Source organism: Cibotium barometz, chromosome 58 (genome assembly GCF_041138505.1).
Source record: "Cibotium barometz isolate CiBa-2024 chromosome 58, ASM4113850v1, whole genome shotgun sequence".
Taxonomy (NCBI): Eukaryota; Viridiplantae; Streptophyta; class Polypodiopsida; order Cyatheales; family Cibotiaceae; genus Cibotium; species Cibotium barometz.
Genome location: NC_141103.1, coordinates 16,330,832 through 16,391,779, shown reverse-complemented (window position 1 = coordinate 16,391,779; position 60,948 = coordinate 16,330,832). Strand labels below are relative to the sequence as shown.

General features: G+C 42.1%; 1 protein-coding gene across 1 annotated transcript; it reads right to left on the bottom strand.

The window, feature by feature from the left end:
- Positions 1–5,081: 5,081 nt before the first annotated feature.
- Positions 5,082–20,525, bottom strand: LOC147605964 (uncharacterized). The gene is made up of 4 exons (XM_086792875.1): positions 20,520–20,525; positions 17,042–17,182; positions 16,542–16,946; positions 5,082–5,198 (listed from the first exon to the last, which is right to left on the bottom strand). Exons 1-4 carry the CDS (start codon positions 20,523–20,525, stop codon positions 5,082–5,084), a joined length of 669 nt encoding a protein of 222 aa, XP_086649001.1.
- Between the last annotated feature and the right edge of the window lie 40,423 nt (positions 20,526–60,948).

The window sequence follows — 60,948 nt, the reverse complement described above, 5'->3', positions numbered from 1 at the left end:
GGGACATGGTCTAAGACTGGATTTACTAACCCAACCTTCTGGCCCCAGGAATACTAACACAATGAGGATTAGTGGGATGACCCCCATGGTTAGAAGAGATAAGGAAAGCGCCGCCCAGGACAGGTCAAGTCTTCTTCCCCACATCGGAGAAAATGGAAACACACTTGAAGAGGGCTGAGGCAGAGTGAGCTTAAGAAAACAAGAGCTTAATATGTGAAGAACGAGGGCGGAACAGAGGGAAATGGAGGATTTGAATCTATTTTGGCCACATGACAAGGAACCATAAACATCTAGAAATGCCACTGACAGTATGTGGATGGGAATAACAAGAGGGATACCAACTCTAGAACCCATCAATGAGAAACCAAGGGCTAATGAAATCCTTGGAATACAAGAAGGGGAGGACATCTACCTAGGGCACCTGCAGGAGGTGAGGATCATCTCTATACAAGAGAGGATATACAAGAAATGATTAATGATCCCACATTCTTGTAGAGCATGGAACTCCTAATCCAACAAAGGCCGGTTGTGGCCTAACAATGAGCTAGGCGATGAGGAATTACCCAAACCCAGCCATAGACCCAAATTGAATAGAAGAACTTATCCAAGAAGAGGACTTGGTCTAGATAGGTGGGGTAGCTCCTCGGAGGCTAATTGTGGATCCCAACGTAGATTTAAACACAGTCACAAGGGCTGGTCTACTGAATATAGCTGCGAAAATGGGTCGAGGTATGGTTAGTGAACTAGATACTGCCCTGGAATCTAGACCATCCTAGATGAAGCCACATATCATTTCAAAGCTTGTGCAAAAATTCTCAAGAGATGGGGACCAATCTAACATGTAGAGGTCTTTGAGTCTACTTGTGGGCCAATGAGCAATGTAACCATGATACATGCTTTTTCTTTGACCCCAGAAGGGAAGGCTCACCAATGGTATTGAACCTTAAAGACGGAGGATAAAATCAGCTTCACTTGGCTTAAAAATGTGTTCATTCCGAGCTTTGCTTGAAGTGGTGATATATGGAGCCCTGTGGCTCAGCTCCACAATATCAAGAAAAAGGAAAATGAGTCCATGTGGGATTATGTTTCTTAGCTCAAGCACTTGAATTCAAGATGCAAGTTGAGGGAAAGGCAATAACTGATGATCAGTTATTGCCTTGCTTCCGAAGAGGGGTCTGAGATCATAAGATGCATGATTATATAGTATTAGCCCGTCGACCATTGGCTAATCTAGATACTTGCTGCTGTAAGCTGGCAATTGAATATGAGGACAATATGCTCGAGTTGTTACAACTAGAAGATGCCAAGGTAGCTTCAGTGTAGCACTTGGCAACATCGCGAGTCTCTAGTGATTAGGACACAGGAACCAAGAGCAAACAAGTTGGCAATATGATAGTGGAAGAACTCAGTAATACCATCTTGAAGAAATTAAAGGTTAGGGATGGGAGAGAAGCATCAGAGAATGCTTATCTCTACTCTCTACCCTCGGAGAGAATTGATTTGGTGTAATTTGCAAACAAAATCACACGAGCACCGAATGCCCTCACTTAAGACCAAGACAATTACTCTATTGTGCTCACTGTCAGAGATTGGGGAACCATGACATTGCCATGTGCAGGTATCCGAGAGTCCAGCCCTTGGCACAACTTCCAGCACCACCCAGAGTGTCACTAGCCTTACCCCAGCACCACCCGTGTGTTGAAATGTGCAATGTAAAATGAATGGGTTATTTGGATGAGTGTGTGAATGTACCCTAGAGGTGCAAGATATTGTGTTGGTAAGATAAGAATGCCACATATATGGTGTGTGAGTGTTGACCAAAGAAGTGAAAAAGGGAGTGCCACATGGATGATGACATGTAAAGTGGGATAAGGCTAGAAAGCCTATATCATTGTATGGTTCATTGGTGATATGCAATAGAATCGAGACTTGAGTGTGCAATCTCTCTCTCTCTTTCATGGAGTTCTTAGTGTGGTATAACCCACCTTAATTATATTTCTTAATCTATGTCTATCACCATGATCAATCCCATTTTAGGATTGTTTAACATGGTATCAGAGCTTGGGTGGGCTCTTGGTCATGGTGGTGAATATCTATGTATAGATTTCTTGGTTATGTGTTCATTTGATTAAGCATTATTTTTCAATTTATTATGAACAAATTAGCACTCATTGTCATTAGTATTGCATTTGGAGAGAGATCATGTTTTGGTGATTGGAGAGAGACTTGAAGCTGCCATGGAAGTTGAAAATGGAGATTTTAGCAAGTATGAAGACCTTTGGAGTCTTTGGTGTCAACAAGGAAGCTGCCAAGGAGATAAATATCTCAAGATAAGGTTGGTTTTACAATTTTGCCTCAAAGGTTTTTGGTTTGAGCATGAGAGAATTCTCAATGTAAAGAAGGGTTACTAATTTATGGGATGAGAGAATCCCATGGTTCTTTGCATTTTGGCAAGGAATGTGAAAAGGTGCAAACTTATCCAAGCAAGGGATAAGCGGTTATGGGCTGAGGATGGAGCCCATCTTGAGCACACCAAAAGAAAGGGGTAGTGCTACAAATTTGCTCATGGAAGATAGTGTGGAAGCAATAGATGACTTTCACATGGTTTTGCACCTTGGTTTCTTGTGAGAAATCTGTGAAAAGCACCCTTGGAAGGCGCGTGCTTGTCATGGAAAGGTACATGTAGGGTGTGATAGGCTCAATGGTGAGCCACACAGCTACATTAATATCTATGTAATTGATGAGGCAAGGAATCAAGTTGCATGTGTGAAGAAGAGCATGCACATTGAGAGATCAATGGGGAGCTCAGTGTAGCTTGGATGTGATGTTGATAGAAGTTACAAAATAACTCCTTATAAAGAGTAGACTGGAAGTCTCACTTTAATATCTCAATTGTTACAGAGGAGGCAATAGTAGCTACATCACTGCAAAGAAAGATTCAGTGTGGGAAAGAAAGAATGAGAAGAGGCGACAGTAAAAGTAGCTACGATTGCTGTAGTAGCAGAGGAGGAGAACCCAACGAACCGAACTCATGCAGGCCCCAAGGAGAGTCACGGTCATATCAGCAAAGGAAATGAAGGACACAATCAGTAGCAGGCTGCAGGTCATGGTGATAGAAGTGCAGTAGAAGGCTGCAGGTCATGGTGATAGAAGTGCAGATAGTGGGTTTTCACTGCAAATGATCAACAATCAGGCACAAGGCAAAGAGAAGAAAGAGAAGATCGATCAAACGAGAAGCACAGTCAGAGCAAGAAAAGAGACCAGTAGAAGCAAGCGGTGCAATAACTCTGTCGACATGCAGCAAGTATTATAGCAGCAATAGCGTCGGGATTGGCAGTCGGAGAAGCACATCTCGAGAAGACTTAATGCTCCAAGAGAAACGACTATTGGAGTAGCTACGTCGATGAGAAAAGAAGCCATTGAAATAGCACTCAAGATGGCTGCTGATGCGCACAACTTGCTGAGCAGTTGATGAGAGAAAGAACCTATAATATTGCTGCTTCTACTGGGGGTGGCATTTTGCGTAGAGAGTTGAAGGAGACAGACGCAGAGGTGTGGGTGGATAAGGGCCACCCACCACGGTCCATAGAGAGAGAGAGAGAGAGAGGGAGAGAGGCAAAGGCGACCTCCACCATCGCCAGGCAGGAGAGAAAGCTCACATTGTCTTTTAAAAAAAGACAAAAAGGATAAGATATGGATTAAACCCTAAGTTTTTTTTAAAAAGCCCATTCACACCACTTATTTATTAAGCCCCCATTCACATGCTTTGTAACATGTATGCTTAATTACAATTGCCTATGTGAAATGGATTTGTTTCCCTCCACAACCCTGAAATAGTGAGCAAATATTTGCTTGAGGAAAATGAGCCGTGGATATAATTTTTTGACCTCATGATTTTGTGGGTTCCCTGCCCTTGCACATGGCATAAAATGTTTGAATTATTTTTTTCTCTCACCCAGATTTTATGAGGGTCCCCTGCCCGAGCCCATGGGTGCCCGATAAGGAATGTAATTGTGGTGTGCGTTGAGTTGTGCATGCATGGGCGTCACACTTTATAGGTTGCTTTCCACTTGAACATTTATGTTCAAATTGGACTCAGTGGTTCCGCTGTGAGAAAGTGGGCTCAAAAAGGACTTCGTGTCTAGGATGGTAGACACATGCACACACACTTGTTGACACTCCACCAATTTGCATTGAGGGGGAGTGTTGAGATTGGCAATGCCAAAATTGATGGGGTGAGAGTGCGGTGAGAGATGAGTTGGTCAAATTGATTGGAGAGATTGTACGCACACACCCAAGTTTACATTGAGGAGGGGTGTTGAAATGTACAATGTAAAATGAATAGGTTATTTGGTTGAGTATGTGAATGCACCCTAGAGGTGCAAGATATTGCGGCAAGATAAGAATGCCACATGTATGGTGTGTGAGTGTTGACCAAAGAAGTGGAAAAGGGAGTGCCACATGGATGATGACATGTAAAGTGGGATATGGTTAGGAAACCTATATCATTGTACGGTTCGTTGGTGATATGCAATAGAATTGAGTCTTGAATGTGCAATCTCTCTCTCTCTCTCTCTCTCTCTTATGGAGTTCTTAGTGTGGTATAACCCACCTTAGTTATGTTGCTTAATTTATGTCTATCACCATGATCAATCCCATTTTAGGATTGTTTGACATAGTGCAAACCAATGTGACTGCAAGGTAGCCAAATACATCCTACCTACCAAGAGGGATATTCCGAATACAAGACATGTCACCTTTGCCACCACCTGTTCTACCACGATAGCCACCACATGCCAAAATCAACCAAGTGTTGATTGAGGAGCCCTTGGATGAGGGATAAATCATGCGTGAGGTAGAAGTTAATAAACACTACTACGAGGAGCCCATAGAGATCACACCAGAGTATTATGTCTTACAGAATAGCATGCCAGTACCATGTTTCAAACCATGGTACAATGGAAAGGAAAAGATATAAACTCAACTATGAGAAGGGGACACAGATAATGTTTTCATTGTAAAATGGACCTCATCGAGTAGTGGAGTGTCCTTTAAGAATGTGGTTAATGTTGGCCAGTTGATCATTTGATCCAAGACTGCCCATATTGCGCCAGTGGTTCGCTTCTACTTCTAACCATGCCACTATCAGGACTATAAAAGTGTGTATACAGCCTAGGAATATCACGCCGTTGAATGTCCTGAAACGATCACAAGCAAAACAAGTGAACAAAGGGAAAACCCGAGGAGGTGTTACAACCTCTAAGAATGGGACAAGGAGAAGAGTGAAAAAGGTAAGAAAGGGAGATACCATGGTCATAATTTAGGATAGATCCGAAGAAGATACCATTGACACCGGATCCACTTAATCAGAGGGTGACTAAGTGTTGAAATAGGATGGGCATGCCCAAGAAACTGCAAGGGAGAGACTAGTAACCTCTAATGGGATTGGAGAATATCCAAATGTTGAAGAAGAAATAAGGAAGCTTAGGCCCTAGTTGAGGAGTTTCAACGTAATCACAAAGCCAAATTAAGGGCTAACTAGGCTAGGAATACGGTGTATCCAAGAATTGAGTTGTTAAAGGAAAGGAGATTGGACATGCCTACTCCAATTCCACTTAAAGTGACCTCATGGCAAGAATGTCTGAGGAAGCAGATCAAGATGTGTTAATCCATTCATTCCCTAGGATTGAATACACGACAAACATGTGTAAGGAGTGCTCACTTGCCACAGGGAACCTAGAGACATAGGCAGTCTCACAGGTAGCCATACTGTCTATAACGGCCAAAATGCTGATAGGACCATTGCTACGCAACACGTCGGCATTGTGGGCAAATGTTAAGGACTGGGTAGAAGGAAGATTGAACCCAATGTCCACTACGCAGGAGAGCTAGTCACCTCTAGCAGAGGAAAACCTAGTGCATGAGAAAGAAAGAACACCCAAATTCATCAAAATAACTATCAATCAATTGGGCCGGTATTATGAGAGTGATGATACGAATGCCATAATTCCAATCCACCATAACGGGTACCAAGCACTGGCTATCCTAGATGGTGGTACGGGTGTGAGTATTATTACCAAATGATGGTAAAACTGGGAAAAACTAGAATTGGAAAGAGCAGATCTAATCGTCAAGATGGCAGATGGAACATCCTCAAGACCAATGGGGTTGCTGAAAAACGTTAGGCTTAAGGTCTTTTCATTCCGCTTCCCTCATACATTTGTTGTAATGGACTTCCTGCAGCGCCAGCTAGATTCATATGACATTATCTTGGGTAGACCCTTCATGAGGGAAGCCAAATTGGTGCATGATTGGGCGTTAAATCAAGTGTATGTTCAAAAGGATTCACAGATTCTGAAAATCGATCTGCATACGTGGAAGGCACAGCCCATGGAAGGGCAATTGTTTGGAAATGATTTGGTCACTGCAGAGCGAACCACATTCTTACAAGTCTGCCAAAACCAGTTGAGGAGAATTCATGGGAAGAGGTACGTGTTGCTTCCACCTCTGGATTTTAGTGAAAAATGGATGCACGTGCTTGCCACTATAGATATGTTATCCCTAGAGGAATCCAATATGTTGAATCAGGAAACATTCCTACCATCTCAGTGCACATGGTAGATGTGCAACCTAAGGAAGAGGAAACATAGAATGAAGCCTCCCAGCATAGAAGAGTTTGGATCGCAAGGCCGCAACAACATCCAATGCCTTAGGAGATGGCGTAAACAAAAGAGATATATCACTCGCCGAAATGCCCTATTACAAAGTAAACCCACGAATGCCCAGTGGCTAAGATATCTCGAGGTCACTAAGGTGCACGAGGAATTTTCTAAGAACTAGGGTGAGGAGTTAACATAACCCTGGAAGGAAAACGAGAGGAAAAGGCTACGCCACAAGACAGAGAAACGCCTAAAAACACTAAGGCAGGATGGGTGGTTGCAAGATGAGGTTATCTAGTTTCATGGCGTGGGCGCCCTTGGCTTTAGCTGAAAAACAGGCATTTTTTCAAGAAGAATAGCCAATCTCTCATAGTTAGCCAAGGAGTTTCACTTCAAGGTCTTCTAATGAAACATCATATGCAAAGTTGGGCACCTAAAACTATAATCTGATCGAATATCCAATAATTGCAAATCCCCTTTTCTTTGGGAACCAAGTTTGTATACAGGCCCTGTCCTAGGTTTAGACAGGTATAGTGAATGTGAGTAAATTGCCTATAACTTTTACATTATTACTCATACGATGTTCCCACTTTGCATTTCACAAATACAAATAACATAGAGCTTAACTTGATTTATCGAGTAATTTTTGATGTGTTCTACTATTTTCTATATTATTTAAAAGATATTAGAATTGTTAAAAAACATACTATTTTATCCTCCCACCACATCTACCATTTAAAATGCTCAAATTGTATGGATCTAGTGATGATTAGATTGGGAAAGATTAGTATAATGTGGGTATAAGATAAAATTACAAATCTAACGGTTTGATTTTTGTAGATTTACTTTGGAAAATTTATTATGACTGTCAGAGGCCCATTAAATCAATAGTAATTTAATTCTAGAAAATTAAATATTGAATCTTTCAATCTAAAAACTCATGGGATCAATACTCTTGTTGCCATGAATTTATCAAAAAAAATTTGGCTTAATTTGAGTATGGGAAGGTCCATTTTCAATCCTCCCAAGTGAAAATTCCCATATTGTGTCCACTCTCCCCTTTTCAAGTCTAAAACCAATCCTAGTTAGGTTTGGAAATCTAGGCTTGGTAAACTTCACAGCTTAGGTTTCATTCCATGTGTGAGGCTTGGGTAGGCCCAAACCTTATACATGCATGCCACTTTATGTCCACGTGAGCATCGAGAGGATCCACATAAGCAGCTTGCCACCTCAGCTTGCCACCTCCACCCTCCATGTCAACATGGTCAACCTAGTTGACTCCCCACCTCATCATCCTAGTCATCATTAATGCCACATCATCTTGCCACCTTTGCATGCCACCTCGCACATGGTGACATGGCATGCCACATCATGGAATTGCCACATCAACCATAATAGTGCCACATGTCAAGAGAATGCCATGTGTCATGCACGCTTGTGACACGTGGCATCTCCTTCCCACCTCCCCTCTTTTTTCAAAAACATATTTTTGGAAAAGTTAATTTAGTAATTTAGAGAAATAGAATATAGAAATTTAAATAATAAAATATATGTAACTTATTAAATAAAAGAATTTAAAATCACTAATTTAAAAGGATTATATTTTGGGATTAGATCAATAAAAATATTATTAAAGATTATATTATTAATTTTAAAAAAATAAATTTTTTATTTTTATATTTCTTGAAATTTTTTTATGTAGAATAAACCTTTGAATAAAATATGAAAAAAATACTTTATTTAAAAAAAGCAGTTATATAATTATAAAATAAAAGATTTCTTTAAAGATATATTTATATATATTTATATATCTGGTAATGATAAATATTTAGACTTGTTAATAAATATTATAAATAATATTAATTTTTAAGTGGATAATAGTTTATCTTTAAATATCTTTATGTTTATCTTAGTTATCCAATCAATCTTAGATAGGAAATCCAGTGAGATTTGAAGTGGATAACCTATTTTTCCTATATAATCACACATCTCTAGTACTATCCCACACTTATCTGTAGTACTATCCCATCATTGAGCCCTTATAATATTTTCTCTCTTAGCTTCCTTGAGAATGGGTTCTCAAAGCCGTAGGAGTCGGAAACGTGATAGGACTAGACTCCCCCCCATCCACCAAGTTCAAGAGGAGGAGAGGAGAAGGGTAGCTCGTGAGAGAAAGAGAGAGTGGAGAGCACGTCAACGAGCAACACCTTCCGTTGGCGATGATCCAAGCCTTGCTCCTCCTCTTCCACTTCCTCTCCCTTCGCCCTCTTCCCCCCCACTACCCCTTAGTTTAGATAATCCACATGAACCCGCCCTTCTTGAGTCCTCTCTTCTACAAGAACCCACCCCCCCTCCTTTGGGCGCCCTTCGTGTGGATAGGAAAGAACTATCAAAGTCAGGGGCACATCGTTGTGCCCATGCAATCTTCCAATCCTATTTCAAAGACCTCACGTCTTCATCACAGGCATGTGTGCTGGATGCTTTGATTGATCTGCCCAACATGGCCAACTGCAGGGCGCTTTCCGACATTGGAGGTCGAAGAGAGAGGAGAGCTGGCATGGCGGTGCTACAAAGTGTTCGTCATTCCTATATAGTTAACAAGAAGAGGAACTCTGCGGACGCTTTGGCTGCTCGACGGGCTATTGTGGCAGCCATAAGTAGCTCCCAAATGAAGGGTAAGGTTAGTGCCACATCTCGCATCCTTTCCATAGCACCACACGCACTTAGAGTTGGGTCTATTAGGCGACAAAGTTTAGATGCCAATGAGGTTGGTGCTATGTGGGCGAGTAGTGGTCGTGTAGCTAGGCATGATCGCCTACTAGATGAAACCACTAGAACCTTGATAGAAAGTTTTTGGGAGGAGAATTGTCGTGCATCGCCAGTTTTCAAGAAAGCTTTGCGTAAGAGAGTGACAAGAGGAGTGTTCATTGAGCACGGTGCTTGCTTTCTTGAAATGTCCCAAACTGAGTTGTATTCTCAGTTTGTAGCTTCGTATCCAGAGCTTAAAATTGGGCAAAGGTCATTTGAGGGGTGTAAGCCTTGGTTTGTGAGGTACTCACGTCAGCGTGACACATGTTGTTGTCGCTACCATGTTGAGTTCAATCTTTTTTATGATGTGTTCCGTTCTCTTAGTGGGCATAGAGAGTTGCCTCGTAGTCCACGTGATTTCATCCACTCTCTTTTGTGTGCACGCACGGAGGATGCCCAGTTCCATAGGATGCCTTGTGTGGAGAGCAATTGCACATCATGTGGTTCACTTGCACATCTACAGATGGTAGATCTTGATGCAAGTGACCAAGAGATAGTGGCATGGCAACGTTATGAGTATGTGACACACCAGCTCCAGAGTGGTGGACAGTCCAGGAAGTTGCAGCTCGTGGACAAACATACACCACGTTGTCACTTCACAGCCACATTTAGGGAGCAGATCTACCCCTACATACGGCACAGTCATTGTGCCAAGTGGCAGGATCGTCAGTTCCGAGCATGCCTAGCAGAGTTTCCTATTGGTGTGGTCGTCTCTGTGATTGATTTTGCAGAGAACTACACTTTCACACCTTTTCAGGAGATACAATCTGAGTATTACTTCTCAGAGCAGGTAATGGTTATATTTTGTACTATTTGTTTTATGTTTGAGCTTCATTACTTAATTGATTTTTTGTGTCCTAAACGTATGTATTGCTTCCCTCACCAGGTTGCTATTTTGGTCCACATTAGCTATCGACATGTAGAGGCTCATGTAGATGGGATAGCGAGTACCCCCGAGACCCGTGTCATTATTCGAGAGTATCATTTCTATATCAGTGATGATCGTTCACATGATGCACATTTTGTGCAACACTGCTTTTGTCTCCATGACGATTTTTTAGGAGATTGTGGGATCAGACATGTCCAGCGATGGGTTTGGTCGGATGGTTGTGGCGCACAGTTCAAGTCATCACGTCAATTCTATTGGCTCTACAGGTTGTACTTATGGCTTTCTTACATTTTCAATTAAACTAAATTCACTAGAACATCTTAAAGAAAACAATAACTAAGACTATCTTTTATGGATTTATAGGTGGCATGTGCAGTCTAGTATCCCAGTGATTTGGTCATTCTTTGAGACTGGTCACGGGAAGGGTGAGCATGATGGTGCAGGCGCGTGTGTGAAACGTGCCTTGAGGCGTCATCAGCTGCGACAGGATGCTCAGCGGTTCAGAGATGCGGGCCACGTAGTCGAGTGGTGCTCCCAACATTTGTGTGGGAGTGCAGCATCATCGTACCCCAGACGTGATGCTTGGATTGTCAGGAGATTTTTTTGGCATGTGGATGGTGGCACGATTGACCGCAGAGCCTCCCATGATTGTGACACAGTACCTGGCACCTTGGGCTTACATTCCATCAGGAGCACGTGCATGGCGGCCCCCACGATTTACACACGACGGTTTGCATGCTTCTGTGGAGCATGTATGGATGGCGATTGGTCACATTGTGCCTCGAGAGGATGGGCAGATGCATGGATACAGACATTCCTCTCCCCCGAGCATCCTTCACATCCAGTGGTGTCTGATGAGCACACAGGTCCTGCGTTCATGGTCAGTTATGATGACCTGACAGATTTGCTACAGGAGGGTGATGTATTTGCTGTTATTGCCAGTGAGGGAAACAGCGAGGGAGTAGACTACTATCTGATGAGTTGCACTAGGCCAAAGTGCATGCTTGACCAGGATACAGTGGATGATCATGGGTTTTCTTATGACGCCCATAGCATGATTGTGGCAGGCCGGTTCTACCAGCAGATTCGACTTCATCGGGGGAGTCTTGAGTTCCAGCAGTGGAAGTGGGAGTTAGAGGCATTTCAGTTCTCTCATCTAGTGGTTGCTACCAGGCTCACTCTTGTTCGAGTACAGAGCCGAAAACACAGTTCTCACCCTCGTTTTCGGCTTCGAGTGGATGACCATGAGAGCATTCTAGAGCAGTTGAGAGCTAGAGAGGGTGCTGCTGACTAGATCTCTATCTTGATAGTGACTAAACTCAGACTAGCTGGGTTAGCTCACTTACATTGTACTTAGATTTTTGGGCAGTGACTAACCTCAGACTAGCTGGGGTAGCTCATTTTCATTCTGATGTACTTATTTGATGTTTATATCATTATGAGTTTTCTCATTATTGAGTATCATTACATTTTAGTTGATGTTCTTGATTTTATTATATTTTTTAACACTTTGGCTATCATATTGTTTGTTGAAAATCTCCATGCCATCGTACCCAAATATGCTCCGATGGGGACCAAACTTTGCAAGCATGTGGGGGTGGGCCCCCCCCACATGCTTGCAAAGTTTGGTCCCCATCGGAGCATGTTTGGATTGGCAATCGGCGCCCAGTGCGGTTTTTTCAAGTCTCTTGGTGCTTAAGAGGCCATGGAAAATTCGAGCCTTCCCCATACCATCGTACCCAAACATGCTCCGATGGGGACCAAACTTTGCAAGCGTGTGGGGGTGGGCCCCCCCCACATGCTTGCAAAGTTTGGTCCCCATCGGAGCATGTTTGGGTTGGCAATGGGCGCCCAGTGCGGTTTTTTCTAGTCTCTTGGTGCTTAAGAGGCCATGGAAAATCCGGGCCTTCCCCATACCATCGTACCCAAACATGCTCCGATGGGGACCAAACTTTGCAAGCGTGTGGGGGTGGGCCCCCCCACATGCTTGCAAAGTTTGGTCCCCATCGGAGCATGTTTGGGTTGGCAATGGGCGCCCAGTGCGGTTTTTTCTAGTCTCTTGGTGCTTAAGAGGCCATGGAAAATCCGGGCCTTCCCCATACCATCGTCCCCAAACATGCTCCGATGGGGACCAAACTTTGCAAGCATGTGGGGGTGGGCCCCCCCCACATGCTTGAAAAGTTTGGTCACAATCAGAGCATGTTTGGGTTGGCAATGGGCGCCCAGTGCGGGTTTTTCAAGTCTCTTGGTGCTTAAGAGGCCATGGAAAATCCGGGCCTTCCCCATACCATCGTACCCAAACATGCTCCGATGGGGACCAAACTTTGCAAGCATGTGGGGGTGGGCCCCCCCCCACATGCTTGCAAAGTTTGGTCCCCATCGGAGCATGTTTGGATTGGCAATCGGCGCCCAGTGCGGTTTTTTCAAGTCTCTTGGTGCTTAAGAGGCCATGGAAAATCCGGGCCTTCCCCATACCATTGTACCCAAACATGCTCCGATGGGGACCAAACTTTGCAAGCGTGTGGGGGTGGGCCCCCCCCACATGCTTGCAAAGTTTGGTCCCCATCGGAGCATGTTTGGGTTGGCAATGGGCGCCCAGTGCGGTTTTTTCTAGTCTCTTGGTGCTTAAGAGGCCATGGAAAATCCGGGCCTTCCCCATACCATCGTACCCAAACATGCTCCGATGGGGACCAAACTTTGCAAGCGTGTGGGGGTGGGCCCCCCCCACATGCTTGCAAAGTTTGGTCCCCATCGGAGCATGTTTGGGTTGGCAATGGGCGCCCAGTGCGGTTTTTTCTAGTCTCTTGGTGCTTAAGAGGCCATGGAAAATCCGGGCCTTCCTCATACCATCGTACCCAAACATGCTCCGATGGGGACCAAACTTTGCAAGCATGTGGGGGTGGGCCCCCCCCACATGCTTGCAAAGTTTGGTCCCCATCGGAGCATGTTTGGGTTGGCAATGGGCGCCCAGTGCGGTTTTTTCTAGTCTCTTGGTGCTTAAGAGGCCATGGAAAATCCGGGCCTTCCCCATACCATCGTCCCCAAACATGCTCCGATGGGGACCAAACTTTGCAAGCATGTGGGGGTGGGTCCCCCCCACATGCTTGCAAAGTTTGGTCACAATCAGAGCATGTTTGGATTGGCAATGGGCGCCCAGTGCGGGTTTTTCAAGTCTCTTGGTGCTTAAGAGGCCATGGAAAATCCGGGCCTTCCCCATACCATCGTACCCAAACATGCTCCGATGGGGACCAAACTTTGCAAGCATGTGGGGGTGGGCCCCCCCCACATGCTTGCAAAGTTTGGTCCCCATCGGAGCATGTTTGGGTACGATGGTATGGGGAAGGCCCGGATTTTCCATGGCCTCTTAAGCACCAAGAGACTTGAAAAACCCGCACTGGGCGCCCATTGCCAATCCAAACATGCTCTGAGGGGGACCAAACTTTGCAAGCATGTGGGGGTGGGCCCCCCCCACATGCTTGCAAAGTTTGGTCCCCATCGGAGCATGTTTGGGTACGATGGTATGGGGAAGGCCCGGATTTTCCATGGCCTCTTAAGCACCAAGAGACTTGAAAAACCCGCACTGGGCGCCGATTGCCAATCCAAACATGCTCTGATTGTGACCAAACTTTGCAAGCATGTGGGGGTGGGCCCCCCCCACATGCTTGCAAAGTTTAGTCCCCATCGGAGCATGTTTGGGTACGATGGTATGGGGAAGGCCCGGATTTTCCATGGCCTCTTAAGCACCAAGAGACTTGAAAAACCCGCACTGGGCGCCCATTGCCAATCCAAACATGCTCCGATGGGGACCAAACTTTGCAAGCATGTGGGGGGGACCCACCCCCACATGCTTGCAAAGTTTGGTCCCCATCGGAGCATGTTTGGGTACGATGGTATGGGGAAGGCCCGGATTTTCCATGGCCTCTTAAGCACCAAGAGACTTGAAAAACCCGCACTGGGCGCCCATTGCCAACCCAAACATGCTCTGATTGTGACCAAACTTTGCAAGCATGTGGGGGGGGCCCACCCCCACATGCTTGCAAAGTTTGGTCCCCATCGGAGCATGTTTGGGTACGATGGTATGGGGAAGGCCCGGATTTTCCATGGCCTCTTAAGCACCAAGAGACTTGAAAAACCCGCACTGGGCGCCCATTGCCAACCCAAACATACTCCGATGGGGACCAAACTTTGCAAGCATGTGGGGGGGGCCCACCCCCACATGCTTGCAAAGTTTGGTCCCCATCGGAGCATGTTTGGGTACGATGGTATGGGGAAGGCACGGATTTTCCATGGCCTCTTAAGCACCAAGAGACTTGAAAAAACCGCACTGGGCGCCCATTGCCAATCCAAACATGCTCCGATGGGGACCAAACTTTGCAAGCATGTGGGGGGGGCCCACCCCCACAAGCTTGCAAAGTTTGGTCCCCATCGGAGCATGTTTGGGTACGATGGTATGGGGAAGGCCCGGATTTTCCATGGCCTCTTAAGCACCAAGAGACTTGAAAAACCCGCACTGGGCGCCGATTGCCAATCCAAACATGCTCCGATGGGGACCAAACTTTGCAAGCATGTGGGGGGGACCCACCCCCACATGCTTGCAAAGTTTGGTCCCCATCGGAGCATGTTTGGGTACGATGGTATGGGGAAGGCCCGGATTTTCCATGGCCTCTTAAGCACCAAGAGACTTGAAAAACCCGCACTGGGCGCCCATTGCCAACCCAAACATGCTCCGATGGGGACCAAACTTTGCAAGCATTTGGGGGGGGCCCACCCCCACATGCTTGCAAAGTTTGGTCCCCATCGGAGCATGTTTGGGTACGATGGTATGGGGAAGGCCCGGATTTTCCATGGCCTCTTAAGCACCAAGAGACTTGAAAAAACCGCACTGGGCGCCCATTGCCAATCCAAACATGCTCTGATGGGGACCAAACTTTGCAAGCATGTGGGGGTGGGCCCCCCCCACATGCTTGCAAAGTTTGGTCCCCATCGGAGCATGTTTGGGTACGATGGTATGGGGAAGGCCCGGATTTTCCATGGCCTCTTAAGCACCAAGAGACTTGAAAAACCCGCACTGGGCGCCGATTGCCAATCCAAACATGCTCTGATGGGGACCAAACTTTGCAAGCATGTGGGGGTGGGCCCCCCCCACATGCTTGCAGAGTTTGGTCCCCATCGGAGCATGTTTGGGTACGATGGTATGGGGAAGGCCCGGATTTTCCATGGCCTCTTAAGCACCAAGAGACTTGAAAAACCCGCACTGGGCGCCGATTGCCAATCCAAACATGCTCTGATTGTGACCAAACTTTGCAAGCATGTGGGGGGGGCCCACCCCCACATGCTTGCAAAGTTTGGTCCCCATCGGAGCATGTTTGGGTACGATGGCATGGAGATTTTCAACAAACAATATGATAGCAAAAGTGTTAAGAAATATAATAAAATCAAGAACATCAACTAAAATGTAATGATACTCAATAATGAGAAAACTCATAATGATATAAACATCAAATAAGTACATCAGAATGAAAATGAGCTACCCCAGCTAGCCTGAGGTTAGTCACTGCCCAAAAATCTAAGTACAATGTAAGTGAGCTAACCTAGCTAGTCTGAGTTTAGTCACTATCAACAGCAACCCAATCAAAATCGTCATCTCTAACTGCCGGTCGACGTGCGCGTCGAGGCTGCTGTGCACGTCGAGGAGGCTGTGCCGGCTGCGGGGGTCGTCGAATGTCTGCGGGGAGGTCTGCCTCAAAGGAAGGATCGTGAGCTGGTGCCGGTATACTCGGGAGCTCACGAGTCCCAAAAGCTGCTATGGCCCTCTCTCTCTCTCTGCGTCGTGCTAATGCAAGACGCCTCTGTCTGTACACCCAAAATCTATAATCTGCAATGGTGCGTGTCTGCCACTCTGCTCGTGTAAGCTCCTCTGCTGTAAGGACACGCTGCTCATGAGAAGCAGCACTGCTGCTAGCACCATCACCCGCTGTGCCACTAGGGCCAGCACCACCCACGCGCTCAAATGCTGTCACCTGGCTCTCATGTAGGACTCTCTGGTAAGCGTCGAACTCATGTGAGCTCCACTCTATCTCAGGAGGCACCTCAGGCTCCTGGGCTCTATCGTCAAAGGCGTCGAGTCCCAAGTCCATAGCTGATGTAAAGTCGACAGGCCTCCCAGTCCTGGCATCTACTCGTACAAGGCCTGGGTGAAGATCATCGATGCCCAATACCCTGTACGTCGCTAAGTCGACGCGTGCACGGCAGGATGGGCATGCTGAGAACCGGACGAGCTCCTGGGTGATGCAAGACAAGTGAAAAATATGTCCACATCCTAGGGCATATCCTCCTGTACTATCAATGTCCTCGATACATAAACAGCAGCACGCATCACGTAGGAAGGGAGGTGCATCCTGAGGGAGAGGTCGTCGAAAAACCTCTGTGATAGGCCGTGGATATAACGGTAGGTAAGGCACTGTCACATCCGATGATCTACGATACTCTCGAACATGCAGCATCAGCTGCTCTGCCCTGTGCTGGGCAATCTGCTCCATAATCTGATGATGCTGTGCCTCAGCTCTGGAGCTCTCTACCTCGGTCCGAGCCTACGCAAAAAAGTAAAGCATTAAAATATTTGATTAGTCTCTCATTAGGTATTACTTAAAGAAATTTGTAACTTAAACGTGCAAGAGAAACCTACCTGCTGGATGTCGGACTCTCTCAGATGCTGTGCCTCTGCAGTAGCTGCCTCTGCCATCTGTAATGCAGCTCGGAGGCGGTCTATCTCCGCTCTCGCCTCTACCAACTCCTGAGTGAGCCTCTGAGTGGCAGGTGTGGGAACCTGCGTGACACAATCAACCATGCTGCTCATGTAAAAATATAGAAAAGTACATATAAACATGAAGATAAATGACCAAAAAAACTTAAGACGTAATATATATGTAAATACCTCCACATCTGTCGTCGGTATAGCTCGTGAGAATAGGCGCACCACGTGCTTGATGCTCTCCGTGGTACTCCGTACGTCAATGCCGACCTGCGTGCCAAGAGCCTCTACTGTCGACAATGGCACAAATGAAGGATCTGTGGTGGCAGGTGCTACACGAAGTGCTGGTGGAGGCCGCCTACCCTGGTCCTGGAGACGGCCTCGGCCAGCACCACCACCCGGACGATGGCTGGTGTAATCGACCTCCTCCCCTAAGACAAACTCCGCATATAACTGCTTTGCGAAGTATATGGGGATCTGGCGGTTGTTCGGCATCCTCCCATATGCGGCAACATATCGACTATAGATATGTGCCGCCATACGAGGATGCGAACACCGCGAAATAGTGAGGGGCTTCCCCGCCCCGGGCCTCATCCCACGACTATCGAGGAAAAGATCTAGGAAAGCCCCATCCCTAATAGGAGCAAGATCACAGACCTGACGATATGTCAGGCCATGTGACACCGGAGCAGCGCGATGGTGGGCTATCCACTCATCTACATAAACAATATCGTGAAGGCTACGAAGGGACGCAAGCATCGCCTCCAAGTCTGCCACGATATGTAATGTAGACGGAGTGTCTCTAGCACTCCTACGGATAGCCGCTAACTCACGGTCTATCTCCGCGATGAGGTCCGCAATAGATGAGCGGCCCTCCTCGTGGCCCTCATCGTGGCCCTCCATGCTAAAACCTAAGCCCAATGTGAAGGGTCCAATGTGAAGGGTCTAATGTGAAAGGTCTAATGCTTAGTGCTAAGTAGCACTAATGAAGCTAAAAACAAAGCTAATGGGCTCACTAACACTAATCCAAATCAAGAGAGAGCAAGGGAGTGAAAACGACTTGTGAAAATGAGGCAAAAAAAAAAGTTTTCCGGTTTTATAACCTCGATCGAGGTTCGGTAACATCATGCAATTTAGGGTTTGCAAGATTAACGCTCTGGATATTAGGGTTAGTGCAACATACGGCCAAGATACACACCTAATTCTAGGGTCGGGGAAGGATCGACGGCTGAGATTTGATATTAATATCTCGATCGAGGTAATTGGACGGCCACGATTTAAAGGCATTACCACGAAAAGGTATCTCGACGGTCAAGATTCATTATATACCTCGATCGAGATATTTAAACGGCCGAGATCGCATCTTCCAGCGTACGTGAATGGACGGTATAGATTGCGTTTCCTTATCTCGATCGAGATAATTGGACGGTGGATATTGCATCTACGTATCTCGATCGAGATATTCGGACGGTGCAGATTGAATCTCTATATCACGATCGAGATATTTGGACGGCTGAGATTTGAACTCAGTATCTCGATCGAGATATGGGGACGGTGGAGATTGTATCCGATTACCTCGAACAATGAATGGTCGCGATTGGATGTATATTTCTCGTTCGAGATACGTGGACGATGGAGATGTGCTAGTCAAATATGCCTACGGGGATACAGCGTGGCCCTGATGTGGATCCGAGTGGCATAGATATCTCGATCGAGATATTGTGGTGGCGGTGACATGTATTGGTGACATGGATGACGCCTGGAAAGCCGGACCTGCTAGCGTGGCATTAGTTGGCATCTCGATCGAGATATGTCGATTTAGGCTCGGGAGGCACGTGTCATCTTTTGATTCGCGGCACTATCACGATCGAGGTACTCCGCCCGAGATGGATGGATGTCCCAATTTTGGAGAGAGTGAACGAAAGTGAGTACCCTCATCTTGCAACCACCCGGATGTAGAAAACAAAATAAGGCTCTGGTTGAAGCCAAGCACGAGGCAAAGAAGGCGATGACTAGGAAAAAAGATGAGGAGGACGACAAGCCAGACCTACTCTTAGTGTCAGACCATTTCAAAACACACAACATTGATGAGAACGAAAGGTGGTCCAATTGACAGCCAAAAGAGGAAAGGAAAATGGCAAATCCATGTCTTACGAGATGGACCAACGAAAGTTAAGGAGGTAGACATTGTAGAGCCAAGGGATGATACCAAACTTGTCTACATTGCTAAACACTTAACTACGACTGAAGAAGAAGAGATCATTGATCTTTTAAAATAATTCAAAGACTGTTTTGCTTGGAAATACACGGGAATGAAGGGTGTACCACTCGAGGTGGTTCAACACACTATTTCGATCATCATGAAAGAATTGAGACCATGCAGGCAAAAACTATATCAGATGAATCCAAAATATGCAGCGATTGTATCGTGGTGGATTTCATCTATGAAATTAAGCAAATAGATTGGTTTTCACCAATTGTGATTATGCCAAAGAAGAATGGAAAATTGAGAGTCTGTGTTGATCTCAAAAAGGTCAATGTAACCACTAGGAAAGACCACTACCACTACCATATACGGAACATGTATTAGAAAATAGGTAGCAAGTGAAGAAGCCTACAACTTCTTAGATGGTTTTTAAAGCTATAATCAGGCATCCATAGCACTAGAAGACCAATATTAGATGACTTTCAATACAATGTGGGGGACATATGCTTATAAGGTTATGCCTTTTGGCCTCACCAATTCCCCAGCAACTTTCCAACAACGATTGATATGCATAGCCTTCAAGAACTACTTAGAAAAGTGGCTAGAGGTATTCATTGTTGATATGTGTGCACACTCGCACTAGACTGAACACTTGGCTTGCTTGAGGAAGGTGTTTGAGAGATGTTGATTATTATATCATATATCTTTAAACCCTTTAAAGTGTCAATTCTGGGTCAAGCACGGTGTAATCTTAGGACACATTGTGTCTAAGAATGGTATTTCCATTGATGAGAGTAAAGTAAAATTGATTTTGGAATTACCCTCACCAAAAAACTACAAAGGTGTACAATGGTTTATGGGACACGTTGGGTATTATCGATGCCTCATTAATATTCTATGCTGAGATTTCCAGGCCATTAGACTACTCATTGTCTTTGAATGGACTAAGGAATGCCAAGAGGCATATGATAAGTTGAAGAACCCACTGGCTAGTGCACCAATCCAGAGACCACCCAAGTGGGATCTTGTATTCCACGTGCACATTGATGCATCAAACTTCGCTATAGAATGTGTATTGGCGCACCTTGGGGAATTCAAATTGGATTACCCAGTTTGCTTTGCCAATCGTAACTAAATGATGCAGAGATAAACTACACCACCATTGAGCGTGAAGGGTTGGCCATGGTTTATGCTGTAAATAAATACCGTCATTACTTGCTGGACAACAAATTTATATTCTTTGTGGACCATCAGGGCCTATTATATCTAGTGAACAAGCCTTGCACCATGGGAAGAATCACACGATGGTCTACTCCTAGAATTTGACTTTACGATCATGGTGAGAAAAGGAACACAGCATGTTTTGGGACGAACCATATGTCTAGAATTCCAAACGGAGAACTTTCAACTGGCATTGACGATGACCTTCCAGATGTGTGTTTGTTCAAACTTGACATGGTGCCTGAGTGGAGTGAGGAAATATCCGACTATCTAGCTCATAGGTTCCCACAAGATTGACCTTTGAACAAAGATAAGATGCGTTGGCTAATTGAGCTGGCCGCACCTTATCAATTGATTGCTGGAGAATTATATAAGCTAGGCAAGGGTGATATCCTCAGGAGATATGTGCGAGAAGATAAGTTTGTCACGATCTTAGAAGAAGCGATCAGTGAGACCGGGGTTCATATTTCATTAATGAGGTGATTGAACAATTACTTATAGGATTCCTTGTAGTCCATTGCAAATTATCACCTTATTGCCCACAGGAAAATGGCCAAGTAGAGAGCACAAACAAGATTTTATGTGCTATCCTGACTAAAATCTTAGAAGCCAATCATGCAAATTGGGAGCATAAGTTATCTGTAGCACTATGGGCCTATCGTACATCATATAAGGTGGCGACGGGATACACTCCCTTTCGTCTAGCTTATGGCATTGATGTAGTAATGCCTATGGAATTTTTAGTTCCAAGCCATACAGGCTCAGGAGGTCACTCATAAATATGTAAGTGTAGCACATGAGTTTAACATAAGGGGTTTTTAAACTCTCAATTTTACACAATTTTTACATACAGAAGGGTACCATTTAAAGGGAGTATTCACAGATTGAATAGACAAAGGGTGTGATTTATTCATAAAAAATTCACAGATAAGGGGTTTTAAAAATAGGCCTTGAATGCATGTGATATAGAGGGTTTATATATAGCGAACCCCCTAAGCGTACAGGAAAGGCTCACGAAAAATGTGTTAGCTGAGAGGTTGGTTGACTTTTCGAGAAACTCGATGAGACACGGCTGATTGCATCACATGGGCTTATGGTCGAAAAACTACGAAGAAAACACTGGTTTGACCATAACCTGAAACGCAAGGAACTGGAAAAGGGGGACCTCGTCCTCCTAATTGGTGTGGGAAGCACCAAGAAAAATAAACTAAAATACATGGGGTTAGGGCCTTTTAGAGTGTTCGAAATCACCCCTCAAGGGTTAGTCCGAATTGAAACTATCGAAGGAGTGGAAATGGAAAAGTGGAAGCAAACTTGAGAAATATTATGGACCCCTGACCCAGGAAATACTCACACAAGAGCATCTCCTAAAATAAAAGAAAGAGCTAGTCAAGAAAAATATCAAACAAGCTCCAGAGGAATCTAAGGCGAGGGAAGCCAAGGAAAAACAAAGACTCCAAGGGAGAACGCTACACGTAAACATGGATTCACTCACCTTGCTTGACAAGGATGACATGGATATTGGACCCGCACGACTCAATGTAAAAGTCTCTACAAGGGGTTGTCACATGACAAGCATCGCATTAATTGATATACGGGTTCAAGTCATAACTTGATTTCCTATGAGACATGGGTAGCCTTAAACAAACCCCCTCTAGAGGCAACTAATGCACAGGTTCGCAGTGTGCATCCATCTATTACACAAATGATAGGACTTTTGAATATAAACATCTCAATCAGAAATAATCCCTTGGTCGGGAAGGTGTTTGTTATGCCTGCAGGAACCATGAAAGAGGAGATGCTTCTTGGACGGTCCTGGATTTGCGCCAACACAACTGTCACATCCAATGGGCAAAAGAAAAAGTATAACTCAATGATGGCAAAGACACCATCACCATGCATTATGGAGTCCATTGAATAAGGGAAAACATGTAGCGACATGCGACATGGAGTCTCCAATGCCACAAAAAATAGAAGGCTTAATAGAACAAGCATCCACATCAAAAGATAATCCCTCTTCAAGAGAACCAAAGCAAAGGTAGCAAAAGTATCAAGGCAAAAAACATTGGGTTCCCAAAGCCCAGCGTCATGCACAAGGATACTATAATACAAACAAAACCTCATGGGTATTGAGGCAAAAAAGCCATGCTACAAGCAAAAGACAAGGAAATCCAACCAAGGACAGAAAACTGTCTTCCAAGCAAGCCTGCACATAACTTAACATTCAACAGTGGTGGGTCCGAAAGGACGTACTAGCAGCACATAGATATTATCAAGGAAACTAAACGGTATGGGTGCCAAAAACCAATCCAAAACCCAATTCTGCATGTATCTCTAGAAGAAAAAAAGAGAGCCAAAAGCACAGATAAGACCAAGTCTTAGCTAAATTAAGTGCTAAGGAAGAACCAAAGTTGGTTTGGAGAAAGAAACAAGTTCAACCAAGTAAACAAGGGAGTGCGACACTGCCAATGTCATCCACCAATGAGGAAAAGCTGAACCAAGCCATGGACCAGGGTAAAGAAGATGTGCACTCACATGCACCGGAAGCAAAACAGGTTCACCAGGATTCGGTGGATGTACTCCTATGGAAGGAAAAATCAAAAGTTCTCACTCAAAATTTAAGCGATTACAACAACACATACCCGCCGGCAGGCTTGAAAGTACAACATTGGTTCTTGTGGCAATAAAAGAAACTAGGTACAAGGTAAAGGGGTATGCTTTTCATGCTGTGAAACATGTTCATTCATTTCACCTATACACTTTACTCCTCAGAATGCATAACATATGGCCTTGGAGTGTTTGAGCATATAGGAAACCATAGGTATCAGTATTTGTATGCATAAGGGTACAAGTTGTTTCACATCCTGAACCGATTTGGGCTAGTTTACATCGTGAAACATTGAGGACTATTTCAGGTTCTGAAACACTTCGAAATAGTTCATGTTGTGAACCGACTTATGCTAGCTCACACCGTGAAATGGTCAAAAAACCCCCACGAATCGTAGACGAACATGTGGCATACCCAATTAAGATGGCCGTGGACTATAAGATTCCTCCCTCTAGCTTTTGAGGTGTAAAGGTGTAAGAACCTCCCCTTCTGTTCTTGTGATTATTCCCCTCTTTGAAATAGAAGAAAGATATTGTTTTACCCTGTTTTGGCCTAGAGAGAGAAAATGTTGAGAGAGATAATCCAAAATTGAGATATCTTTGGATATAAAAATCCTCTTGATGTCTAAAATGGATTTCCCTGAAATAGAAGTTCAAAATGAACTTTCCGATGTGCATTTGGAATTAATTTAAAATGTGTATAAGGGACCTTAGCCTAAAGGTCTATATTTTCAAAAAATTTTGGATTATGGTCCAATTAAGGTTCCAATGGGCTGATTGGATTAATCTAAGTGTTAGGATGAGATAAATCTAAAGAATAAAAGAAAATACCCAAAAATGAGTAAATGCTCACATAAGATGAAGAGTTGACTGAGTACAAGGTCTATTAGTTAAAAATTATGAGATATTAATAAAAAAATGAGTAAATGCTCACATAAGATGAAGAGTTGACTGAGTACAAGGTCTATTAGTTAAAAATTATGAGATATTAATAAAAAAATGAGATATTTTAGAATAATGATGCATTTTTGACACCTTGGTAAAGAGAGGGGGACTCTTGAGGTAGGCGCCTATTTCACATGTGTGGAAGGGTTTTTAATTCAAAAAATTTGTGATATTTTTATCTCTCCTCTCTCATGGATCAAACCAAATAAAAAAGGGAGCCAAACTGGTCCAAATCTTGTCCAAATTGAGTCAAACTGAACCTGAAAAATTCTAGAACCCACTTGGACTTGGTTAGTGGCTTCCCTCACCTACAAATAGATCCTTAGTCTTTTGTAAAAAAAAATCTGTGAGCTATACCATGCCGATATTACATTAAAATAATCATATTTTCTATTATCCCTTAAAAATCCTCTACTTTTGGAAAGCTTGGAGCTTCTCTCTCTCTTCAACAACTCTTGGAGCTTTCTTCTCAACTTGCTAAACCAATTGATTGGTTGGGGGCTTCACTTCTAGAAAAAGAAGCAAGCTAAACCTTGAGGTAAGAAGAAATTTTATGGTTTTTGTTAATATTCTCAAATGATTTCTCTTCTCAACTTCTCTCAAGCTTGAGAAGTTTCTAATTGGTTGTTTTAAATTCAAATCAAGCTTTCCCTAAGAATTTTAATGAGTTATCAAGAAAAAGTTAATCTTTGCTTAATTAGATTGCTTCTTATGTATATCTCTCTCTCCAAAAAGAATAGTCATTCCTATGGCTAATTCTTTAGTAAAAGAATGCTTCTCATTGATAAATTCTTAATTCAAAACCAAACTCTAAGCTTGTTAATCTAGAGGATAAGAAAATGGTATTTTTATGCTTTTATGTTAACAAAAATAATGGTAAATTCTTTTAGATTATTTATAAGTAGTTAAAAAACTACTTTAATTGATTCTAAATTGGAAAGAGATAATCCTATCATTTTGGAAAAAGAGGAATAATAGAAATAGCTTAATCTAGTAGAATAATTATAATTAAGTTTATGATTATGGTTAAATTTATGATTTAATTTCATAATTTAGATTTAAGTTTAAGAATAGATCTTCTATCATAATTGTATTACAATGTCTTATTATTTTTTAGAAAAATTAAAAATTATCATAGTAAGAGTAGTGCAGCTATGGTAAAATTTTTAGAAAATAATACATATCTTAAATTTTTGATAAATTTATTTTATGCAAAAAGAGGCATTCCCATGATAATTGAGATCCAAGAAATTAAATGGTAAAAGAGGAATTTTTGATAAATTTATTTTATGGTAAAAGAGAAATTTTCATGATATTTGAGATCCAAGAAATTAAATGGTAAAAGAGGAATTTTTAGCATAATTCAAATTATGAGTATTTATCAAAAGTGAAATTTTGAGTATTATTAATTTTATTGGGAAATATGGGTAGAATTGATTTTTGTAAATCTTATGAATCTTTTACTCAAAAGAAAAATATTGAATATATTTCACTTGAGAAATTTAAAAAAGAATATAAAAATATCCATCGAGAAAAGTCTAGGCCAAGCAATTGGCAAAAACTTGGAAAAGTCCCATCGGTATCAAAAGTAGAAAACGGTACAAGATAAGATGTGAATGCGATGTGAAAAGATGGGAATGCGATGTGATAAGATGCGAATGCGAGGTGATAAGATGTGAGTGGATGTGGATGGGATGCGATGTGATGTAAATGGATGTGGATGTGGATGTGGATGTGGATGTGGATGTGAACAGATGTGATGGGATGTGATGTGATGTAAATGGATGTGGATGTGGATGTGATGAGATGTGATGTAAATGGATGTGGATGTGAATGTGATAAGATGAGAACGTGATGTGATGATATGTGAAAGGATATGGATGTGGATGGGATGTGATGTGATGTAAATGGATATAGTTGTGGATGTGATGTAATGTGGATGGAATGAATGTGAAGTGATGTGGATGGATGTGAACGAGATGTATTAAGATGAGGATGGATGTGACGAGTTCTCGGGGGGTGCACCTCAAAAAATGTAAGTCTACCACGTGCGATCATCAGGTGGGGTTTTTTTAATCCAAAATATTGGGTAAATTTATAGAAATACAATTACAAGAGGGGTATTTTAATTGTACTTTGGAAAAAAACCCGTAAGTCTATAAAGAAAAAGGGGTAGTTTTATTAGCTCAAAATTCACAGATAAGGGGTTTTTTAAATACCCCTTGAACGCACGTCGTAGGAGGGGCTTCCATATAGTGCACCCCCCGAGGACGAGTTGTGAATGAATGTGGGATGTGAATGGGTGTGATGGATGTGAATGGATGTGAGTGGATGTGGTGAGATGTGAATGAATGTGGGATGCGAATGGGTGTGATGGATGTGAATGAATGTGATGAGATGTGAGTGGATGTGGTGAGATGTGAATGTGACGTAATGAGATGTGAATGGATGTGATGTGATATGGAACTGGTTAGATATGAATGGATGAGATATGATGTAATTAGATGTGAACGTGATGTGATGATATGATGTAATTAGATGTGAACGTGATGTGATGATATGTGGATGATGTGGATCTGAATGAATGTAGATGGATTTGATGTGATATGAATGGATGAGATGTGATGTGGATATGTTATGATGTGAGGTGATGACAATAGATATGATGAGATGTAATATGATGTGATTGGATGAAGGATGATGGGAATACATATGATTGGATGTGGAATAAGCAATGTGAATTGATGTAAAAGAATGTGAAATAACGAGAAATGATGTGGAACAATGTGGAAAGATGAGAGTTCGTTAGAAACTGTATTTATGACCTATTTTTAAATGACTGTTTTATGTCAAGAATGCTAGAGAAGCATTTTGACCTTCTTGTGAATGAGGTCGTAGAGACCTAAGTGATAAAGTTGCAACAGCTATGATGGAGAGTCAACGGAGGACGTCTCGCGTAGCACGATCGACCGAGGTCTTGACCAGCCTCGGTTCGATTTAAGTGGTGAGCTTCCGGTACGGTGGATGAGGGACCAAGGAAGCGGCCTATGAGCGAAGCGCTAGGTGACCTGTGAAGGAGCCTAGAGGGTGCTGACCATACGGTGCTCGGGCTCTGGGTCGCTGAAGATACCCATGCGTGCGTCGAGGAAGAAAATGGAACAAGGAGTTAGAGTTGTTTTTTGAATTCGGGCATGGATATGGTTGATTGTCCTTGCTGGTCCTCAAGGGATGAGTCCATGGCTCTTTTATATGGATTTATTGGTTGATCTTGTTGATCTTCAACGGAGAGTCTATCTGGATTTTTCATAAGTGAATATATTTCCGAGTACTATGAGCTAGGAACTATTGAAAAGGCCCCTGAGTAGACAGGTGGTGAGGGTTCTGGTTTGGCTAATGATGCCATAGGTATACCAATGAAGGAATGATTGGAAATTAGAATTCAACCTAGATATTTTGGAGGATTACGATCAGTGATACTATGGTTTCATTGAAAGATTGTTTTAAAGATAGCTGAATCCGTGAAACAGGCGATTTCATATTGGGTGTGTAAGTGGTGTGACTATCTTGAAGTTTGCTTGAAGCGCTGGCTAGGGGACCTGGGAACTCTTTTCCCTGGTACTCGGGGCAAAACATAACCAATTTCACAAATGGATTCTATCACTACAGTGGTTGGGCGGTTGGCTTACCCATGGAATTGGATGGTATTAGGCTGGACTGATGGATCCCTAAAATGAGATTCAATTCTGTTATGTTACGATAGATGAAGTAAATCCCGGATAGTCTTTGTTCTATGGAAAAGAATTAACGGCAGTCGTGCCTCTTGATGAGGAAAAAAGCGTTGGTCTCTATGATCCAAGTGCAAGTCTCTTCCTTGATATGACCATGTGACTTACAGGTTCAGTCGAATCAGTTTGGTTAGTTAAGGCTCTTGACTACGTTAGAATAAAAATATCCTGGAGGAATTGCCTGTTCTTTGTAGGTGAGGGAAGTTTTTTTCCGGGTTTGGTTTTGGAAGAACCAAGGGATTAGTCTCTTGTGCGGATATCCATGGGTGAGGCTCCGAGTGAGAGGCTCTGCCCTGCACAAGAAGTGCTACTTCCACTGCTAGCACCCCCGAATTCATTGCGTGGAGGGGGTAGGGATCTTTCAACTGGTATGAGAGGCAAATTGGCTAAAGTGGATCAACCAAGAAGCAAGAAATGTCAAAAATTTATGAAGTACTAGTAAGAGATTGTAATTGTGTGATGAAATTCATACAAATTGATATTCAGAATAAAGATTCATAAATTGGTAATTGGGTCTTCAGATGGAAGACCGCAATTGTATGGAATCCCTGACTTGCTTGATTCCTAGATATGATGATATTTACCTTATAAGTCCAAGAATCGTGACTACCCGTATATACCGTGGGTATATCTATAGCTCTTTACTGACAATATATATGAGTAAATCTAAGACCTTGAAATTATAAGCAAAAATGCTATCTAGATGATGAATTCGAATGCTGGTTGATATGATTTTAGAATTTTGGTTGAGAATTGATGAGTTGATTTGGATTCTGATTGAAATATGATGATTCTTGAATTCTGGTTGAAAGGAGATAAGTTGAACAAAGCCACAATGAGGATGAATGGGACAAATCCCAGTGATGATATTAGTAACTAGAATGACGATTATGACTTCAGCAAATCACTATGAGATTAGTGTATTGTGTTAATAGATTGCTGCTATTTGATCTTTGACCCAATGCCTCTAAGTAAGGGATGACAAATTGAGACTTGCATAACTAAAATTCCCATGGAGGAATGTTCAGATGGAATTTTTGGTCTGATGGACCATTACTGTGTTAAGAATATGAATGAATTATTCTCTGATAATGAGTTCTGTACATTCTTCTTGTAGAAGGTATATTTATCCCAGGATTCTATGGGGGACTGACCAATCTAAAGAACCCCAGAATCAGTTGGATCTAAAGTCGGATTTGAATTATAAATAAAGGGACTTAACAAGAATTTTCGTATTGATAGGATCATGGATCGAGGTCGTTGTGGTATGAATGTTAACCCTAAACTCGATGAGGAAGAGCTTGACTCGGATGTTCGTAAAACTCTTTATAGATAGTAGCGTGGACCTTTCAAGGGTGAAGGGAAAAACTTGGGCGAGGTTGTGGAGAAGTGGATCGAAGCAATGGAAGAATACTTCTATGTCACCGGGTACAATGAGAAGAGTAAAATGGCTCTTGCAAGGCTGAAGATAGTAGATACAGCTAGAGTGGCGTCGAGAAACCACTGTGAGACAAACCGTCTGGATCGAAACACCCAGACATGGAATGATCTCAAGATTTACCTAAGGAAGAGATTTTGTCCTCCCGACTTTTTGGAAACCAAGATGAACGAATTCTTAGAATTAACCCAGGGGAGCAGAACTATTGAAGTGTATCACCAAGTGTTCGCTCTCCTCCTCAAGTACTCGCGCCATCGCTGGATGAAGAATAGCTGGCCAAGCTCATTCGGGGACTGAATGAACCTTTGAATATCCTAGTGAAGAATGCCAAGCCAGTTTCTATGGCCAAAAGTAGTGTGGATGGCAAAGGATTTCGCCAAGGCCTTCGATGTCAAGGTCCCGCCGCCGCGGAAGCCAGCACCATCATCTTTCAAAAGATTTCAAGGTCCAGAAGAGGTAATTCCAACTTTCCACCGCCTAAGTCAAACTCAGGATATGGGAAGTTCCAGAATGGAAGAAAGGTCCTTTTCCCGAAACTCAATCCCCTAGAATTCAACTTCAGAAGTTTCACCCTTGAACAAAGAAGTGAAATGCTATAACTATCAAGGAATTGGACATCGCAGTATGGATTGCCCAACTCCTTTTGGATTGCCCAGCTCCTTTTGGATCAAGGTTTTTGGGGCACGGAAGTCAGGGACCAAGATTCCAGACTCGAGCTCCTTTCTTCCAGAGTAATCAAGTTCCTTTCCGTCAAAATCAGGTTCCTTTCTGTCAAAATCGAGAAAATACCAGAGGTAGACTCTCTAACCAACCCTTAGTTTCAATCCAAAGTAATGCAGCAAGACCTCCGTCTCCCTCAGAATAGGGGAAGTCAAAGAGAGATGTTCCCAAATCGGCCATCCACTTCCAAGGCAATAACGCTAGAAGCGATTGAAGAAGAAGAAGATGAAACAGATTATACTCCACCTGCGAGATGAGGATATCTCGCGTTTTTTAAGTGGGTAGGATGTAAGATTCCTCCCTCTAGCTTTTAAGGTGTAAAGGTGTAAGAACCTCCCCTTCTATTCTTGTAATTATTCCCCTCTTTGAAATAGAAGAAAGATCTTGTTTTACCCTGTTTTGGCTTAGAGAGAGAAAATATCTAGAGAGAGATAATCCAAAATTGAGATATCTTTGGATATAAAAATCCTTCTAATGTCTAAAATGGATTCCCCTGAAACAGAAGTTCAAAATGAACTTTCCAATGTGCATTTGGAATTAATTGAAAATGTGTATAAGGGACCTTAGCCTAAGGCTCTACATTTTCAGAAATTTTTAGATTATGGTCCAATTAAGGTTCCAATGGGCCAATTGGATTAATCCAAGTGTTGGGATGAGATAAATCTAAAGAGTAAAAGAAAATACCCAAAAATGAGTAAATGCTCACATAAGATGAAGAGTTGGCTGAGTACAAGGTTTATTAGTTAAAAATGATGAGATAGCACTGAAAAAATGAGATATTTTGGAATAATGATGCATTTTTGACACCTTGGTAAAGAGAGGGGGCCTATTTCACATGTGTGGAAGGGTTTTAAATTCAAAAAAATTATGATATTTTTATCTCTTCTCTCTCCTGAATCAAACCAAGTAAAAAAGGGAGCCAAACTGGAAAAGAGGACTTCCTACCATATTCTAGGATTGGACATCCTATGCAAAAAGAATTATTTTCATCATATTCATGAGAAATAATTTTGTAATTATGCATAATTAATTGATTATGAGAAAAGAGTAAATTTTTGATAAATTTATTTTATGCAAAAAGAGGAATTCCCATGATTATTGAGATCCAAGTAATTAAATGGTAAAAGAGGAATTTTTGATAAATTTATTTTATGCAAAAAGAGAAATTTCCATGATATTTGAGATCTAAGAAATTAAATGGTAAAAGAGGAATTTTTAGTAGTATAATTCAAATTATGAGTATTTATCAAAAGTGAAATTTTAAGCATTATTAGTTTTATTGAGAAATATGGAATTGATTTTTGTAAATTCCATGAATCTTTTACTCAAAAGAAGAATATTGAATATATTTCACTTGAGAAATTTGAGAAAGAATATTAAAATATCCATCGAGAAAATGTACCTTTAACAAGGCCAAGCAATTGGTAGAAACTTAGAAAGTCCCATCGGTATCAAAAGTAGAAAACGGTACAAGATGTGAATGCGATGTGATAAGATGGGAACGCGATGTGATAAGATGTGAATGCAAGGTTATAAGATATGAGTGGATGTGATGAGATGTGGATAGGATGTGATGTGATGTAAATGGATGTGGATGTGGATGGGATGTGATGTGATGTAAATGGATGTGGATGGGATGTGATGTAAATGGATGTGGATGGGATGTCATGTGATGTGATGTAAACGGATGTGGATGTGGATGTGATAAGATGTGGATGAAATGTGATGTAAATGGATATGGATGTGAATGTGATGAGATGAGAACCTGATATGATGATATGTGAAATGATGTGGATGTGGATGGAATGAGATGTGATGTGGATGTGGATGTGATGAGATGTGGTTGGGATGTGATATGATGTAAATGGATATAGATGTGGATGTGATCTAATGTGGATGGAATGAATGTGATCTGATGTGGATGGATGTGAACGAGATGTGTTAAGATAAGGATGGATGTGACGAGATGTGAATGAATGTGGGATGTGAATGGGTGTGATGGATGCGAGTGGATGTGACGAGATATGAGTGGATGTGGTGAGATGTGAATGTGATGTAATGAGATGTGAATGGATGTGATGTGATGTGGAACTGGTTAGATATGAATGGATGAGATATGATGTAATTAGATGTGAACGTGATGTGATGATATGTGGATGATGTGAATCTGAATGAATGTAGATGGATGTGATGTGATATGAATGGATGAGACGTGATGTGGATATGTTGTGATGTGAGGTGATGAGGATAGCTGTGATGAGATGTAATATGATGTGATTGGATGAAGGATGATGGGAATACATATGATTGGATGTGGAAGCAATGTGAATTGATGTAAAAGAATGTGGAATAATGATAAATGATGTGGAACAATGTGGAAAGATGAGAGTTCGTTAGAAACTGTATTTATGACCTGTTTTTAAATGACTGTTTTATGCTAGAGAAGCATTTTGACCTTCTTGTGAATGAGGTCATAGAGACCTAAGTGATAAAGTTGCAACAGCTGACGGAGAGTCAATGGAGGACGTCTCGCGTAGCACAGTCGGCCGAGGTCTTGACCAGCCTCGGTTTGATTTAAATGGTGAGCTTCCGGTACGATGGATGAGGGACCAAGGAAGCCGCCTATGAGAGTGAAGCGCTAGGTGACCTACAAAGGAGCCTAGAGGGTGCTGACCATATGGTGCTTGGGCTCTGGGTTGCCGAAGATACCCACGCGTGTGTCGAGGAAGAAAATGGAACAAGGAGTTAGAGTTGTTTTCTGAATTCGGGCATGGATCTGGTTGATTGTCCTTGTTTTTGCTGGTTGCTGGTCCTCAACGGATGAGTCCATGGCTCATTTATATGGATTTGTTGGTTGATCTTGCTAATCTTTAACGGAGAGTCCATCTGGATTTTCATAAGTGAATATATTTTTTGATACTATGAGCTAGGAACTATCGAAAAGGCCCCTGAGTGGATAGGTGGCGAGCGTTCTGGTTGCCAATGATGCAATAGGTACACCAATGAAGGAATGATTGGAAATTAGAATTCAACTTGGATATTTTGGAGGATTATGATCAATGATACTATGGTTTCATTAAAAGATTGTTTTAAAGACAGTTGAATCTGTGAAACAGGTAATTTCATATTAGGTGTGTAACTGGTGTGACTATCTTGAAGTTTGCTTGAAGCGTTGGCTAGGGGGCCCGGGGAACTCTTTTCCCTGGTACCCGAGGCAAAATATAACCAATTTCCTAAATGGATTCTATCACTACACTGGTTGGGCGGTTGGATAACCCATGGGAATGGATGGGATTAGGCTGGACTAATGGCTCGCTAAAATGAGATTCAATTTTGTTATGTTACGATGAAGTAGATCCCGGATAGTCTTTGTGCTATGGAAAAGAATCAACGGCTATGCCTCTTAATAAGGAAAAAAACGTTGGTCTCTATGATTCAAGTGCAAGTCTCTTCCTTGATATGACCATGTGACTTACGGGTTCGGTCGGATCAATTTGGTTAGTTAAGGCTCTTGACTACGTTAGAATAAAAATATCCTAGAGGAACAGCCCGTGCTTTCTGGATGAGAGAAGTTTTTTTTCGGGTTCGGTTTTGGAAGAACCAAGGGATTAGTCTCTTGTTCGGATATCCGTGGTGGGGAGCGAGGCCTCGAGTGAGAGGTTGTGCCCTACGCAAGAAGTGCTACTTTTGCTGCTAGCATCCCCGAATTCATTGCGTGGAGGGGACAGGGATCTTTGAGCTGGTATCAGAGGCAAATTGGCTAAAGTGGATCAACCGAGAAGCAAGAAATGTCAAAAATTTATGAAGTACCAGTAAGAGATTGTAATTGTGTGATGAAATTCATACAAATTGATATTCAGAATAAAGATTCATAAATTGGTAATTGGGGTCTTCAGATGGAAGTACCGCAAATGTATGGAATCCCTAACTTGCTTGAGGCCTAGATATGATGGTATTTACTTTATAACTCCAAGGACCGTGACTACTCGTATATACGGTGAGTATATCTGTGGCTCTTTACTGACAATATATACGAGTAAATCTAAGACCTTGAAATTATAAGCAAAAATGCTATCTAGATGATGAATTCGAATGCTGGTTGATGTGATTTTAGAATTCTGGTTGAGAATTGATGAGTTGATTTGGATTCTGATTGAAAGATGATGATTCTTTAATTCTGGTTGAAAGGAGATAAGTTGAACAAAGCCACAATGAGGATGAATGGGACAAATCTCATTGATGATATTAGTAACTAGAATGACGATTATGACTTCAGCAAATCACTATGAGATTAGTGGATTGTGCTGACAGATTGCTGTTGTTTGACCTTTGACCCAGTGGCTCTAATTAAGGGATGACATATTGAGAACCTGCATAACTAAAATTCCCGTGGAGGAATGTTCAGATGGAATTTTTGGTCTGATGGACCATTACTGTATTAAGAATATGAATGAATTATTCTCTGATAATGAGTTCTATATGTTCTTCTTGTAGAAGGGATCTTTATCCTAAGATTCTGTGGAGGACTAACCAATCTAAAGAACCCCAGAATCAGTTGGATCTAAAGTCAGATTTGAATTATAAATAAAGGGACTTAACAAGAGTTTTTGTATTGATAGGATCATGGATCGAGGTCGTGGTGGTGGGAATGTCAACCCCCAATGCGATGAGGAAGAGCTCGACTCGGATGTTTGTAAAACTCTTCATAGATCGCAGCCTGGACCTTTCAAGGGTGAAGGGGAAAACTTGGGCGAGGCTGTAGAGAAGTGGATCGAAGCAATGGAAGAATACTTCGATGTTACCAGGTACAATGAGAAGAGTAAAATGGCTCTTGCAAGGCTGAAGATAGTAGATACAGCTAGAGTGGCACAGAGAAACCACTGTGAGACAAACCGTCTGGATGATCGGAACACCCAGACATGGAATGATCTCAAGATTTACCTAAAGAAGAGATTCTATCATCCCGACTTTTTGGAAACCAAGATGAACGAATTCTTAGAGTTAACCCAGGGGAGTAGAACTATTGAAGTGTATCACCAAGCGTTCGCTCGCCTCCTCAAGTACTTGCCCACCACTGGATGAAGAACAACTGATGGTGGCTAGGTTCATTCGGGGACTGAATGAACCTTTGAATATCCTAGTGAAGAATGCCAAGCTAGTTTAATTGGTTGTTTTGAATTCAAATCAAGCTTTCCCTAAGATTTTTAATGAGTAATCAAGAAAAAGTTAATCTTTATGCTTAATTAGACTGCTTCTTATATATATCTTTATGCTTAATTAGACTGCTTCTTATATATATCTCTCTCTCCAAAAAGAATAGTCATTCCTATGGCTAATTCTTTAGCAAAAGAATGCTTCTCATTGATAAATTCTTAATTCAAAACCAAACTCTAAGCTTGTTAAGCTAGAGGATAAGAAAATGGTATTTTTATGCTTTTATGCTAACAAAATAATGGTAAATTCTTTTAGATTATTTATAAGTAGTTGAAAAGCTACTTTAATTGATTCTAAATGGGAAAGAGATAATCCTATCATTTTGGGAAAAGAGGAATAATAGAAATAGCTTAATCTAGTAGAATAATCATAATTATGTTTATGATTATGGTTAAATTTATGATTTAATTTCATAATTTAGATTTAAGTTTAAGAATAGATCTTCTATCATAATTGTATTATAATGTCTTATTATTTTTTAGAAAAATTAAAAATTATTAGTAATAGCAGCAAAGCTATGGTAAAATTTTTAGAAAATAATACATATCTTATTTTTATATGCATAATGCTAAAAGAGGACTTCCTACCATATTCTAGGATTGGGCATCCTATGCAAAAGGAATTATTTTCATTATATTCATGAGAAATAATTTTGTAATTATGCATAATTAATTGATTATGAGAAAAGGGTAAATTTTTGATAAATTTATTTTATGCAAAAAGAGGAATTCCCATGATAATTGAGATCCAAGTAATTAGATGGTAAAAGAAGAATTTTTGATAAATGCAATGTGATAAGATGTGAATGCGATGTGATAAGATGGGAATGCGATGTGATAAGATGTGAATGCGAGGTGTGATAAGTTGTGAGTGGATGTGATGAGATGTGGATGGGATGTGATGTGATGTAAATGGGTGTGGATGTGGATGTGGATGTGAAGAGAGGTGGATGGGATGTGATGTGATGTAAATGGATGTGGATGTGGATGTGATGTGATGTAAATGGATGTGGATGTGATGAGATGAGAATGTGATGTGATGATATGTAAAATGATGTGGATGTGGATGTAATGAGATGTGGATGGGATGTAAATGGATATAGATGTAGATGTGATGTAATATGGATGGAATGAATGTGATGTGATGTGGATGGATGTGAACGAGATGTGTTAAGATGAGGATGGATGTGACGAGATGTGAATGAATGTGGGATGTGAATGGGTGTGATGGATGTGTGTAGATGTGACGAGATATGAGTGAATGTGCTGAGATGTGAATGTGATGTAATGAGATGCGAATGGATGTGATGTGATGTGGAATTAGTTAGATATGAATGGATGAGATATGATGTAATTAGATGTGAACGTGATGTGTGATGTGTTGAAATATCAAGCTCGTATACAGCTGGAGGATAGCACATGGGTGCTGACAGAGTGACAGTATGGTAGATAGATATCGTGTGGTGTGTTTATGACCGCGTCCAGCTGGGTCATGTGTGGTGTGGACATTACATTAGGTTTACTTTGTAGTGTGGACATAACACTATGTTGTGTTCCCTTTTGTGTGTGTGAGAGAGATGGTGACTATGGCTTCTCTCCTTCTTTATGGTTGATGGTTATGGATTAGGGCTTGCTTCTCTTGTGTGTGTTACATCCTGCTCCTGTTTTTTATCATGGTATCAGAGCCAAGAGCTCATTAGCTGAGTTGTGAGAGTGAGTGAGAGAAGTGGGAAGAAGAAGAAAAAGCTGTGAAGGAAGCCATTGGAGCTTGGAGCAAAGGAGAAGCTGTGGAGCACACATCGGCATCAGATCTGAGAGCTAAGGACCATTGGTGAGTGTAGCAAGACCCCCTCTGCGGATTGCAGGTATCAAAGAGCAAGTTCAGTGAAGATTGAAGTGCATAAAGCAAGCAGAAAATTTCTGGTTTTGAAGCTTTCATGGAAAGCTTGTGAAGGAATGTATTTTGTCAAAAGTATTGGTGCAAATACAAAGGAAACACAGAGGTTCTCATGTATTGTGAAAGGGCACATGTATTAGCAACACTGGAGCAAACCATTGCATGAAAATTGATGCATTACAGGCAATTTGTGAAGAAAAAAATTCTGGTTTTTTGGACTCTACAAAAACAGAGAACATATGCCCGGTGGAGGATCAATTGTGGCAATTCTACTCAAAATTGAGTCAAACCCTTCATACCCATGATAGATTAGGTCATTTCTAAGAGACCTATCCACTCATTAGTGATTACCCCTCTCTCCTAGAGCTCCAAGAGAAGGCGGCGCTTTTTGGAAGAGTTTCTTGAAAAGTTTGCAATGAATTTGGTCTAATTCACTCATTTGGACACCAAATTGAATGCTTTAAAGCTTGGAGAGTTTAGCAAAGACATTGCTAAGGCCTTGTGATGCTTGGTTGCAGCTCATTTCATGTATTTGGAGCTCATTGAAGTGATTTATCAGAGGTGTGTAGGTTTGCAGAAATTCTGTCCAGAAACAGAGCATTTTTAATCAAGGCATTAATCTTTGTCTATATCAAATTGGCCTAATTCCTTTGGTACAAGTAAAGTCCTATGAGTTGCTAAACTTTTGAATCAAAAAGTTTTGGATTTGGAGAATATTTGAAGGAGATAGAGCATTTTTAGTGAGAGGTGGTACCTGACAGGTGCAGAAAAATTCAAACCAGAGGTTACAAAAATTGATGGTTCTCATTCCCCTTGAAGAATTTGATCAAACCCTTCTAGGATATGTTGGAGCAATGTGTTGGGAAGCCATTGCAAGTTGAATCATTGCATTTGGACAAGATTTGAAGGATTTAGAGCATAATCTTAACTGGTTACTGGCGAGAATTTACTGGCGAGAAAAAAACCAGAAAATTTTTTGTGAAGGAGTTTCATTTGATTTCAACTTTGATCGAGTGTACATTGTTGGTGAATCATTGTGGGATGTTAATGCACACAATTTGACAGCATTTGATGTGATTTGGAGAGATTTGGAGCATTACAGGTACTTCGTATATTGTAATCGAAAGGGTACATCTACTCTAATTTTTTGCAACAATGGGAGATGGTCCGATACAGATTGTTGGAGAGAAGCTTGATCGCACTAATTTTCAAGTGTGGAAGTTTCGAATGAAGAGTTTTTTGAAAGGCAAAGGTTTATGGAGTCTTGTCTCGGAGGAAGATCCGGAGCCATACCTACCTCCTCAACCAAATAATGCTCAGTTACTGGCTCACAAGCAGTGGGTAGAGCGGTCTTCGAAGGCGTTGCATTATTTTTCAATATGTGTAACAGATGCCTTGCTCATTCACATCCAAGATGCAGATACACCGAAAGAAGCATGGGGTATATTGTGCCGAATGTATGAGACAGACACTGGTGCAAGGAAGATACAACTGAAGCAACAGATTCACAGTGTAACACGAAGGAATAGGAGCATACATGAGTATGTTCAGGAAATCAAAGGTTATGCAGATTCCTTGTCATCGATCCATGCCCCAATGGAGGATGATGATTTGGTTGCACTCACATTGCGTGGTTTAGGCAAAGAGTACAAATCTTTTGACACTTCCATCTCAGTAAGATTGGGAGGAATGCCAGACTTTAATGAGCTTGTGTCATTACTCATTGTGGAAGAATTGAAGCTTGGCCTTGGTGGTATGAGTGTTACAGGCGGTGCATCCTCGTCAAGCAATGATGAACATGCAAGAAATCAGGCTTTTTACTCATCTAGAGGCTCTCGAGGCAGGGGGAGATTTACCCCTCGAGGCCGTGGAGGACGTGGTTGGAATGACAGGTCTACTCAACCACAATCAAATCAGAATTTTCAGAATTCTCAGTCATCATTTGGATCACGTGGAGGTCGTGGATTTCAATCCCATAGGGGGAGATTTGGAACAGGTGCTCGTGGTAGAGGACGATGGCAAGGTCCTCAACAAAATTTGAATGGGATTGAATGTTACTATTGTGGCAAACTTGGACATTTGGCAAAAGATTGCTACAAAAAGCAGAATGATGCGAGGAATGGAAGACCACAACATGGAAATTATGCATCTACCAGTAACAATGATGGGAGTTCAAACCATCTTTTTGCAATGAAGCATGTTATGGGGACAATGGATTCTCAGAATGCTCGAGATGAGTCATGGTATATGGATTCAGGTGCCTCAAACCACATGACATGTCATGGTGAGTGGTTTGAGAAGATGCAACCATTGGATACAAATGGTTATGTGGTCACAGGAGATGATACTCAGCATCTTATAACACATGTTGGCAGTGTGCCTTTGAAGATGCATGATGGAAATGTGAAAAATATGTCAGAAGTGTTATATGTACCATCCATCACAAAGAGTTTGGCATCAGTAGGACAAATGGTTGAGCAGGGACTACAAGTCAGATTCAATGAGAAAGGCTGTTTTGTGGAAGATTTTAAGCATGGCTGTAGATTGATTGCCAAGGGCAAGAAGGAAGGAAGGTTGTTCAAATTGGATGCAGGCATACCAGAATTGAGCTCAGCCATGTTTTCAAAGAGCAATGGGATTGTGCAGGACATTGACATGTGGCACAAGAGGATTGGACATGTCAATATACAGAGATTAAAGAACATGCAAACAAGGGGCATTGTCAGTGGATTGCCTCGATTCAAATATGATGGTCATATGCATGTTTGTGAAGCTTGTCAGTTTGGCAAGCAGGCAAGGTTGAGGTTTCCTAGAGAAGGAAACATGAGTAATAGACCACTTGAAATAGTGCACAGTGATGTATGGGGCCCTGCGCAAAATCCATCTATCAAAGGAAGTCTATACTATGTGACATTTATAGATGACTTCAGCAGGATGACATGGATATATTTTTTGAGAGAGAAGAGTGAAGTGCTGGAAAAATTCATGGATTTCAAAGCTCTTGTAGAAAAACAATATGGCTGTTGGATTAAGTGTCTGAGAACAGATGGAGGTGGTGAATACACCTCAAAAGCATTTGAGCATTTCTTGCAGAAGCATGGGATAAGAAGACAGTTGACATGCAGGTATACACCTCAGCAGAATGGTGTGGCTGAGAGAAAGAATCGTGTCATATGTGAAGTGGCAAGGGCAATGCTCAATGAAAAGAGCATGCCAGATTACTATTGGGCAGAAGCATGTGCTACTGCAGTGTATATCCTGAACAAATCACCTACAGCAGCCATTCATGGAAGCACGCCTGAGATGCGGCTTACAGGTTACAGGCCAGATATTGGACATCTGAAAGTCTTTGGATGTGTAGCTTATGTTCATGTGCCTGATGAAAGAAGACGGAAGTTGGATCCTAAAGCAGAGAAATGTGTCTTTGTTGGATATGCACAGGATCGAAAGGCTTACAAATGCTATAACCCTCAAACTAGACAAGTAGTCATCTCACGAGATGTTGTATTTGATGAGCTTGCTAGTTGGTATAAAGCCAAAGATGAGGGAGTCATTGACACACTTGAGGCTAATGTACCTGTGAACTTGCCATCACAAGCAAGTTCTAGTTCTACTACTATGTCTGGGCCAGCAGCAGAAGCTGAGAGTAGTAGCAGTGTACGTCCATGGTCAGGACGTCTGAGGCATGAGAGTGTGAGCACTGGGAGTAGTGCTATGGATAAAGGCAAGAAGAAAGTCGAAGGAATTGGGATCACAGGTTATGAGTCCTCTAGTTCTGAGAGTTTGGATGAGGAGCTCGGCATACCTGTTGTACGCACACCTGGTGTTAGGCAGGACAGATATGTGCCACCACATGCTCGTGTTACAGGTGTACAGAGTGACCCGCATGCATTGCGGAGATCTCAGAGAGTCAGATATCCAGTGGAAAGATTGACATATAGAGATTTTGCTATGCATTATGCATACATGACATCTATGGTAAAGCATGTGGAACCTACATGCTATTCAGAGGCTATTGGAGAGCATGTATGGCAGAAAGCCATGGATGAAGAGATGGATGCTTTGGACAAAAATGATACATGGGAATTGGCTGAGTTACCTAAAGGAAAGCATGCAATTGGATGCAAATGGGTGTATAAGGTAAAGTGCAAGTCAGATGGCAGCCTAGAGAGACATAAGGCAAGGCTGGTCGCTAAAGGATATGCACAAACTTATGGTCTTGATTATGATTAAACTTTCAGCCCTGTGGCTAAGATGGCTACAGTGAGGTCTATCATTGCACTAGCAGCACAAAAAGGTTGGGCTTTACATCAAATGGATGTAAAGAATGCTTTCTTGAATGGTGATCTACAAGAAGAGGTGTACATGGAACAGCCAGAAGGTTATGTACATCCAAAATATCCGACTTTTGTTTGCAGGTTAAAGAAAGCACTCTATGGTTTGAAGCAAGCACCTCGTGCTTGGAGTGACAAAATCAGCAGATATCTTGTCAGTATTGGATTTGTGGTTGGAAATGCAGACTCTTCACTTTATGTGAAGCAGACACATGATGGTATTGTGATGATAGTCATTTATGTTGATGATCTGATTATCACAGGTGATTGTGGGAAAGGCATTGATGAGGTTAAGGCCTCTTTATGCAAAGAGTTTGATATGAAAGACCTTGGTGATTTGAGGTTCTTTCTTGGCATTGAGGTGATTAAAACAGGCAAGGGTATATGGTTGGTGCAAAGGCAATATGCACTTGACATGCTCGCAAAGTATGGTATGACAGCATGCAAACCAATGTTGACACCATTAGAGCAAAACATGAAGCTTAGGGCTGATTTGGGTGATGAGCTTGATGATATCACCATGTACAGGAAAATGGTTGGTAGCCTTATCTACATGACCATTACGAGGCGAGATCTCAGTTATGCAGTTGGTTTGGTGAGTCAGTTTATGCAGAGTCCTCGTAAACCTCACTTGGATGCTGTGAGACGGATTCTGAGATATGTCAAAACTACCGCGCATTATGGTCTTTTCTATGAGGCAGGAAAAGACATGCATGTCTATGGATATACAGATGCAGATTGGGCCGGTAGTGCATATGACAGGAGATCTACCAGTGGCTATGTTTTCAGCCTTGGTAGTGGAGCTGTGAGTTGGAGCAGTAAAAAGCAACCTACAGTTGCTTTACCTACCACAGAGGCAGAGTATCGTGGAGCAGCCATAGCTGCATGTGAGGCTATGTGGTTGAAGAAGTTGCTAGATGATGTCAGGCTACAGAATGATATGAGAGTTGTCATTCATTGTGACAACATGAGTAGTATCTAGCTTGCTACTAGCAACCCAGTTTATCATGCCAGGACCAAACATATTGAGGTCCACTATCACTTCATCAGAGAGAAGGTGCTAGATGGGCATGTTGATTTGACATATGTGCAGACAGATGAGCAGGTTGCTGATATCTTTACCAAAGCACTTGGTAAAGATAAGTTCGAGTATTTCCGTACTAGATTGGGAGTCCTAGAGATGGACATGTCGAGCTTGAGGGGGAGTGTTGAAATATCAAGCTCGTATACAGCTGGAGGATAGCACATGGGTACTGACAGAGTGACAGTATGGTAGATAGATATCGTGTGGTGTGTTTATGACCGCGTCCAGCTGGTCATGTGTGGTGTGGACATTACATTAGGTTTACTTTGTAGTGTGGACATAACACTATGTTGTGTTCCCTTTTGTGTGTGTGAGAGAGATGGTGACTATGGCTTCTCTCCTTCTTTATGGTTGATGGTTATGGATTAGGGCTTGCTTCTCTTGTGTGTGTTACATCCTGCTCCTGTTTTTTATCATGATGTGCGGTGATGAGGATAGATGTGATGAGATGTAATATGATGTGATTGGATGAGAATGGATGAAGGACGATGGGAATACATATGATTGGATGTGGAATAAGCAATGTGAATTGATGTAGAAGAATGTGGAATAACGAGAAATGATGTGGAACAATGTGGAAAGATGAGAGTTCGTTAGAAACTGTATTTATGACCTGTTTTTAAATGACTGTTTTATGTCAAAAATGCTAGAGAAGCATTTTGACCTTCTTGTGAATGAGGTCGTGGATACCTAAGTGATAAAGTTGCAACAACTGACGGAGAGTCAACGGAGGACGTCTCGCATAGCACGGTCGGTCGAGGTCTTGACCATGGTGAGCTTCCGGTACGATGGATGAGGGACCAAGGAAGCAGCCTATGAGTGAAGTGCAAGGTGACCTACTGCGAAGGAGCCTAGAGGGTGTTGACCATATGGTGCTCGAGCTCTGGGTCACGGAAGATACCCACGCGTGCATCGAGGAAGAAAATGGAACAAGGAGTTAGAGTTGTTTTCTGAATTCGGGCATGGATCTAGTTGATTATCCTTGTTGGTTCTCAACGGATGAGTCCATGGCTCTTTTATATGGATTTATTGGTTGATCTTGCTGATCTTCAATGGAGAGTCCATCTGGATTTTCATAAGTGAATATATTTCCGGGTACTATGAGCTAGGAACTATTGAAAAGGCCCCTGAGTGGACAGGTGGTGAGCGTTCTGGTTGCCAATGATGCCATAGGTATACCAATGAAGGAATGATTGGAAATTAGAATTCAACCTGGATATTTTGGAGGATTATGATACCATGGTTTCATTAAAAGATTGTTTTAAAGACAGCTGAATCTGTGAAACATGCAATTTCATATTAGGTGTGTAACTGGTTTGACTATCTTGAAGTTTGCTTGAAGCATCGGCGGCTAGGGGGCTTGGGATCTCTTTTCTGTGGTACCCGGGGCAAAACATAATCAATTTCTTAAATGGATTCTATCACTACAGTTGTTGGGTCGTTGGCTAACCCATGGGAATGGATGGGGTTAGGTTGGACTGATGGATCCCTAAAATGAGATTCAATTTTGTTATGTTACGATGATAGATGAAGTAAATCCCAGATAGTCTTTGTTCCATGGAAAAGAATCAATGGCTGTGTCTCTTGATGAGGAAAAAAGCATTGGTCTCTATGATCCAAGTGCAAGTCTCTTCCTTGATATGACCATGTGGCTTATGGGTTCGGTCGGATCACTTTGGTTAGTTAAGGCTTTTGACTACGTTAGAATAAAAATATCCTGGAGGAATCGCCCGTGCTTTCTGGGTGAGGGAAGTTTTTTCAGGTTCGGTTTTGGAAGAACCAAGGGATTAGTCTCTTGTCCGGATATCCGTGGTGGGCGGTGCCCCGAGTGAGAGGCTCTGCCTTGCACAAGAAGTGCTACTTTCGCTGCTAGCACCCCCGAATTCATTGCGTCGTGGAGGGGGCAAGGATCTTTCAAGGGCCGACGGCTAGATTTTTTTTCTTTTTGTGCATTTTTCATCAATATTTCCATCACTTCTTCTTGGGATCATCATCTTCATCATCTTCTGGAGTGTGTTTGCCATCGATGTTCATCTACATTGGATTGCTTTTGGAGATCATTGATTCTCAGGTAGGAGCTCCTCACACACTTTTGATTGTTTCATTCATTTGTATAAAAGCATTGTTTGAGCTCTTAGGTCACATTCGAACACATTTCTACATTTTACAACTCTTATTCGATTGCATCTATCCTTTCCCTTCTTGTTTTCATCATCCCTCCACTTTAGAAGAAGACACCATTCACTTAAAGTTGTTTGCTCATACCAAGCGCTAATCGCTAACACTCATTCCACACTGATAATTGTGACACCACAATCTACTATTTCACGAAATAACTTAATGCTACTTCATGGGTTTGCTACTCCTCCTCTGGTTAGCTATCTCATCCTTAAGGTTGTTGTAGAGAGGATTTATGCCTAGACCACCTTGACCCCTGATATAGCTGTGTGGATGATCCCATGATTCCTCGATTCCTTCATGACATATAATAGGGCTTATGCACTAGGCATGAAGCACATGTGCTTCTAGCTATCTGCATCTAGATTTTCTATGATTTTATATTCCTTTGCTATCTTTAGAGCCCCAAACAGCCTTATTAAGTCCCTTTCCTTTGCTGAGGGTATGTTTGTCATGCCTTCTATTATGGGTAACTTGAACACTTCAGTTACATAACTAGATGCAAATGGGATTGTGTTCTACTAGATGGTAGCATGATGATTTTCCTCTTCTATAGCCTCTCCAGCAGTTCATCTACATGGAGGTTGATTTGTAGTCCTCCCCATGGTAGTTTTGTAAACTCCTTTAGGCCGAGATTCTCTAGCCACTCCTGCCTTTCTATTGCCGATGGTGGAAAGGGTTGAGTAGAAGTGCTCGAGCCCCACCGTTCTTGCTATACATGGGATACTGAGCAATGATGGTATGGACTACCGCACCTCCCAAGAGGGAACTCTACCCATTCATAATCGAGAGAAGCAATAGACAACAACTATCATTGGGTACTTACCAATGCTTTAGGCTCCCCAAGCTCGCTTTTGGAAGCTCCACTCCCCCAATCTCCACCTCCATGCTATCACTGTGGAGTCGTTCTCACCACAATGCAAGGCAATCTACCTCTCACCACAATGCAAGGCAATCTACCTCTCACTCTCCCACACACATGCAGCATAGAAGAGTAACATGCACTAGAGTACTCTCTCTCTCTCTCTCTCTCTCTCATAAGACAAAGCAAGAGCTCTCATAGTGCAAAGGGGTATTATGTTCTTTCATTATGAGAAATTGCCTTCTATACATCTAGCCCTTATTCACACTTGGGCGCCCAAAACTTACTAACTAAGGAATTGGGTGGCCAGTATCTCAAATTGGGTGGCCAGTATCTCAAAATGTACTTTTATAGTGCATTTACATAACACTTATTAATGTCCTCAATTGGAGGAGCATCTTTGTTAATCCAAAATGGGATGAACATCCCCCCTACTTGATGTAGGTTTTGTCCTCGTAACCTTTACCTAGGTCGAAAGACCTCGCCGAACTCGTGTCTATAGAAGTTTTCATAGGATTGAAGCCTTTTAAGGGTTCTTCAGAATGCTGAATGAGACATCCAAAACCTAGTGTCTACCATGTCTTCGAATGTGACATGCATGTAACCCGGAAGACAGGCGATGATAATAAAGCATCATGCCTCTTTCAGTTGGGTCTATGTACATGTCAAAGCAAAGCTATTCTGCCCCAAAGTCATCATACCTTTCTTTTGGTTGATCGATTGAGAACTACGATCAAATTCATGAATCTTATGGTAGCTACTATATCTGGATCTAGAATTCTATGCCATGCTCCTATTCATGTGAGCAATTACTGTCATTAACTTGTTATATCCTGGATTGGCAAGATGTGAGGGAAGTTGTAACAGACATGAGAGTCCCATTGCTTTGCTTTGTGGAATTAGAGTGGGGTGAGTCGTCTTTTGTTGGGCATGAATAATGGATCCACCGTTGTGTTGGCAAGCAGCACTGGTATTGTAAATTGTATTCTCAGATACTCCTTGCACCAATCCGGCGCTGTATGCCATAATCCATGAGACAGGGGTTGGTATCATCTGTTTGGATTGCCATATAGCCTCCCCTTGTATGCAAAAATAGTAGAGCTGATCATGAATGTGACAATTCGGATCTCCAAGAGATCAGCCAAGTGTGGATTGGCCAGCTTGGTATGACGAGCCACATTCTCCCACAAGGTCCCCTCTCCTCCCATTGGTAACGGCTCTTATAATTCTGGCATTAGAGCTCAGAGAGGGTATGGTACATAAGGTTGCCTTTGTGACTCCATGTTAGAGTATGCATTCAGCCAGGATCCTTCTGGTAGGCTCAAATGGTGTGATTTGCATCAGCACCTTGAACATGAGTTTAGGTTTCAAGAGTGGGTTGCCTGCATAGATGAAGCCCTCCTACTTTGCAGAGCTGACAAAGAATCAAGAGCAGTTACATCAGTAAAATCTTGGATATCATCTTGAGGGGGATGGTCACATACCTCCTTGATCAACCCTGCTGGTGCCGACATCTCCTCGGGGCCAAGAGTGTTAGTGGGAAAATCAACGGTGGATAGAAGAGAAGCGAGAGAAGATACAATCGGCCTCAGTTTTGTTAGCAAGAGATACACTAGGAAAGGGATTTAATAACTTATTGGCGATGGAAGAGAACACTGGATAAGTAAAAGATGAGGAGGTTCTTGGTGTTTCTTCTTGGCCCTCTCCGGAACTTGGGGGTGGTAGGCTGGGCTTGTTAGTTTTCATAAATTCTTGGAGGTTAATTATATCAGTGGTGGTTATATTCGGATATTCTACATGCTCCTTATCAAAATTATAAACCACGTTAGTGAGCATAGCCTCCAAATGCTTATGGATATTTTGATAAAGTTTTATAATACCAAAAGAATGATATAATGTGGATTCTGAGAGGTTTAGATGCTGATGGGTATTATAAACTTCAGTCCAGCCATGGCTAATAACCCATTGGTAGCTTCATGTAACAACCTCATAGTTGGCCGGTGTCATTGGGATATCATCTGGTAGAAACAGGTTGAGTTTATTGATGCTATCATCTAGGATGTCTGACTGCTGTAGCACCCAACACCAACTACGAAGGTTTAGCACTATGGGATGTAAGGGGAAAAAGAAAATATCACTTGGACCAGTTAGAATTTTATATCCCCTCATAGGATTCCCATTATTATGGTTGGGATTGCATCCCTTTGTGTGTTCTGATGTATTAGGGTTAGGTCTCCCAAACTCAAGTCTTTGGTTAAGTTAATTTTTTATTGAAGAAGAGAGAGGGTTAGTGCAGATAAAAACAATGTTAGAGTTTGAGGAGGGGCCCGAGGAGTTACTAGCAAAACAAACTTATCTCTGAGGCATGTTTGATGAGTTGGGGTAATTCATTCGGTTGATCAGTTCTTTGAGATCTTTGTTAGAGGGTGAGCTGGCATTCTAGATCCTGTATTCTAAAGTCTTTGGTGCTGAGTAGTGTCGAGATGGTTGCTTCCGGCGCATCTCAAGAGCAGTTAGCTCTTCATATCTTCTTGTAGCTTCCTCCATTGCAATCCTGGAAGCTATGGCTTGAACATTAGCCTCTTCAATCTACTTGAGCCGCTCCTCTGCCAAGCTTTGGGTGCTAGTTAATTGCTGGTGTACATGCTCAAGCACCTATTGATGGTTGGCTAGCATTTGATCTATTTCCATCGACTTTACATCGACTTTACATTGATCACCTCATTGAGGGCTTTCAGTTTCTCAGCATGTGCTTTGGTCAGTTGTTCTCTTTCTTTTTGAAGGCTTACCACTTTCTATTCTGCTTCATTAAGTGTGTTGAGCTGCCCTTGTATCCTTCTTCCTTAGCTTGGAATGTGGCATGGGATTCCTTTAGCTGCTATGTATGTTGCTTTTCTTTTTCCTTGGTATATGCCACTTCCTTTTGAATTTGTGCCTTGGCTTGCTCTAATCTGGCATTGAGCTCCTCATTTTATTTGGTGGTGCAGACTGTAGTCTTGCTGATTAACTTGTTATTTCCCTCCAAGGTTTGTAGCCTTGCCTCCTATTCTTCGGCTGCCTTTAAACTCTTTAGTATCAGTTCTTTGTGTGTGGCATGTGCCATGGCTATTTGCTCCTTAAGTGCCTTTACCTAGTCAGTGGAATCCTGGACCTGTCTCTAGAGTTTGGCATTCCTGTCATGTAACATGTGAGCAGTAAGCAAATGACATCTAAATACCCTTTGCTCTTGGGTCCAAATATCTACACTTATGGATGCTGAGGCTTCTGTTTGGCGGCGCAGCAGTAGCATGTCAAGGCCTTCCATGGTCTCTTCTAGGAAGCGATTAGTGTCGAGATTGTGCAAGAAGGATCCTTCTCCTATTGTGTCATCCATGTTGGAATTAGGGTTGTAGAAAAGCACACAAAGCTTGGAGAAGAAGAAGCAAGAATGCACACAACACACAATGTATTAGATTGTGTCAATGTACAAAAGATAAGTTAGCCGGGGGAAAAAACCTCCTAAAGAGGGAAAAAATGCCCCGGCAGTCCTAAGTGTGTTCACACACATCACTGCCTATATATATGGCAACAAATCCCCCCTGGGAGTGATCGTGTGAACGAGAGCTGGCACTCATGTATAGGGAAGTGCCATGCCCGAAGTAGATCAGTCCACCAAGGGGAGCAAGCCCAAAGCTTTGCGGAAAGCTTCGAACTTCTCGAGGAAGCGCCTTTGTGAAAAGATCGACGAGGTTGTCCTGTGTTGGCACATAGACCAAGATGATCTCTCTTGCTGAGAGTCTCTCCCTGACATAGTGATAATGCACCTCAATGTGCTTTGTGGGAGCATGAAAAACTGGGTTTCTCGCAACTTCCAATGCACTCTGACTGTCAGTGTAGATAGAGGTAGAAGACTCTTGTCCAACACCCAAGTCAGCGACCATAAGCCGTCTGAGCCACACACACTCAACCGTAGCTGTGAAAGCTACCCTGTACTCAGCTTCACAACTAGAAGTGGCCACATTAGGTTGCTTCTTGCTCAACCAAGATATGCATGAGCTACCGAGCATGAAACAAAAACCACTTGTGGATACTCTTGTGTCATAGCAACCAGCCCAATCTGAGTCCGAAAAAGCATGTAAATCTGGCGGCAACGATCCTCCCTTGGGATAAAACAACCCGATGTATGGTGCCACTCAAGTAGCGAAGATGCGTTTAACTGCCTTCTAATGCTGAGACCCTGGGCTATGCATAAACTTGCTCACATGTGAGACTGCAAACTTGCTCACATGTGAGACTGCAAACTGAATGTCCGGCCTCGTAATGCATACATAAATGAGGCAACCAACAGTTGTCTGATAGAGTGTGACATCAAAGTGATCTCTAGCATCATGAAGACTCAACTTCAAACCTAGCTCCATTGGAGTAGCAATAGGCTTACAGTCTTCAAGGCCAAATCTCCGTAACAATGTCTTAATATACTTTGTCTAACACAAAGCAATACCTCCATCACATTGCTTAAATTGTATCCCCAAATAATGATGCAAATGCCCTAAATTTGACATCTCAAAAGAGGCATTCAAATCAACCTTAAAATCAGCAATATGACTCTCATTTGGTCCTGTGAGCAGCATGTCATCGACATAGAGAGCAATGATTAGATGTACATCATCCACACGTTTAGCATACAAAGTGCTTTCTGTTGGACTATTCTGAAAACCATGTGCAGTCAAATATGCATGTATCTTTTCATACCAAGCTCGTGGAGCTTGCTTTAAACCATATAAAGCCTTTTTCAACCTGCACACTTTGTTTTCCTGCCCTCTTTGAACAAAACCACGCGGCTGCGATACATACACCTCCTCATGTAAATCTCCATTCAAGAATGCAGTCTTTATGTCCAACTGATGTACATTCCAACCATTATGAGCTGCCAATGCACAAATGCTACGAATGGTAGTCATACGACAAGTGGGAGCAAAGGTCTCATCAAAATCAATGCCCTTTTCTTGAGCATAACCCTTTGCAACAAGTCTAGCTTTATAGTGATCAACTGGCTTTCGTTTCAACTTAAAAACCCACTTACATCCAATGGTCTTTTTACCAATAGGCAAATCACACAAAGGCCATGTACCATTCTTCATTATAGCATCATATTCACTTTGCATTGCAGCCAACCAATTTTTTGATTTTCGTGCCTCATCACAAATGAAAGAGGCTTGCTGAAAACCTGAACGAGTACAACTAGATATAGATTATCAATTTTACTATCACGCAAGGTTTGCACTCGCCATTTAGGCATACCTCTAGCCTGCTCATTTTCAGCCCTATCCTCATGAATTACATCCTGTAAATCTGCATCAGAAATAGACTGATCTATGATGTCGTTTGAAATCTGCATAGGCTGAGTATTTGCCTCATTAGGACTTACATTTGAATTCCCACCTGTAAATAGAGGCAACAACGTATCAAATACATCCCATGAGCTCACACCTGTCTCTTTGGTACATGATAACAAAGGCTGCATAGTATCTTCCATAAAAACAACATCTCGACTAATCAAGATACGCTTTGACTGCGGATGATACAATCTATAACCCTTGCTCTCAGCACTGTAACCAACAAAAATGCATTTGACAGCCTTATTATCCAATTTTTTGCATTGTTGCATAGGCACTAAAGCATAGGCTAAGCAACCAAAGACACACAAGTGACCAATAGAAGGCTTCCTGCCATGCCAAGCTTCATATGGAGTAATAGACTACAAGGCCTTAGTGGGACTGCTCTTGAGTACATATGGAGCACACATGACAGCCTCAAGCCAAAACGCATGTGGCAAAGCTTGGCTCTTGACCATACATCGTGCCATCTCCATAAGTGACCTATTTTTCCTCTCAGGAACACCATTTTGCTGAGGGGTATACGGCACTGTACATTGGTGTTTTATCCCACGACTAGCTAGAAATGCATCAAACTCTTTAGACATGTACTCCCCCCCTCGACCAGAACGGAGGGTGCCCACAGTACAATTGGATACATTTTCAACAATAAGCATAAACTATTTGAAGCACAAAAATACTTCGGACTTTGCCTTTAGTGGATATACCCATGCATGCCTTGAGTAATCATCAATGAAAGTCACGAAGTACAAGTGTTTACCAAATGACGGAGTTTGCATAGGCCCACATACATCACTATGTACAAGTTGAATTTGCGAGTGGCCCGCACATAACCATCCTTTCGAAACGTAGAGCCCTACATTTTGCCCAAAATATAGCCTTCACAAACATGTTTCAATGGTGCCTCAAGAGGGGGCAATGAAGTAACCATATCAAATTTCTGCAAACGCAGCAAACTAGCAAAGTTTAGATGACCAAAACGAGCATGCCATAGTTTTGCATCTGAAACAGCCTTTTCATCAGAAACTGCATTTGCTGAATCTTCCACACACTTGTCATAAGAATTGAGCCTATACAACCCACGAAACAAGGTGCGAGATACAATAATCGTATCACCAAAAGTCAAATCATGAACAGTACATCTGTCATCCACAAATTTGACTACAAGTCCAAGTCTAGCAAGCGCAGAGACAGACAATAGATTCTTCTTTATCCCTGGCACATACAAAGCATCTGAAAGTGTGAAAGCACTGCCATTTACAGCAGTAAGCATAATTTTACCAATGCCCTTCACTGGGTAAGAAGCATTATTGGCACATGTGACAGTATTCCCATTAGGGACAGCCTCAAGACAAGTGAACATATCACGATGCGAGGTAATGTGCTTTGTAGCACCACTTTGTAGCACCACTGTCAAAATACCAAACATCAGAGTCAACAGAAACTGCCAAACATACATCATGTATAGATGGGTCATACTGGCAATACACGCTAAATGCCCATTCTATATCTTGCATAACATTTGCAGAATCTGCATTTGTAGAAGCATCCACTATTGTGGCTGCATTTGACTCTTTCTTCTTTGCCTCTTTAGCCTTTAGCTTAGGGCAATTCTTAATGACATGATCAGTTGCCTTACACCTCATTTTTTTCTTGCCTTTATCAAGAGCCTTCTCAGACCTATTGTTGCTACCTGTGGAAGGAGAAGAAGTTACAGACCTACTAACAGGAGAAGAAACAGTGGAAGGGGCTGCCTTACCACTTCTTCTCTGCTGGGCATGTCTGATCAACTGCATGCTGCCTAGCCCTGTTTTGCCTGGACTACGCTTCTTGCAAGAGCTTGTTGACTAAAGTATCATACTTGACAACATCAGGTCTGTCCTCACATGTCTGTCCTCAGTAACAAGTCTCCACGTGGAAGCAAAAGTCTGATATGACTTAGGTAAAGCATCAAGAACAGTCTGTACAAGAGAATGATCAGGAATAATCTCACCTGCATAAATCAACTGTTCCTTGAGATCTTTAATCTCAGCAAGAAAAACATTCATGTCATCATCTTCCTGCATAATCTTCGATTCTAGCTCTTTACGCTAGGTAAGAGATTTTTGCCTCGCTATTACGACTTGCAGACAAACCAGCTAGAATATCCCAAGCCTGTTTTGCTGTTTTAGCTGAACGAATATGTGGGGTGATGTTACGTTTGACAAAAAGTGCAATCAAGGCATGAGCCTGCGCATCTTTACCATCCCAACGAGCTTGTTCAGCAGTGGGTAAAACAGCAGCAACAGTAGAGCTGCCAGAACCTGCAACATCCTCAACAGATCCTACATCCACAGAACCTGGACGTACATCCATACCCTGCACAATGTTCCACACTCCTTTTGCAACCAAAACATGCTGCATCATGTATGCCCAAAGTGGGTAGTTGCTATCTCCATCCAATTTGTCATCAGCAGGAGCAAACAACATGCGAAATACATCATTGTTGTTATCAGCCATGGCCACTGAGTGAAACTGAAGCAAAAGCTACCTCTAATGAAGCAAAGACTGAATAGAGAACAACTCGTGCTATGTAGCACGGTCCACAATAGAATACGTATGCCTGTTTTGCAGAAAATTGCACTGTCAAAATTTTTGCAGAAAATGACGAAAAACACCTGTGCAGAACTTGCAATGCAAAAATGGAGCCCGAAACGACCTCAGATGCGATTTCTGGGAACGCGAAAGTCCTATGAGCTAATTTGCAGTGTATAGAGACCTGCAAGCGCTCGTGAAAGCTCACCTCAATCGGAGAACGTGAGTTGGAGGGTGCCGGCGGCTAGCCCTGGGAGTCGATGCCTGCTCTGATACCAATTGTTGGAATTAGGGTTGTAGGAAAGCACACAAAGCTTGGAGAAGAAGAAGCAAGAATGCACACAACACACAATGTATTAGATTGTGTCCATGTACAAAAGATAAGTTAGCCCTAGAATGATGGGCGTATATACAAGCTGGGGGGAAAAAACCTCCTAAAGAGGGAAAAAAAGCCCCGGCGGTCCTAAGTGTGTTCACACACATCACTGCCTATATATATGGCAACAATCCGTACCCAGTCGCCTTCGGTTTTGCTGGGACTTGGAGTCTCGTTGGCTCTCTTTCCCTTCTCCACATCTTGGGCTTCTCGAGTTGCCTCTAATTGCATTGAGGTGGCCTCTTCATTTCTCTCACCCACATTTGTTTGTGGTAATTGTTGTTCTGTCGGAGCCTATGTTGCACCAATCTCCGCTGAGGTGGGTTGATCTGAAATTACTAAATTGTGGAGTGGGGAGAGGTTTTTGAAGACTAAATGGGTAGGGCTTGAAGGAGGTGTGTGTAGTGCTGACTCTGGAATGGCACTTGCTGTTAAGCTTATATGTTCCCTTTCTTTTGCTTCATGTTGCTCCAGAACCTGGTGAAAGGATGCGATGTCATGGGCTACCTCTTCTTCCAGCCCTGCTGCATCTCTAATTCAACTTGTTGGAGGCTGTCCCCCTACTAGTTGTATGGGGGAGGTGACTGTAGAGATTCCCATATCATATGTGATGAGGGCCTGCTTAGTGGAGCCATCTACCTTTGTGACTGTACCTCGCTTGGTATTTCTATCATAAGACTTCAAAAATTCTACACATAAGTGTGGGTTGATGGTGCAGGGAAGGACCTCTGCCATTTTGCCAAGTCCAACCTTCTCTAGCTTGTTCTTGACATCGGTATCTTTCAAGATCTTCAAACATTTTGTGCTGTGATAGTGGAATATAATCTTCCCATGAGTTGTCTGAATGTCTTTGTGGATCATGGTATCTTGTACTTTTTGTGCATATGGCCCAAGGTAAGTGAGGTTGGTGATGCGTGGTGCTCTTTTCCTCTTTTCTGCTAGTACTGGCTTGAGTTACGACCGGGTTCCCCTCAACCTCTTGTTCCAGAAGTAGCGGAGGAGGCCATCTGTAACATTTGAAAAGAACATCAGTCATTGTGGTCCACGGCCCTTTTGTGTGTGTGTGGGGGGGTGGGTGTGGGTGTGGGTGTGGGTGTGTTTGTGTACATTAGTGTTTGATGGGAAGAGTGTTAGTGGGGTGAGCAATGAATCAGTAAAGGGTGTGTATTAGTGTTTGTCTCGGGAATCAGTCCTAATTTGTGAAGTAGTAGGCTAAGCATGAAGTAGTTGTGCGTGAAAGGATAATCCATGAGTTGTTAACTCGTGAAGGGCTTAACTCGTTGAAAGGCTTAACTCGTGAACTGTTCGTTCGTGAAAGCTTAACTCGTGTTACAACTCTGGTCACCACCATTGTAGGGGGAATACCACCACTATAGTGGGAACCAAGGAGAAAAGGAATAGAACAGCTTGAAGAAGAAGAACCAACTAGAACCCCTAGTGGTGACACCTCTATACCACCGCTATAGTCGGAACCAAGGAGAGGAGGAGTAGAATAGCTTGAAGAAGAAGAACCAACTAGAACCCCTAGTAGTGGTGACACCTCTGGTCACCACCACTATAGTGGGAATACCTCCCTTGCCACCCCCAAGGATAGTCCCAAAAAAGATAGAATCCATTGGATCTAGAACATCACAAAAAAGAAAGTTAAGATCAGATTTCCTAGCAAAAGGCAACAATAATAACAGTAGGAGTTGGAGGTACCCACAACCTAAAAAAGTGTACAGGATCAAGAGCCGTGCTCTCCTTTTTTATCATCATAGTTCATTTTCACACTCATCATGTTTACAGACACACCTAACATCTTCACCTCTCCTTCACCACCAAGTATTTGGTACCAATCTTGGGCATAACATTGCTTGTTAAAATGTCTCTCATGGCATGCTTGACAAGTGGACACAAGTTGCCAGGACTATTCATCACATGAGGGTTTTGTCCAAACAACCCTTGATGTGTTTTCCAATACATTTAAGTCAACCTTCTTAAGTACACTTGGTCTATGACCAATTATACACACTAGTCTAGTTATCCACATAAATGTTCACATAAACGGTTAGCCTAATATAACATTATAAGAGATGCATGTTGCTTTAAAGAGTCTATCACCACACATGTATGATGATAAGTAAAGGAGAAAATCTTGATTTTCAAGTCTCTCACTATTTCCATTGGTCTAATCATCATCATCGTACACTATTAGCAACTTTAACAATCATATTTCCAATAAGGTTTTACTCCATTATTTCCTAGCAATGCTTGGTAATAATTGTTACACCCACACCACCATGTAGGATTGCGGTGGCTTCCGAAGCTTTGTAAACAACAAAAAATATGGCATTCATGTCATCTTTCTCATGCTAATCACCCATATTGTTGACTCGAATGTTAACCGATCTTTGTCCTTCAAGCGAATTTTAAAGTGTTTGGTCACACTAGTGTCTACTCAGGCACCTACTCAAGGTAATCAAAATTTTGGGTGTACAAAGGAGCACCCTAATGGACGGGATTCTCCACCACCTTAGTGCCACCATTATATGCATATGTTTTATATTCACGCTAATAAGAGCTAAGATGTGCCCCACAATCGCGAGGGGACTTAATGAACATTATGGTGGTGAGTCCTAAAGAGAAAGAGCATTGTGAAGCTATCCTGAGAGGAGTCATAAGTTGTCTAAGGGTGACCAACCTATGTATAAGGCATCATTGATGTGTTGGTGGTTTAGGTATGCTCAACGTTCACAGAACCTATCTAAAGGGCATATTGATGTAGGTATTTACTCTTTAATGTCATCTTACTTGTGGGTAGAGGGTCCAATTTAGTGACAGTTGAACCACCACGATTTTTGAAATCGCAACATTTGCACTTGCTCTCCAATGAAAATAGACAAGGTAGAAATTATCAAAAAATGTGCAACTACACAAATGTGTGGAAATTGTTTTAGTGACATGTGAAGGGGAGTATAAAATCTTTTTTTTTTGGGACCAATATATATATATATATATATTCTCAACATTACATTCAGACCATGTTCAACAAACCACAATTTGTCGTCTTCTAATACAAAAGAAGGCTACCCCCAAGAGATGTGATAGATACATCTACAGAATGCCTGTGTTTTTTCCTGGAACATTAATGGGGTATGGTGTGTGTTGATGTTGAAACCCATCATGGTATGGGGCCATGCTATGGGCCCCCGTACCACCCCTCTACCCTATAATGAGCCTAAATATTTGGTGTTTTGATTGAGGAGAGTACAAAGGTTTGGTGTGGGAACTTGGAAGTAGTAAGGAGGACCAAAAAAAAAAGTGGGTTGGTTGGTGAGGGGGCGTTACTACACATATATTCAGGACAACGTGGGAGCAAGGAGGTGCCCACGGAATCGCGGCTGAGCAGAAAGGCGCGCCGCCCCAGGAGGGGGGTACGACACCCTTTCGCTAGTGAGGCAGGTGGTGGACTTCACTAGAGTTAAGAGAGAGGTGCCGCACCCTCCTCCCTCTCTTTTCCACTTCGCCGCCCAACATAAAGGTCACTAGAACACACCCACCAAAAATATGCACTTTCGTCCCATGCCCAAAATCTTGACTTGAATTTTTTGCCAAAAAAAATTTATAGGATATTTTGCCCCCTTCACCCACCACCAAAGGCAATGTAGGGTGTCCTTTTGCTTCAGCAGGTTTCTCTCCTTTTCGTCCCCACAGGCAGTGTAGGGTATCCCTTTCCTCTGATGCTAAAATGTCTGTGGCTCGAGCCCCTCCTTTTTGTCCCCTACTACAAATTGTAGGATATTTTCCAGAGGCAGAGTTTATCTAGGGATTTTTTTTTTGCAAGTTTCCTTGCGAGAATATTTCACAAGCTTTTGAATTTATATATATATTTTAAAGACATTGTCACTAGGTTATGGTGGAGTTTATAATTGATTATTCTCTCTCTCTCTCTCTCTCTCTCTCTCTCTCTCTCTCTCTCTCCAAATCACACATCATAGTGCATGTTGGCTTACAATAAGTTACGATAAAGATTTACATGGTGGGGGCTTTCAACTATCTTTAATCATTCAAATCTCATACCACACAAAGCCTTGGCTGAACCCAACGCACTCAAAAAGATACCTAGGTCCCTTGAAAAGATGTATGAGGCCCATAACATCCCACCCCCACCAGGCAGGCATAAGTCTACGTTGAGACTAGCTTGTGCCATCATCACACACAAATATGATTAAAATGATTGTAAAAATAAGTATGATTCAATAAGTTTCATGATCTCAAATATTAAAGAAACAAGGTTTGGGAAGCCCTTAGACCTTTTTAAAAAGGAAAATTCACACATACACACATTATATGATAAACTATTTTTTAAGTGCAGAATAAAACAATTGTAAACTTGGGTATCTTTTGATGAGTTTTAGTCCCCTATTTTTTTTTAAAGAAAAGTTTAAATCACTAAAACTCATCGAAAGATACCCAAGTTTATAAGTCTACCGAGATCATTTTTTATTTCAAAAGACTGATTTTTTGCACTTGAAAAAAAGTTTGTAATACAGTGATGATTTATGTGTAGATATGTGTTAAAAAAAGGTATGAGAAGCCCTCACAAGATGCCGCTATATTGTTGGCTTCTAAGTGTTCTTGATACTCATGTTTACAATCAATCTTTTCATATTTAGGCCTTTTAAGTCCATTTTAAAGTTTGAGTCGTGAAATTTTACAAAAGATATTTTTTAAAATATATTGGTGACTTGTGTATGTGTGCCTCATACCTCTGATGCTAAAATATATAAGTTCGATGCTAAAATATTAGTGGCTCGAGCCCCTCCTTGTTTTGTCACCTCTTGAGTCCCAATCTCTTTGAATTTTTGCCACCTGTGCTAGTAGCCTCCACGATCCTCTATGTGCTCACACGAACCCCCAATGGTGCTAGCATCGATTTCAACCTTGCTCCTTTGCACTGCTACTTTTAAAAGCCTTAATAAATCCCATGGTGTTCAGGAGTGCATTGTTCTTAGCCTTGCTAGTTTTACTCTTCTCCACCAATCAAGTAGCACACTGCAGATAGGAGTACATTCTCAATGTTCCAATCTTTGTTATCCACGAGCTTGTGTTTTAGATGATGTTCAAAATCCTTTGTTATTCATGATGTAGGCCAACCACCACATATGTATGGAGTTCTTAGTTGAAAGAAAAATTTTATTTGTAATAATTCCTCAAGTTAAGAAAAAGTGACTTTTGTTCCTCTTCTTCTTCTATCTTGCTATTTTAATTCGTAAAAAAATGTGCATAAATGTAAACACATGTTTTGCATAACAAAGAGAATAGATCATTTTTGAAGCCTTAAATATTTAGGAAAGTTGCATTTTGAGGCTCGAGGGGAAAGTTGCAATTTTTTTAAAAAATGAAACCTTGCCTAAGGCTTCAAATTTAAGGGCTACATACCGGACATTAGGAAATTTTTGGACCCAAAAAGAGCCTCCTAAGGATTCCTAATTTTAAGGGATTAGAGCTTAAAAAGCTAGGCTTAAGGGAGACAAAGGCTATGATGACCCCTATTTTTTTGCCTTGCCACATCAGCCATACCCCCTAGTTTCACTTTTTAATAGGAATATTCTCATACTCTCTCTCTTACTTTTTGACTTTTCTCATACTTTCTCTCTTACTTTTTGAATTTTTTATCTTCACTCTCTACAAATTGAATCTTTCTTGTCAGTTTGAAATCTCCTTTCTCATTAACTCCCACCATATCTCCCTTCCACATCAGCAAAACATTCTCGTATTTAGGTGGGTTCCAAAAAGTGAAAAAAAAATATTTTTTATTTTTTTACATTTTGAGGTGGAAAAAACACCACCCAACCAATATGTATGATGAAAATAATTTTCTCCCTCCAAAAAGCTTGTAATTCAAGGGTCACGTTAGAAGCCTGTCAGGAGCCAGTACATCCATAGCTAACTGTCAGGTCCCCACAACCCCATAAACATAACTAACTGTCAGAGGAACCACTACATCCATGAGATAACGAAATTGTGGGGACCCCAAAAATTATTATTTTTTAATTTTTCTCATAAATGTAATTTATTGATGAAAAACTCCATGTTAGTATATTTGTATATCAAAAATATCATTTTCTACTTAGAAAAACGGATTTGTGTTAAACCTGCAACATCAAAGTTTTAACAGTCTCTCTCACTGACTCCTTCTCTCTCTCTCTCTCTCTCTCTCTCTCTCTCTCTCTCTCTCTCTCTCTCTCCCTATAAGGATCTCTCTACTTTTAGCTTCTTCCTCTGCTTAGCTATGGAGCCTTGCAAGCTGTGTGTGTAGCCCCTTGTGAAGCTAGAAAATGGAAGGTTGATTTACACATTCGTATTCCTTGCGCAAGAGGCACGCAAGGCTGCAAAAAGTCATGCTCGGCTTGAATGGTTGCAGACCAATGCTCCCCACTATAGGCATGGTGCTTGGCGTGCATGAATGAGGAGACAAGGGAGGCGTTGGGTTGTGCATGCACACCAGCATAAATCTAGATGTAATAAGGCTAAGAAAATAAGTTTAGTTAGGTTTTTTTCCCTTTAAAAAAACTATTAATAGTTCCTTCTCTCACTTTATTTTCATTTCACTTTTTTAGAGAGCTTGAGCTCAAGATCTACGTAGACACCCACGTAAGGACACCAACACACCATCACGTTAGCATAGTCGTACACATCGATATGGCACTCACCAAGAACACCGCACGTGTTACCATGCCTTCACAAAACACAATGCAAGGCACCCAACGAGACCACATACTGGCGACACCACGGAAGAGAGTGACCCCTTGGATTCTAGGACACGCCCAATGGGATCACCAGAGTCCAACCCTCCTCCCACAGCAACACCAGCGCACACACATGCAGGCCCTTCTAGTGGGAGCAAGCATGTGAAGAAGACCCCACAATGTAGCCACCCGAGAGATCAAGACAAAGAGGCCGATGATGAGCAGTTCGACTGGGTTGGTGAAAACATTCCTACATTGCGCAGCACCATAGGTGGCAAGACCCTACTACCAG

What these genes read in the sequence shown, in the direction of transcription:
- LOC147605964 (XM_086792875.1), bottom strand. An exon ending in GAGAGTCCGACATCCAGCAG is followed by an intron (nt 16,947 to 17,041) that starts GTAGGTTTCTCT and finishes TTTTTTGCGTAG; the next exon opens with GCTCGGACCGAGGTAGAGAG. An exon ending in ATGATCTTCACCCAGGCCTT is followed by an intron (nt 5,199 to 16,541) that starts GTACGAGTAGAT and finishes TGATCGTTTCAG; the next exon opens with GACATTCAACGGCGTGATAT.